General features: G+C 42.9%; 4 protein-coding genes across 7 annotated transcripts; 2 read left to right on the top strand and 2 right to left on the bottom strand.

The window, feature by feature from the left end:
• The first annotated feature begins 11783 nt into the window (after positions 1–11783).
• On the top strand, positions 11784–18769 carry CDKN3 (cyclin dependent kinase inhibitor 3). The gene is made up of 8 exons (XM_080345635.1): positions 11784–11803; positions 11930–12012; positions 12802–12857; positions 14431–14475; positions 15196–15418; positions 16317–16348; positions 17231–17334; positions 18602–18769. The coding sequence occupies exons 1-8, from the start codon at positions 11792–11794 to the stop codon at positions 18686–18688; spliced, it is 642 nt and encodes a 213-aa protein (XP_080201761.1). The 5' UTR covers positions 11784–11791; the 3' UTR covers positions 18689–18769.
• A 3589-nt stretch (positions 18770–22358) lies between these two features.
• On the bottom strand, positions 22359–29916 carry CNIH1 (cornichon family member 1). Its single transcript, XM_080345485.1, has 5 exons — positions 29782–29916; positions 27553–27621; positions 24393–24505; positions 23900–24043; positions 22359–23372 (listed from the first exon to the last, which is right to left on the bottom strand). The coding sequence occupies exons 1-5, from the start codon at positions 29860–29862 to the stop codon at positions 23345–23347; spliced, it is 435 nt and encodes a 144-aa protein (XP_080201611.1). The 5' UTR covers positions 29863–29916; the 3' UTR covers positions 22359–23344.
• A 7400-nt stretch (positions 29917–37316) lies between these two features.
• GMFB (glia maturation factor beta) lies at positions 37317–53890 on the bottom strand. 3 transcript variants are annotated; one of them, XR_013922239.1, is made up of 8 exons: positions 53830–53890; positions 51607–51703; positions 51010–51059; positions 49999–50048; positions 48871–48953; positions 46879–46952; positions 44135–44349; positions 37317–37433 (listed from the first exon to the last, which is right to left on the bottom strand). XR_013922239.1 is itself a non-coding variant. In XM_080346238.1 (8 exons), exons 1-7 carry the CDS (start codon positions 53830–53832, stop codon positions 44278–44280), a joined length of 429 nt encoding a protein of 142 aa, XP_080202364.1. In that variant the 5' UTR covers positions 53833–53890; the 3' UTR covers positions 37341–37433; positions 44260–44277. The 3 variants fall into 3 exon arrangements, 2 of the variants coding, with proteins under 2 accessions (XP_080202364.1, XP_080202363.1); XM_080346238.1 differs by having other exon boundaries at positions 37341–37433; positions 44260–44349; XM_080346237.1 differs by lacking the exon at positions 37317–37433 and having other exon boundaries at positions 42150–44349.
• Positions 53891–55329: 1439 nt separating this feature from the next.
• On the top strand, positions 55330–67989 carry CGRRF1 (cell growth regulator with ring finger domain 1). 2 transcript variants are annotated; one of them, XM_080346018.1, is made up of 6 exons: positions 55330–55518; positions 60819–60958; positions 62217–62394; positions 62588–62735; positions 66047–66154; positions 67222–67989. In XM_080346018.1, exons 1-6 carry the CDS (start codon positions 55415–55417, stop codon positions 67567–67569), a joined length of 1026 nt encoding a protein of 341 aa, XP_080202144.1. In that variant the 5' UTR covers positions 55330–55414; the 3' UTR covers positions 67570–67989. The 2 variants fall into 2 exon arrangements, with proteins under 2 accessions (XP_080202144.1, XP_080202143.1); XM_080346017.1 differs by having other exon boundaries at positions 67219–67989.
• The last annotated feature ends 2360 nt before the right edge of the window (positions 67990–70349 follow it).

The following is a 70349-nucleotide window of genomic DNA, read 5'->3' as shown; positions in this document are numbered from 1 at the left end:
GTCAGAAATGGTTTTTTTGAAGTCTGGCATAAGGATCACACTGATATTTTTGTTAAGAAAAATTTCATGTTCCACAGCAGGTCCTTGAAAACAGCAGTGCAACGCAAGTCTTTGGATTTTTATCATTTGCAACCCAATTTCAACTTTACCTTACATCACAATAAAACGGCTTCAAAGCTCATTTCAATCTCGTCCCAAGAGAGCATTTGTCCATATCATGAAAACCAGTATTTAATTTAATACGATTACATACACATGCCCATGCAGTCAGATGCCCGACTGGAACCGCAGACTTAAGACAGGTCAGGAAGAAGGTGCATGGTGGGGCTTGGCAGGGAACCTGCTTTAAGTGCTTTTGGCTCTAGTTGAGAACATCAGTTTCTCGTTGGTGAGTTCTGACAACAAACTGCTTTCCAAAGTAAAAAAAAAAACCAAAACCAGAAATAAAAGAAATCCCTTCACATATTCCACTTTGGGCAATCATGTATCGGTGTCATAACTTAAAATCAACAAACCACACAAAGAAGGTGAATCAAAGTTAAACACATATGTGGCGTTTACATTCTTTGCTTCTATTTCTTACACCTACTTTTGCAAACAGACATCTGATGCATTAGACTCAGCTGGCAGAAGCATTTTATTCAAGTTCTCCCAGTCAGTGCTCCTCCACAGGTATTAACTCTCCCTGGGGAATGCAGGCACAAAGGTAATAAACATATTCGTTTCATTACAACATCTTTAAAAATGTAAAAATTCTAAAAAACCAACTGTAAGCTGACCTCCAGCCAAAGTACACATTAATTATACAGCTTAAGTCAGGCGGATGCTCAAGGAAAAGAGATATAATGTTACACCCAGCTGGATACTTTGTAGTTAGCACAAATGTAATATAAAGCGTACCAGAGTTTGTCAAGTGTCTGCCTGGATTTTCAGTTTTCATTAGTACTATAATTAAAACCACATTTTCAGCTATATTACCTATAACAAGAAAGGAATGAGAAATGAGGTTGTCAAGGTCAGTCTCTTTCTGCTCTTTATACTGAGGATCTGCAGGCCACAAGTTGTTGAATTTGGTGTAAACCAGAGTAATAGGATGGAATGTCACGTTACAACCAAACCTTTGTGGTTGAAAAGACAAACTCATGAGGTCACTTCCTTCTAATCACCAATGGAGCATATTTATCAACAGCCGTATAAGTCAGGAAGACAGGCAGGCAGATGACAGACAGACTGACAGATATATGGAAATACAAACACCCCAAATGCAGATACGACAGAGCTGATGCGCAGACACATTCCTTTTCGGAAAGCTGTGCTTCACCTTACGCTGTCATAGTCCTTCCCATTGCTAAATGACACCACTGTAAATGCTCTTTATGCCCTTTCTACGGCTTCCCACAAAGGACACAGCAAAGATGAGGAAAATATGAACAACTGATAACTTGGACAAGAACAAGATAAGAAGAGTTAGACACAGATTGCCATTTTTTTTTTTCACTTTCAGAGAGTTCATGATTTTGTTTCAGACCTGTAAGACAAAGGGACAAGGTAGCAGATAGTAAACTTCCTAGCACGGTGACATACTGTTCCAATCATTAGTGGATGCCTTAATTAGAGACTGGTGGTGAAAAGCAGCATAGCTTTGTCGAACTCAGAGGTCAACACCTTACTAACGATCTGACCTATAAATTTTAGTATTAAAAAATGCATTTTTTTTTGTATTCAAGTGCAAATAAATACTTGAGGCATCCAAGGCACCAGTGAGCATGTAATCTGGAAAGCAAATATGGTTTTAGCTTTCAGGAGAACACAGACGAAAAGGAAAAAAAAAAAAAAAGGCAGCAAAGCAGCTGATAACTCATGTTAAATACAAATGACAGTTTGTTTGTGATACTAAAAAGGGATTTTAGCTTCATTTAAAAAAACTGCTATGAAGGAGATGAGTGAACTATTACAACACTGAAAGACTTAAAAACGATACCCCAAAAGATAACATTCTGACAATAAAGTGAAAGAGCTCACATAAAATACAAAAGGTGTGTTGTAAAGAAGGATCAGAAGGGCAGACTTTGAGCTTCATCTAGTCATAAATCAAAAGCTTGTTCTCCATCATTCTTGCCTATGAGGTCAGCTTTGATTCCCAAGCTACAATTCCCAAAGGATGGAGGTATTTCTATTGGCAAGTATGTGTCTGTCTTCCCCCGGGCGGGCTCTGCCAGCCCTGCTGTCACCATGGACTGTCATTATCTCAATCTCTTTACTGCCCAGGATTGTTCCAACCTGGAGCCACAGGGAACTATCACCGGGCTGTGAGAGGAAAACCCAGTTGGAAGGCGAAGGGTATTTGCAACAGATTAATTGACAAAGAAGTTTATCAAGACAGGCCATCTACAAGAGTCATCATTCTCCTTCACCGTGGCCAAATGCTTTAGCACACTAGTCTCCAGGAGACACGTTAGGAATACAAAAAGTTACACAAAATAAAAATAAATGTGTTTAAAAACCCCACTGCTTAAAAACTCTACCACAAAAAAAAGAAAGCAGAAGTACAACTTTCTACCCAGTCAAGTGCTTCATATATTTTGTGTCCAAGTAACTTAAGCATTAATCTTTTAGCTTTTCATCATGCAGACTGTTCCTACTCATAAAAACAGTTTGTGTGAAAAGAACTAGCCATGTGAATACTAGTGCCTCAATCTGCAGTCGGCCATCCCCGTGTTTACAGGTAACAGGCAAGCACCTTCCATACAGAAACATTTACAAAACACATTTAGAATTGCATTTCCCTGATTTTCATGCAGTGTACTAAATCAAATGATAATTATGAGTTTTATCTACTTTTCATTAACCACAATGTTCCAATATTTCTTATCCTAAGCCTTAAAAATAGAAGTTTATTTCAGAATACTTCTTGGGTATTATTACCCCATTACAGCGGACTTTCATAGTGTCCCTGCACAGTGAATTCTATTATTTGCCCCATTAGTATTACAGTGGTTTTACTTCAGCAATTCTCACTTAATATAGAGAAACGTTCCTGTGTGGTGTAAAACCTGATAGTTACTGCAAGTATCTCTAACAAAAGATAACATTTACAGAGAACAATACAGACATCTGATCCTATAGGTTTTGAGAGATAAAAACCTTCATTCTTTCGGAAACAATTTGTAAAGGAAAGGCATGAAGAGGTGAAAATTCTAAATTTTTAAGACAATATCGCCCTCTACTGCTTAGGACACATTAAAACCAGGGAGGCTCAACCTCACCTGCATTAAGTCTTCACACAACACAGACATGAATAAGCTCCTGACCCAGAGATGCTTCACAAACCTTGGTGGTTTCACAGCCTGGGAGTTGTTCCCTCCCACATAAGCTGAGCAAACTCAGCGAGGGCAGAGCAAGAACTCCACAGCAAGACATTGCTAAGTGCAGGAGAAAGATTATTTATGCATCCTCTCTCTGACATGAGCACACATCTCCCTTGAGCGCAGGGAAGCTGACATAGGTACCTTTGCATGCTGTGCAAGCCCTATGTGTAGGTCTTGTTTTTCCCTGACCAGGTAGTCTGTGTCTTCCAGACTTATATAAAAGAGGTACAGATTGCTCAATGGGATAATATGCTTAGGTACCATCATACATCCCAAAGCATCTTTACCTTAAGCGTTCTAAACTTCCCTACAAACAATAACCCCATAAGTCCAAAATCACATGGTGGAATAATAGTATACACTAAGTCAACAAGGGGACTAGGTCAAAATTGTTCTTGTAGCCAACAGAAGTGTACCAAAAGATTTTAATTTCTTTATTGTTTCCAAAAACTATCGTTACTTTGGTGCAAAAGTAACTGCAGTTTTGGACCATGAATTTTAAATCATTATAATTAGGTTCTAACACATTTATTAATCAAATTAGGAACCTCTACAATCAACAGTTTTTCCAATGAGAAATAAGTTCCTTTTTATTGTTGCAGTATAAAAATCTGTGCTTTGGGATTCAATGAACTCTTGGAAAGCATTTTCTGCATCCTCCTGGTTGTGGAAGAGTTTTCCCTGCAAAAAGCTGTCAAAATGCTTGAAGAAGTGGCAGTCGGCTGGCAAGAGGTTAGGTGAATACAGCAGATGAGGCTTCTGTCGACCAATGTTGGCTGCAGGCATTGCAGTTCTTGGTGTATGTCATCAATTTGCTGAGCATGCTTCTCAGATGCTATTGTTTCACTTGGATTCAGAAAGCTGTAGTGGATCAGACTGGCAGCAGAGCATCAAACCTTTTTTTGGTGCAAGTTTGGCTTTGGGAAGTGCTTTGGAGCTGCTTCTCAGTCCAGCCACTGAGCTGATCATTGCCAGTTGTCATGTACAATCCACTTTTCATCACATGTCACAATTCAATCAAGAAATGGTTTGTTGTTTTTGCATGGAATAAAATGACGCTTCAAAATGAGGATTTCTTTGATTTTCAGTTAGCTCATGAGGTACCCACTTTTTCAACTTTCCAATTTGCTTCAAATGCCAAACCACCATAGAATGGTCAACGCTGAGTTCTACAGCAACTTCTTGTGTAGTTGTAGGAGGATCAGCTTTGATGATTGCTCTCAATTGGTTGTCATCACCTTCCAATGGCCACGACTACACTCCTCATCTTCAAGGCTCTTGTCTCCTCTGCAAAACTTCTGTAACCACCACTGCACTGGACGTTCGTTATCAGTTCCTGAGCCAAACCCGTTGTTGACATTGCTAGTTGTCTCCACTGCTTTACAACCCATTTTGAACTCAAATAAGAAAACTGCTCAAATTTGCTTTTTGTCTAACATCATTTACATAGTCTAAAAATAAATATAAAATAAAGAACAAGTAATAAGCCAGGAGAAAAAAGGTGAGAAAAGCGCATTAAAATGATGCATAAGATAACCACATTTATTTAAGAATGTATTCCAATTTTAAATGTCAAATTTCAACAATGCGAAACCAGCAATTCCTTTTGCACCAACAAATGTTTGAGACCTGATTTCCCTCTATAAAAAGCAGTGTTTACTCTTTGTCATTATAGCTTAATTACTCAAGTGTTTATTACTTCTATTTTTATTATAGCTTTGACCAATGAAATATGGTAGTCAAGCCCACATAAGGTTCTTGGATCCTTGTTAGCACTATTCTAAAAACAGGCTTAGTGTCCGTCACCTGCCACCCAATGACCTTCATTCCATTTCAAGAAACAAAGTTGTTTGGTGAACTCGTTATCAGATGCCTTTGAAACTATTGAGTGAACACCTGCTTCTACCAATTTATTCATTTTCATTTTGTTGGTTATTTGTTTGGTTTTGATGCTTGTTTTCATTCTACTGACACTATAATTTGTCAGTGAGTCAGTTCCTCAGAGACATCTTTAATAAAGACAGACTCTAGTCATGGAAGATTCTCATGCTACTCTGCAAAGAACATTGATTTAAATAATTCATTTAGTCTTCAACTTCAACCTTAACTTCGTTAAGGATTCCTCTTACAACATTATCAATAGGCCATAAAAATTCTGCTTCCAATATGACTGGAAAAAGCACATTAGTAGTTTTGCATCTCCAGGGAGTTTGCTCCTCAAAATCTTTGTATCTGTGTAATTACCATCTTACATTTAACTTTGGATTTTTATTCCCATAATCTAAATATGACTGCATCGTTGATGGATGTCTATTAAATTCAAATAGCCTTATCTTCTCTACTGCTTAAGTAATACATCCTCTTTCTTTTGTTGTTTTAGTTCTTCAAATGTTTCCTTACTGTCACAGACTCCATGCAGCCTGCACCATAAGACCTGGAAGATGACACTTCCAGCTGAATTTTGCTGATTGATTCACAATAACTGTGTGCAGGATTTGGGTTTAAGAAAAAATAGTAACTGGAAGATCGCAAAGCTCGTCTCGCCAGAAGTTTGCTATTGAGGCGATATCAATGCTTCTGTGAAGCACCGGACACAGCTGAAGATGGAACTTCAGAGAGGTTGGACAAGCTGCTCGGGTGACATATTTTGCTTGCAGATATTATGATCTCTATGTTTTGAGCCAGGATGATTTTAAGTACAATCCTAAATTACTGCCCTGTGACAAATTATTCTCTCTGAAGTGAAATTAGTAGACATCCAGCATAATAAGTGAAAAACCCGCTGGCAGCTTGTAGGTAGTCCATTCACTCCTTTTCCTTCCAGTGCACAAGCTTCAGGCACGTATGGTGCTTTGATCTCTCTGACATCACCACCCAACCTCAGCTCCTGACCACTGCCATCCTTTTGTCTGTTCACAGGCTTCAACAATACTATAAAGATGGCTCAGTGAAATTCATTAGCTTGTCTTTTACAGGGGATTTAAGGAGATAATTTGAAAACACTATTGCTCCTAGTTTCCCAAATATAAAAGTAAGATTTAGGAGACAAAAAGAATCCTGCTTCTGATACTTCTTACTAGGCCAGCTGGGCAACCTAGATCCTTTTTGATCAAACTCCACTGATGTATATATACTTTTTTATATTTATATATGTAAATGAAAGAACTGTGATAAACAAAGGGCAGACAAGAAACACACATCATCTCATGCCAGCTGCATGCAACAGCATAATTCCCAACCATAAGTAGCACTGGACCTTCTTTATCACTATAAAAGGCTCAACGTTTCAATCCAGAATAAACACGGATTTGTTGAAAGCTGCAAGTCAAAATATCCTGATTACAGCGACACTTACATAATTAGTTTCAAGATAAGCAGGGCTGCACCCTGCCTAGAAATGTAGAAGTTCATTTCCATTAAAAATTGCCAGTAACAATTATAAAACTGCACAGACTACTATTTTATTCACCTGTATCCTCAGCAGTTACTCTCCAACACTGTTTTTCATCACCAGTTTTAGGGCCAAATCTCAGATCTGGTTTTAATTCAATTGACAAGTAGGATTTATAGAGCTAGAAAGAGCTTAAGCCTCTCTTTCTTTCAACTCTTCGCTCCATGGTACCATCCTGGCAAAACAATCCATAAATCCAGTCCTATGGCAGCAGAAGCAGCATATAACACAATATTCACAAGTAAGTCGCTCCACAAACCAACGGCTGTTCTCAGTACTCAGCGTGTCTTTGTTCAGAGCTACAGAAAAATGACAGTTTTGAAGCTTTATTGACGGAAAAGACAGGCAATCCATGAGCTTTACGCTTCTGGTCAGCTGCCTGCCACAAATGTATTTGGGTTGTGATGGGAAGCAAAGAAAAACCACATGCAAGGGAAGAAAAACAATAGTTCTCTCAAAAAATGTGGAGTAGGAGGGTAGTTGCTTGTTACTCTGAAATAACACAGCTTGCAAAGAATCTCCCTTCAACAAACACTTTGGCTTGGAGCAGATAATCACCATTCACAAATATTTCTGTCAGTGTTCTTTTGGCGCAGTTTTAGAATAAAACCCCAACAAAACATACTCAAGTGTAGCTGAAGAACTAACTAACAATGTGGAAAACTGATGGAATCTCCCAAAATTGTGCTTGCAATTCTAAAATTTTGTTATCTCAAGTTTTCTCCAAACATTACACATTTATCTCATGCAACAAGAATTGTTCCATTCACATCCTCATTGGGAGGTACAATGTAAAGTTTGTAATGTAGTGGCATTAAGTTTTCTACAAACCTACAGTTTAAAGTCAAGGGTGGAAAAAAACAGAAGATGCTTGAAAATGTTGAAACTCTGTTCCATCTATCTTTTTTACCCACCAAAAAACAATCTGAAAAATTGAAATTATGTCATGGGATCTTCTGGTGATATAACCAGTGGATTGCTCCCAAAGACATTACAGTACATCTCTTGTAACACTATGCATATTAATTACTTACTAAAATACAACATCCAGAAAATGACATCTGAAAAGAGAGGTGACTAATAAGTCTTTGGCATTACATATGTTTGTTTGGAATAATAAGTTACCAATGATTTTCAAATTATTTTAATAGTTTGGATGTTTCAGATTTCATTTTGGCTCCTTGCAGGAAAAGAACATAGCTTGTTGATTAAAAGTTTCTTTTTGAAAATACATCCTAAGACTATATACCATCAAGCTCATTCTCTCCTTCTTCCACATTGGTCCTTGGTGGGCCCTGTCCACTCCACTCCATACACACCAGTTCACTCCCAGACTTTTACCTGAAGTAAATCAATTATTTAGTTTTGTCTGGGAAACCTGAGTGTGGAAGAGCAGGTAGAAGATACTACATGTATGAACCACTCCCCCTGGCCCCAGGACAGCAAAACCAGGTCAGGCTTAACTCTGTCAGAATTTTAACACTTCACTGGTATGACAAGCAGTGCACTTGGGGTATGAAGATCTTCACTTTGTCTTTGGTTTTGTGCACACAGATTTGAGTCAAGTATAACCAGAGTAACATTTGAAAGCCAGCTGGCTTTCAGGAGCTTAACTGTTTGCTGAAAAAAAAAATGAGAAATAAAAATGACCTGAAACCTTTACAGGTTTGAATAGGATTGCTTTCACAGGACTCACCATTGGGTCCATGAGAAAATTCTCAGCTGACCCACCAGAACTGTCTTGCTTACACCACTTGCTTACATTCCAAATTTTGTATACAGATATTGCTGCCAGACCATAAACCTGTTCTACGCATGTGTATTTAAAGTCTGGGAGATAGAGCACCTTGGAAAACCTTGCTGTTTTACTCAACTCACTGTAAATTATTTCTAATATTTCTGGAAGGGTATTTAATACTGCATTAAAGGCATAAGTGTATGTCAAGCAACATAATTATCTCTCCACAAAAAAAAAGGCAACCAAAAAATATAAGTCCAAGCAGCTACCATGTAAACACAAACTTACCACTCAAATTATTACTGATTGTTGTCAACACTCACAGTAAGCAATTATTTTCTTATATGAAGTACAGATTCCCCATGTTCTAACTTTTGTCCATTGTCTCTTTCTGCTACACACCTCTAAGAAGAGCATGTCTCCATCTTTTTTAGATCCTCACATTAGGTATTTGTAGACAGCAGTTCCCTGCCCAACCATTTATCTGGTTATTTACCAAAACCCTGGTTAAATCATGCATTCTTCATCACCTCTCTCACCAATGAAATAAATCTTCCAAACTATGTATTTCAGCCCATGCCTGTGACTGTTTTTTCTTCACTTTGCACAGGCCTCCCATCTATAAACTAACAAAAACTTCCAGAAGATAAAGTCTTGATGTTTATGCGTTCCTTTCTATATGCCAAAAGAACACTTTCTGGCAGACCAAGACAAGCAAGATGATCTAGATGCTTTAGCACATTACAATTTGACATGATGGACAACAGCTTGATTTAAGAAATAAACAATCCTAACAGGTACCAAGCTAATTAAATATAATATTTGTTGTTTAATACTGCAAGATGCCTAAAGTAATAAGGAATCTCACAGGACCTTCCCAGGTTTGTTTTGTTGTTTGTTTTCCCAACCTTTTTCCTCCATTTACTTCAGATTTCACACTTACATATTATAATTATACATTTCTGCCACAACAGAAGCTTTAGCCTCACATTTGGCAGAGTCCTTGGTATTACCAGCTCTTATTACCATTTTAGATCCCATACTGAGTTCTACCACATGAAGGCACCCAAACTCCAGAGAATCCCCTTGATCTTCTCAAAGGACAACCAGGAGCATCATCTTCATTGCTATTTTTTTTACCTTTATCCATCTAATGTCACTGCTTCCATAATGATATAACCCACAGAGTTAAATTCTGCAATACCTTTCACATGAATAGGCCAAAATCAATCACAGGGGAAAAAATACAGTTAATTTCACATCTGTATCAAACAGTACAAGTGTTCCACATAATCTGCAGGGGCATAAGGGCTAAAAAGACATTGAACAGAAGTAAACAACATACCTGATCCTTCATGTAGCAGCTGCAGGAGTTAAAGTGATGTTTGCAGCTACAGTGGCTGGCTGTCCTCATGTTGCCTCAATTCTTCAGACATATTTCTTCCCATTTCTCATCTTAGTCACCACCATCTGCAGTGTTTTAATTCTCCATTATGTTCAGTAATGTAATTTTTGTACATCTGCTATCATATTCTGGGGTTTAATGAAGTGGTCTCCTCCTTGATCCCCTCATCTGCTTCTTCATTCCCTGAACTCACCCTAAATCCTGTGATACCAAGCAATTTGTTCCTACAATCCTTCTCAGGCAGATTTCAATAAAACCTCCAGCTGTGGAACTAATATGAATGTGGAACTAAAAACCTGTAATCTCCACACCTGGAGAACTTGCACTGACACCACCAGGAAGCCCTCCAAACACAAACCACTTAGGGAAATTAGTATACAACCATATTTTTGACTTTAAAAAACATCTTTGAGAGTCTCCATGACCACATTTTATCCTCTAGATCTATGTCAAAAATCACTGTTCGTCCCTGGCTCCTTCACAACACAGTTCTACACATGTCTAAGCACAGACTGTAGAAATGCCTTAATCCAGTTTTTTAAAACCCAAATTCCACACTAACAAATTATGCATTTCTCCCTATTAATTAATGACCAGAATTACTGGCATGATAAACCAAAAATGCTGCAAAAAGAGCTCTACTAAAATGTGCTAAGCACAGGCAGCAGCCTAGCTCTTAAAAATCAGGTAGCCAGAATCTTCTTTCCCCCTGGAGCTTTCATGCTAGTTAGGCTCAGAGAAAAACTCCATGTCATACACTTAAATGTGCACAAAATGTTAGAAAAGAGGAACATGTGAAGAGGAGGATGTGCACACACCAAATTGCTTTAAGTCTGAATTTTCCAGGGGATCCCACCAGAGGATGCATTGCAGCCGCCTTCGCTTTCCTTTGCGTGGAGCTGAGGCACCTGCCCAAGCAACCGTGCTAAGGGCACATCAGTGAGGTACGAACACTTTGAAGAGCTGCATGTCCTACTGCTGCCACGATATTTGACACTGAGTTTAACAGAGCAAACATTGCTCATTTGCTGCTTCTAATAAGTCAAATTTTCTCTTCACACAGAAGTGACCAACGAAAACCTCCACAAGGCAGCTGTGAGTCCTGCAGAAACCCCCCTGCAGCCACAGAGGCCACAAAAACCACATTAGTACCAAAAAGGGCCACAAACTGCACCTCAACCCGCTAAACTCAAGCACATCCCTGCTCCCACATGCACCATGAGGGAGGCCTGTGTGGCTGTAGATCCCTCATCCCACAGGCCCACTTTTCAAGAACGTCTCTTCCCTTCAACTTCTCCCTCCTACCCCACAGCAGATTTATGACCGACAGAGACAAATGGAAACCAAAGGCCAGCACCGCAGGAGCTGAGGAGCACTTCCCACTCACTAGGTGCTTTCCAGCACTGCATTGACCTCAGGAACAGCCTCCCAGACAAAAAGGGCTGGGGCAACCTGGATGCGAGTCACGGCCAGCTAAAAAAGCCCGTCCCCAGCCCTTTTCCAGTCAGAAAACAGCTTTAAAAAGGAATTAAGCGAAGGGGGAGCCGCGCGCGCGCTGCCACCCTCACCCTGCCGGCAACGGCCGCCCGGGGCTCGAGCCACCGCACCTTCCCGCCACACCGCCTCAGCCAATTAGGGCAAAGATCACCACCGCCCTCTTTGTTTTTATTCTTTTAAGCCCGCCTCTCTTTCACGGCCCACCAATCAGAGCGCTCCTCTCGCGAAGCGCGGCAGCTTCTCATTGGGCAAAGGGGGAGAAGGGCTCTGCCAATGCGGTAGTTCGGGTGAGCGGGGCCAGTTCGAACGGGCGGCGGCGGGGGAGCGGCGCCATGGTGCAGCCGGTGAGGGGCGGGGATGGCGACAGGGAGCGGGATCGTGACAGGGAGCGGGATCCCCGGGGTCATCGCAGCCGGGGGCAGGGCGGGCCCCGACCCCCAGGTAAGTTCCTCGCTCTTGTCCCGCCGCAGGCCTGCGCGACACCAGCGGGAGGCTTTGACTCTTCGGATGAAGAGGGCGCTGAGGGGGACCCGAGGCCGCTGCCCATCTCCTGGTGAGACGCGCCCGGGACCGGCGGGAATTGAACATTAAAGGGCGTTTGATACAAAACGGGAGTTTTTCCCTGGAGGAAACTGTGGTGACCGGCCAGAGCGGGGTCGGGGGCTGTGGCTGAACTGGTGTCCCCACACAGGGATTGATTCCCTGAGCCGCTTTTGGAAGCGTTTGCTGGTCACTGTCAGTCACGCTTGATAGATTTTTTTTTTTGACAAATCTCGTGGGGATTTGTCAGCACTTTTCTCCTCTTGGGCAGGGGTATGTGATGAAGTACGTGTCCACACGTGAGATTCCTTTGCCTGGTTTATTCTTAAAAGTGAATTATAGGTAGGTAACTCTTCCCCCACTAAAAGGGACCTGCAAGAAGGCTGGAGAGGGGCTTTTTTCAAGGGTCTGTAGTGACAGAACAAGAGGCAATGGCTTAAAACTGAAAGAGGGGAGGTTTAGATAAGATATAAAGAAGAAATTATTTCTCATGTGAGTGGTGAGAGCCTGGCCCAGGTTGGCCAGAGAGGTGGTGGATGAACCATCCCTGGAGACATCCCAGGCCAGGCTGGACGGGGCTCTGAGCAACCTGAGCTGGTGAAGATGTCCCTGTCATGGCAGGGGTGGCACTGGGGGAGCTGGGAAGGTCCCTTCAACCCAAACCGTCCTGTGATTCTCATAGTCCCACAGAAAAGCAATGTCTGGTAGTGAGTTATCTGTATTCAAATAACACAAATGTTCTGGGTTGGTTTTTGTTGTTTTTTGGGGGCTTTTTAAAATTATATTTTGTTTTTCCTGGTAGGTTGACTTTGTCTCCTGTCTACTCTTCTAAATTCCTGGGATTATGTTCCCTTCCAGGTAAGAAGTATTCACTGACATTTGCAGGCATGTTTGAAGCTGAAGAGAGGCAATATCTTGTACCCCAAAATTCTGTGTTCCATTTAGTTGTTGGAGTGACTTGATTTATAATCTACCACTGGAATAATTGTTTCAAAAATACCAAGACCAATTGAGAGAATATCTTAACACAAGATAATTTGGCAGAGTGGTAGGAGAACAGCGGCTGTCCTCCATTGTCAGTTAAAATATTGGGATTTTTAGCCTGGCTTGCTGTTTATAACAAGCAACAACATAAGTGAAACAAGACTGCTTTGACAAATAATTCCTTTATAAGATATATTTGGCTCAAATTACACTCACTCGGTCTGCTCACAGTTCTGCACTGCTCTCCCTTAGCATCTGGGTTGTACTACTATGACCAAGATATAAAAATAAACATACAGGCTTTCACTGTATTTTTATCTACCAAAACTGCAGCCATAGTGAATCTCCTGTGGTCACAGAAAAGACAGAACTGCTGGTGGTGACACTGTGGACTTTCTCTGTTTCATTCAAAGCAGTTACTTGACTTTCATCAGCCAACTGAGAAGTACAAGCTTGGGACTAGCACCACACTGAAGAACTAGAAAACAAGTGTTGAATAATATTTGAATTTAAGTTATCTTGAAGTGGATGATGGCCAGTGCTAGTGAAAATCCCACTACCACTTGAACACTGGTTCATATATATATGCCAAAAAATAGCTGCATTATGTTTTTAAGCTACCTGAGCTGTCTAATCTTCAGATGTATCCAGTCGTACTCATGCTGATACAGCTTTTGGTCTGCAGGATTCTGCTGACTCGTTTTCAAAAGGTGCTTCAAGATACGCACAATCCTGAGCATTGTCAGGGTAGACCTGAAGATTCTGTGCCTACGGGGCTGTAAGAGAAGGAGGGGAGACAGAGGGAAGGTGCAGCGCAAATATTCTGAGCAGTTACATCTCAAACCAAACAACAGCTGTGAATATTGCAGTGCAGTGTTCTGTAGGGGCTGCAAAAATGCCTTGGTAGTGTGATGTGAGGAAAAAACAGAAGTGGGGATACACTGAAGACTGGATAGTGAGGAGGATTTTTAACCTAATTTATGCTGAATATTATAGAACAGGGAACTTACTTTCCTACCAGTCAACCAGATAACTTTGAAGTGATCTCTATCCAGCCCTTTTATTTGTTGGGGTTTTTTGTTTTATGGGTTTTTTGTTTGTGGTGTTGTTTTTTGGTTTTGGGGGATTTTTTTCAAGCTGTACCCTGATTTATAATATCCAAAGCTCTTCATCTGGAAAAATGCATAGCAGCTTAAAAACTTGGGCAGGTTGTGGGGTTTTTTAATCCTATTACATTACAGTATTAAGCAGATAATGGAGTTTAAAGTGTCTTTTGCGCTAGTGATCTATTTGCAAAAATAAGAACTGTGTTTTACATGGGGTGTAGTTTTGGCTTTTGCTTTCATTTTGGTGGGGAGTTTGTCTGTGCTCTATTCTTCAACTGTAGCAGCCATTCCATAAATGTCACTTGCCTGTAGTGGTAATTGTCATTCATAATTTGTTTTAGGTTGCAGGTTTAAGGATATTAGAAGAAATCTTCAGAAAGATATAGGTGAGTCTTCTGGCCAGTATATAAAGGCCTCTCTCTTCCAGGCAGTCGATGCAGCAAATATCTTAGTGCTGTCACCATTATGAGCACTAGATACGACTTTCAAGTGTGCAGTGCCACTTTCTCTCTGGCTTCTCTACCAAATATTGGACAAGCAGTCAGATAATTTCCAGGCTGGAGATGTACAGGCTTATCTTTCGGAGTAACCACAAGCTCTGCTAAGTCACATGCAGGAGAATCCGTCTTTAAAGCAGCTAAGACCAAGATAAATTACAAACTTGTAATCTCCTTTTCCCAGAGGAAAGTGAGATTGGGATAGAAAAGGCGAAATAATGTAAAGATTTTGCCGAATATTCATCTGTAAACACTAGTAGAGGAGAGATTAATACCAACAGCAAAACCCCACTGTGTTTGGGCACAGTCGCAGCTGGAGATGGGACAGACTCATGCTTAAGCTGGCAGCAATTAGCTGAGTTTTGATGTGCTTTTAATGAGGCTCATCTTGAGATTCCCTCTGAACCCAGAAAAATGCTCTCAGGGGTCACCTGGAGGCAAATGTGGGTAAGACTCAGCAGAAGTAAATGCTGCTCAAAGAAATATTGCTAACTCCTATTGTCTTAACCTCAAAGATTAAACAAGAGAACCAGTACCAAGTAGTTTATCTGTTTATCATTAAGCTGGATAGGCTTTTGTTTATTTGCAAGTGTCTTAATTTGTTGGCAGAAGAACTAAAGAACTACGGGACCCAGGATGTATTTGTGCTTTGTACCAGAGGAGAGCTCTTAAAATACCGAGTACCAAACCTTATAGACGCCTACCAACAGCACGGGATCTGTGTGCACCACTATCCTATTCCTGATGGGGACACTCCTGACATTGCCAACTGCTGTAAAATTCTGGAAGAGCTCAAAAACTGCCTGGAAAGTAACCGGAAAACGATCATACAGTAGGTTCTGGTTGTCTCCCTTTCACCCCACATTCCTGTAAAAGATACCAGCTTCTCTCTAGGTGCATGACCAGCTGAAAATGAACCCTGTCAAGTGACAGTTGCATTTTTTAGAGTTAGTTCAAGCTGTGAAAAGCCGCCTGTTTCTCCTCGTGCAACTTTTGGAGCTAACTTGTCCTTTGTAAGATCCAAATCTCCCATTTCCCATTGTTCTCTCCAGCAAACGCTTCACATCATGTGTTGAACGGCACCAGACAACTCCTCACTGCCAGCCCCCTTGGATATTGGGTGTATGATATGAGTTGCAAGCTAAAGCAGCTGTTGTTAGAGGATAACACACCTCTGGGCTGTTTATCAAGGAGTCAGTGGGTTCCAGCAGTGCAAAATTCACTTGTAGTTTGCCTGAAATAGGTTTAAAATAATTTCTTTAGACAGTTGTAGTGGAGCTCGGAGTAGAGGGGGGAAAACTTTCCAAGTTCTGTGTTCCCTGAATGATCCTGTTGACAGCTCCCCACACAGACACCCGCTGAGTCCTTGGGCTCCCTACTGCCATCAGCAGCTCACAACTGTCATCAAAGCCTGAATCTGGAGTAGGATTTAAAGAAAACTGAAATTTCCCACTTTTGTGCCCTTTTCTGTCCTCCTGTGCCTTTGGGACTATTACCATGAATGAAGGGAAACTTTAAAATTGCAGTTTCTCTAGAAAGCTGCTGCTTAAGGAAGGTGTGACAAATAAATACGAGATAGCCTTGTAGGTATATTCCAACTCTCTTGTACCACTGCTCCTCTCGGTTAAATTAAGGCAAGAATTGTGTGGGTGTATTTACTTATCGAGGTGCTCTGGGTGTTGCAGCATAATACAGCTCAGTACAACCAAATGTTTTTATTCTCTTTTCAGCTGTTACGGCGGCCTTGGACGCTCATGTCTTAGTAAGCACTTACCTTCCCTTTCTCAATACCTGACTAACCCACCCTGCACACCTGTTTTTGGGAGACAGCATTGCCTAAAGGAGCCAAATTCTCCTTGAAGCTTAACTGGTTACAATGCAAAGTGCCACTGCGGGTAGCAGGTTAGGTATTATAGTATATGTGGGCCCGTTTCTTGAGAAAGGTGTTGTCAAATGGTAGGAATATGAGCTGCCTGTATAGAAACTGTTCGCAGTGAGTGACATAAGTATGTTATGGTATAGCTCTGAGTGTGTAGGTGAGAGGATGGAGGGTCAGGTGGGGTCAGTCTTTTAGTGGGGTGATAGAAAGTTCTCTCTTATTTTCTCGCAATTTTCACTGCAAATTTTAGTCTCCTCTGACCAATGGGATTGCACTTTCCCCTCTTCTCTCAATGACTCCTCAGGAAAAGGAGATAAACACTTCTTCTGCATCTTTCTTCAGCCCAATGTTCCCCCTAAAGCTTGCAGGGGCATCAGTTATTGTGTGTGTGCCAGAAGGTGATAATGCCAAAAAAGCAACTGCAGTCAGAAGACACAAAGGGCAACTAACTGGGTGTACTGGAACTCATTCATCAAAAGCCTAGAATTTGCCTCCCAAATGCTTCTGGAAACACAAGGGGGAAACTGGGAGGGTTTTCACCTGTTTCCAAAGCCTGTGGGCTCAGGCGGGAGCAGTGGGCACATGGGACCAGGACCAACAAATAGTATTCAGCAAAAGATGCAGCAGATCTCTGACCCCCATATGATGAGGTTGAGTTTTACTGGAGTGGTTTTCATGGAACAAATCTATTACCGCACAAAAGCGGTGCTGTGCGCGGGAGGAGGTGCTCAGTAGCACAGGGGTGTATTTACTTCTCTTTTACAGTAGCTGCGTGTCTCCTGCTTCGGCTTTCGGACACGCTGGCACCTCAGCAAGCCATAGACAGCCTGAGGAACCTGAGAGGATCTGGGGCGATACAGACCATCAAGGTAATGAGGCTAACAAAGGTAAAACACGTGTGGAAATAAGGGCAGAGAGCTCGGATGGTCAATTCCTTCCTTCCCAAAGGGATCCCGCTGTCTTTCTGAGAAGTTCCCTTGCTGCTCTCCTGCCTTTGAGCCAACCATCTTGTTCTGTCTCCTCTCAATTCAACAGCTGTTCTCCCCGCCTCTTCTTCACCATCATTAGTAACTAGTTGCTTTCTCATCTTTATCCCTGCTCATCACTGTTGTCCCTTTTTCTGTTGCTCACGTTCTCCTCACAACTTCTACTTGATTCTTCTGCCTTGATTTCGTTCTGTCTCACTAACCCGTGCAGCTGTGTTCACGTTCCGTAGCCATCACATCCATACACTGACAGCCTTCATTTAAGGAGCATCCCTGGCACTAGTGTTAAAACCTACATGGAGGGAGGCCTAAGTTGCTGAACATCATTTCTTTTTTCTTATTTTGGTGAGATTTTCAGCTACTCTGTACATATTTCTGTTGTCACGAGTCCTAAATGTTACATTCTTAAAACAGTTCTATGTACAGGAAAGAGGAGCTGACATTTAAAAAGTTAACAAGATAATAATTTCTGAGAGGGAAGTGCTGCCCAAAGACTGTTTCTCTGTTAGCTCTAAGCCTCTCTGGAAGGCAAATCTTGTTTAAACTACTTGTTGAGAATCAGTTTTCAACAAACCAAAGGGGCAGGTGGGGGGCAGCTTGCGTGTCTGGTTGAAGAAACAGGGAAGGATTGAACAAATGTTGTAACGAGAAGCCCTCAGAGGCGCTCAGGGTGGACAATCCGTCCTTTAGCCACTGCTGACCAACATTTTTATCTCATTTTGAACACTTGCATCTTACTACTCCACGTGATGTACAAGTTGACCTAAGAACTCTTAGTACACTCTTTAGTACAAACTGTTGTACATCATCACAATAACTCAAGACTCTATTCTGCACCATGGACTCCTTACGGAGAGAGTAATGGTGATCCAAATAAAGCAGCTTGGAATTCTGACATGAAACTTCCACCTATGATGGCCATGGTTTGCATTAGCTTGATCTCACGTGTGCCCTTTATGAGGAGCCACAAGATCCAAGCTTGGATCCATGGTGAGAAATTCCAGGGGGTTTGGAATAAGCACAAGAAGAGCAAATAAATGGACTAGAGGGTGCAGTTTTAATTCTGGGGTATCAAACAGCTTTTTAAGATGGGTAATGCCTTTTCCTGAAGTACAGAGCGCTCATTACAAATCCAATTGTGCTTTTTCAGCAATACAATTACCTCCATGACTTTCGAGAGAACCTGGCTGCACATCTGGCAACAAAGGACACGGTATTAAGATCAGTATCACGATAACTAATACTGGAGTGGTGCATCTTTGTGTCTACATGGCTGACGGACGCCTGGACAAAACATCTCCCAACCTTTGCAACTTCCCGTCGCTCCAGCCCATGCGACACAGCCACTCACTTTAACTTCTGTGTGTAAAATGTTGGGGGTGGGGATGGAAATCTTACAGGACACACTGCATCTTCCTTAATTTAATACTCACCACCTTAAAAATACATGGAAGTGTATTGGTGTTCGTTACTGCTCTGCCGGTGGCCCGCACGCCTAACGAGCTCACTTTCCACAGAGTAATTACTCTTACACAATGTTAACTTCACATTTAACACCACAGATGCGCGTGTGCTGCCGTTTAGCTGATGTTTTAACGTTGACGTCCTATGCGCTGTTTCTGTGAACAAAGCGGAGGGAGGCTGGGCTGCCAAAACAGCGACCAAATTTCATTTTGCTTCATCTGTGTTCTATGTAGCATGAGAATTGGGAGGAGCGCTTGGACGTGAAGGCAAAATAGGGGAGGAAAGCAGAGAAGAGGTGAAAGAGAACTCCTTATCCACCGCCTTCCTAAGAACCACGCAGGGAAAATGTAGCGAGGTAAAAATTACATCGAAAAAACCTCGGCTCTAGTTTTAAACTGAAAATCAAGCATAGAAATTTTCACACTGGAGCGCTTGTGCCTTATGAACTAGTAAGAGCTTTCTGAAATGTCACGGTTCTGCGTAGCATGTTCAGTGATATTTAGGAATGAGATCCTCTTGTTCCAACAGAAGGAGGTTTTATAGTGTGCTAAAGCAAGCAGGCAGGTTTTATATGGCTGTGGCAGGACGAGACACTCTGTGGTAGCTGCGTGGGTGAGTCTGGCACAGCCCGTCTGCAGGATCACACCAAAGCAAGTAAATAAACAACCCGCTGTGGGCTGGAGAGAATCTCACAGCAACATCTCTCTAACAGTTCACATCCCTCCTGGTTAACTCCATCCACTCACAAACACCAAAGATGATCAGACTCCTGAAGAAAACATTTAAACTAGTTCTGTCCTATTTGGAGGAAGCAATGATCATCCACTCCAGTGCCCAGGGGTCCTGGGACCCCCTGTGAGGTCATTTTGGCTTTGGGGCGATACCCTGTGTCACCCACACTCTGCCTTTTGTTGCGAGACAAACCAGCAGAGTCAGAGGAACTGTTGCCTGTGGGCTGATGTTGCTGTGAGCTGTACTGGTGTCCCGTCCTGCCTCGTCACCATCTGTTTCCCTGTCGTTCATGCTGTCACTCCTCCCAGGTGACACTTTTTTTCCCTAGTGCTGCAAGAAACCACCTGGTTACATGTCCAGCACTGAGATGGGGCCGTGTCCTGTCACTTTGAAGGCAGACAATAGGGATGCTTCCACTTTCCACAGCACAGAGTCACTTACAGAGAACACTTTGCTCAAAACTCGTATTGTTGTGTCAGTATTCTCCAGCACAAACAAATCAGAACATCAAAAGCACTGTCTGTCTGTCCCATCTTCAGTGCTGAGTCCTTGCAACTGAAGGTATTCAGGTATTAAATATATGTCAGATGGCTGGAAACTTTCTGACAGGGAGAGAGAAACGTTCTTTATTTTTTCCATAATCTTTTGCCTCTTAGAACTCCCAAAATCAATTAATACCACAGCCACATTTTGAATGTGAAACGACTGGTACTCAGCAAGGCATCACGGGTGCTGCTCCACGTACTCACAAAGACAAAACGGGGTGCGAGGCGCACGTCGCGGGGTGCAGGGGACAAAGTTCCCCCCGCAGCTGGGTGGTTGCTGGCAGACATTAACCTTGTTTTAAATAAAGATGCTGACCGCGGTTCCTAAGCAGCTTTCTCTGAGGGACTCTGCTGGGCAGTCCTCACACTTCACACACTCCCTTCTTACAGGAATTCTTAACTTGCCCTTCTGACCTTTCTCTGTGATGCTTTGACAGTTTAAAGACCTTTGAAATAAGATTAAATCCTTCAGTTCTCATGTATTTAACCAGGACAGAACGCAAACAAGCATTTTGTTCTGGGGTTAGCGGTGAATTCAGCTCACCAGAACTGCACCACAACTACAGGGCTGCTTTCACCTCTCAGTTCCCCTGCTCAGGAACACTCAGATGCATTTTATGTCGATGTGTAAAGCTGGACCTTCACAAGACAGTGCAAATGTTGCAAACGTTTCGCTAAATATGCCTGGCTAAAGCTGCTCCACAGCTGGAGGGGGTTTTCAGTTGAACTCAGGAAATCCTGCATTTATTCTGGTGTGTAACTTGGTTTAAATCAGCCCAAGTACCAAAGGAGTGAGAGGTTTCGAAGGCCATGGCGCCATGCGCCAATAAGGCTCATTTCTGGAACAGATTAATAAATATACAACCATACAAAAGGGTTAATTAAATTTTGCTTACACAGGGTGAAGTCATCATCTCACTGCAGTGTCTGAAGGCCCCAAGCAGCAGGAAAATAAACATAAGCCAACAAGAACAATATTCCCAAGTTTCCAAAAATGATGATTGTGCAAGGAAGAAAATCCTCCTGTCAAACTAACAGCGGATGGAGCGGGATCGCAGAACGGGAGTAACGGAGCTGTGGATGTGAGGAGGTTGAAACCCGTGACCTCGCACAGAAAACAAGGGCTGGGAGGTAACACCTGCAACTGCTGCAAAAGATCTGGGACAAAAAAGCCAAAAACAAGAACACTTGAGCCAAAAGGGCATGAGAAATTAAATGTCAATCAACGCAAAAAAAGAAACGTGTGAGAAAAACTACTTTATGTCCATACTAATAAGCTGGCAGGTATTTGTTATTACTCACGTAAGCAGAATTTGAAGTTATCAGAGCCTGGATTCTCACATCCCCAGTATATTATAAAAGGAGGAGAGGAATTCAGAAAAAGAGGAGGAAACTGCTGCTCTAAAGCACAAGGGCACCCAAATCTCATCTGATGACAACAGTTCTGGTCTCCTCCTGCTTAGAAAAGGGAAATTTGCAGAGGAGAAAGCGTAACGACAAAGCTACAGATGTTCCACTCAAAAAGAGATTAAACAGACTTGGACAGATGACATGATGGTCTATTCAAATCACCCCTGGCATAAATAAGGTGGAAATTTTCAATGTCTTAAAAAAATAAGAGGTTAGAAGCAGCAGATGAAGTCAGCAGAACTTCTCAACAAGTTTTCTTACACATTGCAGAGGTCACTGTCCCAGCATATCAGCCACCCTGGGTTATAAAAGTGCTCAAAAAGCAGCTGAATTAATGGAAGAAAAATCTATTCAAGGGCTGTTGACGCCAAAGCTCCCGCTCAGGACACCTTAACATATGGATTTCCAAACATTGTCCCGCTATTCCAGCAGAGATGTTGGATACCTGCTCAGTGTCATCGCTCCTCAGTTGTTGCCTCTGCCCACCCCAGTATCACAGTATTTGGGTTTCTGGTCGAACCAGCGCAGCCATTCACATCATTTTAACACCCAAGAGACCCAAAGTGAACAAAAAAACCCAGTTTATACAAGAATATTTTACTAGAACTGGGAAACTATTATTCTCCAGCAGCGCTAAACAAAAAAAATCCTAATTATTACTCCTAAATTAAGCAGCTGTTGCAGTCACAATTTATAAAGCAATATTATCGTCCCCCCGCCCCATTTATCTGCAGACCCATAAAAAAAGCCCCAAGCCCAGGAAATCAGAGCTTCTCTTTTCCAGACATTATTTGATTCAGTGCTCTGTTTTTAAAGGGTAACACAATTATCCATCATAAACAGCTGAATACAGGAGGTATCTGTTCAGCTTACAAACCAAACAAGGAACCGGGTAAAAAGTGTTTCTGAATTTGAGATTTTCTTTTTTTATTATTATTATTTTTTATTGCACTAAGGAACAGCGAGCGGGGCAGTTTCACAAGCTCACTTTCTGCTTTGAAAAGCTCTGTAGTTATTACTCTTCAACTCAGGAGTATTTTCATCACTGGACTTCGTCATTGTTGTAGGTTTGTCCATTTGTTAACGAGACAGCACAGACATTAAAAACAAAAATCATTTCAATTCATTCCCTCGTGGACAATTCAACTTGTATCGCAATGACACACGCTTGAGCTTAAAGCAAGGTTAACGTTTGGAGAAAATACAGACGTACAGGAAAGATTAACCATAGAAAAAACAAACTCCTATTTTTGCAATTGTGTCCGTGAATTCAGCTGTTTAAGACCAACGTCGCTTCCAGGTCAAACCCCCAGCACCTCTGGTCCTCCCCATGCGCTCGGCAGCTGATTTAGAGCGGGACACGCGAGTCCAAACGAGCCGCTACAAAGCCCGACCTAAAGAAACTCCCTAGTGTACTAAGGCTGGTAGTAACAAATACCTACTTGAAGATTACGGCTGTTCCTTATGGAGTGCAAAGTCAAAACTTCTCGAAACCCAGTAATCTTTATATTAATTGACATGTACTTCTTTAATTTCAGTGTCCCAGTAAAATATAAGAAAAGAGTCTTTCCACAAGTATAAAATGTGGAAATATTTTAAAAATAGGGGAGTCGTCGTTTTCTAACGCAAACGTGATCATCAGATTCCAGATTTAATCTTGGTAAGAGGTTCTCGTTGTAAAGAATCCATGGTTTGTGGCTTTTGCATGCACTTAACTGGAACAAAGCTTGTCAAACGTCTTCTTAAGAGCTCACCAGAACATAAATCATGCTGGAAAACCAAAGAAAAATCTTAAGATGCACCATTTATACATTTAATGATACAGTCGTTGAGTTTTAAGGAACAAATCTGTGTGAGGTAGATAGGTAGTGACTGAAATTTTACACACAAAACGCATCAGAAGGGCTTTTTGATACAAAACATGATGCAAATTGATGCACCGACCCCTTGGCACTAGACCAAGGCAGACTCTTCTACCTTTGACAAAAATCACATTTCCTTACTCTAAAAACATCATTGTTGCAGCTTCTTAATGAAAATACTGGGCAGGGGGTTGTTATATTACACTTAAAAGAAGAAAAGCTTGGAGCTTTCAAGTCAAACAGATTCAAAATAGTAATTCCGACCAAATTAAGAGTTGCGTTTTAAAACAGAATAAAATGGTGATTGTGGATTTTCTTTCCGAAAAGTTTGCGCTATATTTATTCTTATCTATGAAATTTCTCTTGTACACTGAGCCCAACTGAAAAAAGACAAAGGTGAAGATGAGATGGGAGACAGAGGAAACAAAAACTTACCCGTATAGGTAGTAAAAAAAGGATAGAAGGTAGAATGCTAATTTGCACCATCCTTCTTTCTGGCAATAGGCTAAAATATCTGCATTCATGATGGTTGTGGGATCGTACAGCCCAGGGCCGCTCATCACGGGTCTGCTCATGTACCTGCAAGCGACGCAGGGTTAGTTTTGTGGGAACAGCGCCGGGAAACATGGGGTCCTGCCCCCCATATAACACCAGAACCGAGACACGGAACCACCCCCTTCCAGAAAATTCCACCAGCTCCGCGTAGGAGACGGCGAATTGCGGGAGCAACGGGAAGCACAGCACAAATAGAACAGAAACAACAGAGAAAGCAAAGCGATGGGGCTCGTTTTATAGCCACAACATCAACTTTCTTAATGTCCTATCAAAAAGCATCTTTATTTGCCAAAGACGCCGAACACTTAAGAGGAAGCACTGCAACGGGAGAATGAGTAACAACATAACGAGACGCCGGGCTCGTCAATATTACCTCCAAATATGATAAGCCAACAAAGGCATATTGAGCCCCAGCGTAAGCCACTCTGCTGCACAGAGAAACATGACACAGAAGAAGGCGTGGATGAGGTACTCGGGAAGGACAAGCTGGAAAAGAAAAAGAGGAGTTAGACATCTCGATTACCCAAAGCAAAACGTGTGGTTTAATCTATTTTGGAGTTAAGCTATCATTTAAAAATTATTATTATTATTATTAAAACACAACACTACCAAGACTACAGAGAGTGAAAACAGCAGCCAGCGGTGCGTGCCTTGCTGTTTTCACGTGGTATTTATGAACCAAGAAGAAAAATGTCAACAATTAAATGCTCCGATCGATAGTTTTTCATTGCTTCTATTAAATTAAGTGCACTGTTAACAGATTCCACGCTTTAGGTATGACCTTTGGAACAGATCAGCGAGATATTTCTGCTCATGCGACAGAGAAATATCAGTAGGAAACATGCTTCAGGTAATGGTTTATTGGCAAAAAGATGGTTTGCGTTTTCCTGGTTTATAGCTTTGTTTTGGCGTTCACAAATCCGTCATTTTTCCAATTCAAAGGATTTGCCAGCTCCTTTCTCAAGCAGTTTGGGGGGTTCCAGCCACCCTCATTTTCCGTCCCCCCCCCAGCATGCGTTACAGCCTCATGCTGCCCAGCACAGACCCGCCAAGCTCATTATCCATTTACTCCAAACCCACAGAAAGCGTGAAATGCCAGGTAATATTAGTGTTATTAATAGGAGACATATGGAGAGAGACACAGATTAAAGGCATGCAGAGAGCCAGCAAAAATCTCACACCTGCCACAAGAGGAAAATTGTCTGAAATAAGTCACCCCCCAGTGAAATCGTTCACTCCTTTATCACTTAATTCAGGAAGAATGAAAATCCATAAGCTTTTTGCTTCTCAACTCAGGACCACTAAAACATCTCCCCTTGAAAACAGCTCTATTTCTACCTAAAGATTTAAACTGCGTGCACACACATACACACACCGCCCCGCTTTTGCGTGTGATTAACATTGCATAGGACGACTACACTGAAATCTCAGTGTTTTCTCATTTCTTTCATTCTCTCCAAGCAGATGCTTCTTTTAAATCCCAAAATATTCCTAGAAAAGTACAAACTACCAACAAACATTCTCACCACCTACTTCGCTCCGACATTCTGTTTCTCTAAATGAAGAACATCAAAGCAAACTTGCATCGACATCAACAAAAATAACCTGTCATACGTGAAATGTTTCTAGTAAATCTTTTTCTCCGCATTCTTCTTTATATACTTACCATTTACAAATTGGCAATTATTTATAGGAGAACAACAACAGCCCTATCCAAAACACCAAGCATTTGGCTGCCTGCTGAGACACATTCACCAGGTCTGAAAATCTGGAGTTTATTGAACTATACATCTCAAAACATGTTTTCCTTTGTCCTGTTTATCGCACCCTAATCCCGCACCACAATATCTGTCTCTTTCAAATCCATCACATCTTATCCCGCCTTGTATCTCCCAGAGAAAAATTAATTATAGCATATTCTACTGTGATATTTATCAGAGAAGCGAGGAGGAGAGAAATGGCGTTGCCAAGAAGAGATGATACAACTATAATAGGAGCAGGGAAGACATCAAGAGGGTACTAAGCAGTTACTATTTTGGGCTAATCTGCCTACTCAGGTGTCTCAATTCCTACCAGGATTTTTGATTCTCTGTATAGGAAAAAACACATAAGAGTGTTTGTCCAGAGTAATTTACCAGATCCCCTCAAGAGTGTGGATCTTAACGTCACCTTTAGTGGCTACTCTACTTTCACAACAGCAAATATTAAGTGATTGAATATCTTCAATTCATATCAATAAACACCGCATGCACGTGGGTTAACAGAAGGTTAATATTTGCGTTAAACATGCGCATTGTAATACTTCCCAGGTTGTGATAAGATCATAATGCATAAATGTAATGAGGATTTGCCCTCCCCGTACTGCAGCAGAAATGACCCGAGAACAGACCAAGCAAGGGAAACTGTTAGATGCAAAGCCCTGAGATGCAGCCTCTGCCTCTCCCCACCCCTTCTCTTGCTGTAAAACTCGCTGTCAAGCTACGTGCTGTTTGTCTAACATACATTTCCCTCCCCAGCTGCTGTCAATTCACTTTTCATTTGCAACATTTACTTAATTCTTCAAAAAGTTACAGTCCAGGCCGCGCTGTTGTGCTGCCCCTGCGTTCTACGCCAGCCTGGGCACACCGAGCCAAAGTAAAACCCATGAGAACAGCACAAAAAACCTGCTGGATCGAACTATGTGCTTTTTAACAAGCATCCCTTTGATTATCGGTGTTACAGGTGTAAGCAAATAGTTTTTCTCAAATTATTCTCATAAACCAAGGAGTTCAGAGCTGCATCCATGAGCGGCCACTGAGAAACACCCCTGATCCTGAGACACGAAGCAAAGAAGTGAAGGTAACACCTGTCACATTATACCCATCTAAATCCTCAAATGAGATCACAATTTACTCAGTCAATGCTTAAAAATCAACCAGTCTCCTATAATCTCAGACTTCAATAAACCTTGCTTGAAAAGTTCTATTTATTTCCCTCCGAACTCAGTCCGGCTAATGAAAAGGACATGTAACAGGCATGTAACAGTTTTCCCCGCTTCGCTGGGTGCGCAAGCAAAATCGTTTTGTGCGAAATATGGAAAAATCCATGAAGTTGTTGTTATATCAACCCCAACAAACAGATAACGAGCAGATGAACAGGCACACTAAACAAAAGAGCTTCAAAGTATTACAAATGTTCCTAACAAAATGAAAGGGAAGTGGCATTAAAAACATGAAACTGAGAAGCAGTACACACCTTCAATGCAATTTTGACTCTTTTAATCTTTTTGACCTTTTCAACTGTCTTTGTGCCGAAAATGTAGAAAGCAGATTGAAAGAATGTTAGTACGACAGCTGACGAGATCACCAGCAGATTAATAACAGTCAGAATATTCAATTTGAAAGCAAAGAATCAGACATTTTCCCTAGAACTTGTGCGAAACAACTAGGTTTTGTCCACCCAGATGCAATTCTACTGCCTGTTTTATCAAGACGACAGCAAAACCAACCACTTTACATATATTTCTTTTAAAAAGTGTTCAGCATGCGACTTACAGGATTGAGTGTATTACATTGGTCTATGGGATTCTTGTAATCTGTCTTCAGTTCATCAAATGCTATGATCTAGGAAAAAAATAAAGGAAAGAGTTGTGATTCTTCAATCCAGGAGCAACAATGTATTTTATGTGTGAAAAATAACATTTCAGTACAGAGCCATAAGCCCAACTGCTGCCACCACATTCAGGAACATCATTTCTCTAAGGTCATAAACCCACAGGTGAGACCCTTCTCAAACAGGTTATAAAACAAGAAAGAGAAGATATTTCAGGCATTCACATCTCTGCACACATTCTCTCTTTATTTCCCCACCAACAACTGGTTTCCCAGATCAGGTTCAACAGTTTTAACCCCACTCGCCAAACCCCGTGAGTGACTCTTGGAACCTGGCACAGGGATCACTAACGAAATTAAAAAGCAACAGCAAACTTAAAAGCAGCCAAATGTTTGGTCTCATGACCGTCAAAGTGAATGCTGACCCCACATGTATGTCCGAGATGTGCATCTATTTAAAAACCTACATATACTCCACCTTTTCGTGCCATAAAAATCAAAGACACAGCGTGAAATACAACAAAAGCCACGTCTACAGAACAAGTGTCACACCAAATATGAAAAATCTTAGAATCATAGAATCATTTCAGTGGGAAGAGACACTCGGGATCCTCGAGTCCAACCATAATGTAACTCTAGCACTAAGCCATGTCCCCGAGAACCTCGTCTAAACGCCTTTTGAACCCCTCCAGGGCTGGTGACTCCAGCACTGCCCTGGGCAGCCTGTTCCAATGCCCCACAGCCCTTTCCAGGAATAAATTATTCCCAATATCCAATCTAAACCTCCCCTCGTGCAACTTGAGGCCATTTCCTCCCATCCTATCACTTGCTGCTTGTCTTAAGACCAACTTATTGTCACTATAAGATTCATTTATATTCAGTATAAACCCACATATGTTTACAGGACAGGGCTTATATTGCAACAGAAGTGTTTTTGCTAGGGATAACTACAAAGCTTGAAATAGTGCCAAGAACATCCTCCTCCTCACGTCCTTTCCTCCAGCAGCTTCTCACAGCGGAGCCACAGGAGGTTCTGGCTCTCCCTGTGTCGGCTTCAAGATAGAAAACCCTCAAAAAGCAATAATAAAGAAAATATCAAAAATTAAGTCTTAATATAAAGCACATAAAGAGTGCAACACATAAGTGATTATTTCTATTAAATAAGGAGCCAAACTGACTTCAGAATAAAGCATTTCCAACAACTCTTTTAAAAAAGGAACTGATTAAAAATACTGTTTAATGAAATAGATAAATCTTGTATCGGCACTTGAAAATCCATTCTACCCACAGACAAGCACTGCCATATTTCCACATCTTCAACATAACAGCGAAGCCGGGGACCAGCTGTGGTACCTCAGCTCCCCCCCAACCCCGTGAGTGCCGGAGGGTGACCCCGCGCTTCAGTAGCCTGAGCTGTTTGAGAGGTCACAGAATCGCAGGATGGTTTGGGTTGGAAAGGACCTTAAAGCTCATCCAGTGCCACCCCTGCCATGAGCAGGGACATCCTCACCAGCTCAGGTTGCTCAGAGCCCCGTCCAGCCTGGTGTATAGAACCACAGAATCATTCTGGTAGGAAAAGACCCTCAAGATCATCGAGTCCAACCATTAACCCACCCCGGCACTGCCCCATGTCCTGAGAACCCCACCTGTCCAACCCTCCAGGGATGGTGACTCCAGCACTGCCCTGGGCAGCCTGTTCCAATGCCCCACAGCCCTTTGGGGAAGAAATTGTTCCAAGATCCAACCTCAACCTGAGCCCTGAGGTGTCTCCAGGGACGGGGCACCCACAGCTTCCCTGGGCAGCCTGTTCCGGGGCCTCCCCACCCTCATGGGGAACTATTTCTTCTTTATTTCTAATCTAATCATCTCCTTTTCCAGCTCAAAGCCGTTACACCGTGTTCAATCACTACAGGCCTTTGTAAAAGTCCCTCTCCAGGCGGTGAGATCTGCAGGGACCCCCAGCCTGCACAGACAGAACCCCTCGGGGTCTCTCACGGAGGGCCAGACGGACCCTGCCCGGCCTGCGCGGGAGAGCGGGCTGAGGGAGCCGCTGCCCCCGGGCACGGGCCGCACCGATGGGACGGGCCCCACCCGCGGGCGCTCCCTCAGCGCGGGCCGCGGGACACCCGCGAAGGGCCGCCCGCTCCGCTCCCCCCCCGCTCCCGCACTCACATGCCAGATGGCGAAGAAGATGAGGGCGGCCGTGAGCAGCAGCGCCAACATGTAGCAGAAGGCGGCGAACGTGAAGGCCATGGCGGCGGGGCGGGCGAGCCGCGGCGGGGCCGAGCGGCGCGGGGGCTGCCGGGAGCGATCATTCACCGCCGGGCCGCGCCGGGGCGTCTCCGCGCATGCGCCGCCCCGCCCGCAGCGCCCCCTGCCGGGCCCCGCCGGCACCGCCGCCACGGCGCGGGCGCCATTTCGCTGAGAAGGGGTCGGTCGGTCCCGCGTCGGTATTTGCGAGTCACAGGGTGGCTGGGTTTATACTGAATATAAATGAATCTTATAGTGACAATAAGTCGGTCTTAAGACAAGCAGCAAGTGATAGGATGGGAGGAAATGGCCTCAAGTTGCACGAGGGGAGGTTTAGATTGGATATTGGGAATAATTTATTCCTGGAAAGGGCTGTGGGGCATTGGAACAGGCTGCCCAGGGCAGTGCTGGAGTCACCGTCCCTGGAGGGGTTCAAAAGGCGTTTAGACGGGGTTCTCGGGGACATGGCTTAGTGCCAGAGTTACATTGTGGTTGGACTCGAGGAGCCCGAGTGTCTCTTCCCACCGAAATGATTCTATGATTCTAAGATTTGTAATGTCTGGTGTGACACTTGTTCTGTAGACGTGGCTTTTGTTGTATTTCACGCTGTGTCTTTGATTTTTATGGCACGAAAAGGTGGAGTATATGTAGGTTTTTTAATAGATGCGCATCTCGGACATATATTGCATTCAAGAACATCATTTCTCTAAGGTCATAAACCCACAGGTGAGACCCTTCTCAAACAGGTTATAAAACAAGAAAGAGAAGATATTTCAGGCATTCACATCGCTGCACACATTCTCTCTTTATTTCCCCACCAACAATTGGTTTCCCAGATCAGGTTCAACAGTTTTAACCCCGCTCGCCAAACCCCGTGAGTGACTCTTGGAACCTGGCACAGGGATCACTAACAAAATAGAAAAGATCATCCAGTCCGACCCCCCTGCTCACGCAGGGTCACAGAGCAGATCACACAGGTGGGTCCAGGGGGTTTGAATGTCTCAGAGAAGGAGACTCCACACCCGCTCTGGGCAGCCTGGGCCAGGCTCTGGCACCTCCCAGCAAACAAGTTTCTGCTCATGTTCACATGGACCCTCCTGTGTTTCAGTCTGTGCACGTTGCCCCTCACCCTGGCGCTGGGCACCACTGAACAGAGTCTGGTCCATCCTCTGACACCCACCCTGAGATATTGATCAGCATTGATCAGATCCCTCTCAGCTTCTCTTCTCCAGCTCAACAGCCCCAGTTCTCTCAGTGTCTCCTCATCACAAAGATGCTCCAGACCCCTCAGCATCTTTGTGTCCCTCCCATGGACTCTCCCCAGTAATTCCTTGTCCTTCTTAAACTGGGGAGCCCAGAACTGGACACACAACTCCTCACCAGCGCAGAACAGATGATAAGCAGATAAGGTGGTTTTCAGGTCGAGATGCATGAGATTGGTGCAATCCCAATAAATATAGTGGCATTTTGGAGGGAAAGACCAGGTAAATCTGAGCGATGTCTGGAGAGCAGGGAGATGGCAAATGGCTGTCAGGAAGAATTACTGCGGAAGGGTGTGTGGTGGGTGCCCCGGGAGGTTACAGGTTTATACAGTCCCAGATCGATCCAGTTTGGGCCTTGCTCAAAAAGTACTGCAAGAAAAATCATTTGAAGAGAACATCACGTATTTTCCTTCTGCAGGGTCATATAAAAGTCATTTCAGTTTTAAGCAACAATACCTTGCAATAAAGGAAAGGCTGGGTCGTGTTTGCGCAGTCATCTCCACACAAGCAGCCTAGTGATTTCCAGTTTCCAAAAAACTAACAGCTGCCAAATAGTAAATAATGTTTTCCAGTGATATCTGCTGGAAAGCTTCTCATGCAATTAATTGTCAAAATGGGAGATGAGCACTTTTATTTCCTTCCCCAAAATAAGAGGGAAAACTGGAGCAAATGAGTCACCTTTAGGAAGTCAGTTGTTGCAAACATAGTTGATCTTTCAGTATAAAATCGCTCATCTCGTCCCCAAACTACGCCCATAAAACCACTGTGGTGTCATTATGACCAATGAAACTTAAGTGTGAAACTTGGAAAACGGATTTAAAAATTAACCTTAGTGAATAGTAATTAAAAGGTAAAGAAAACAAAAGCACGAGAGAGCACGGGGTGGGTGCCCCAGCCCGGACAGCTGCCCGGGGAGCCCTCCCACCCCCTCCCGAAGGGACCAGCCGGGCTGACCGTGAGCAGTAAGGACATCAGAAAAGGTTGAGCCTAATGTGGTTGCCACCCATCCGGGGGTGACAGGATGGATTAGGAATAACACCTGGAATCCTGGGGTCAGTTTTGGGCCCCTCACACCAAGAAAGGCCTTGAGGTGCTGGAGCGAGTTGAGAGAAAGGAACGGAGCTGGTGAGGGGCTGGAGCACAAGTGTGATGGAGCGGCTGAGGGACCTGGGGGGTTCAGCTGGAGAACAGGAGCTGAGGGGAGACCTTCTGATCTCTGAACTGCCTGAAAGGAGCTTGGAGCCAGGGGGGATCAGGCTCTGCTCCCCAGGAACAAGCGCCAGGAGCAGAGGAAATGGCCTCAAGTTGTACCAGGGGAGGTTGAGGTTGGATCTGGGGAACGATTTCTTCCCCAAAGGGCTGTGGGGCATTGGAACAGGCTGCCCAGGGCAGTGCTGGAGTCACCATCCCTGGAGGGGTTCAAAAACACATAGATGAGCTTCTCAGGGACATGGTTTAGTGCTACTATTAACAGTTGGACTTGGTGATCTCAAGGGTCTTTTCCAACCAAAATGATTCTATGATACTTCACTTGGCCTTATTTATAAACACACTGTTTATTTCTTACTTTGAGCAGCCTCAGGCCACATCCACACAGATACACTTATTCTCAAGGCTATTTGACTGGACTTTGCTGGAAGACCTGACGTTCAGCATTTAAACTCCTCATTTCTGGCTTTTCCAAAGCCATCCAGAAGGGTCATTTGCATCAGAAAAGCTGTGGGAGGTAAAGACACAGAGAATATGTGCAGACATGCTGTTACACCTTTGGACTGGGCAACGCTGGTTTTGCACTGTGATGCGGAAAACACTTTGATCCATTCAGGGTAGATATTTACTCTAAAAGGGACCCAGATTTAGTGACCGTCGCTGGCTGTTTGAATACACAGGTCATCGCAGCAGTAAATTCCTTCAGAGCACTCCAGCTGTTACAGATGCTGATGGGTTTGGATTGGGATGTATGATCTGCATTAGCCGAAACACAGGGAAAGAAAAGGGAACCAAATCATCTGCTCTACACCACAATAAACAAGGCTGTTGCTAATCACATTCTGTGTTCTTGTATGACACAATGTTGTACAATCGGGATGTGTAGTAGCAGAAATAAAAAGGTGTGTCAGCCATGTACTTGGCATTTGCAACTAATACTGGTTGTGCCTCAAGGTATGTGAAGTTTTACTACCTCTGATGCTTTACACACCTTTCAGCCGCAATTATCCTGTCAGGAGAAATGGAAGGCAGCTATAATCTTGTGCAACAAAGATTTGTTCATTGAGGGATTTCTTGTATCATAGATTATCTATTTAAGACAACACAAAGGGAAATGAAAAGCAAATTCTGTAGAAAAGGGTCTAGTTGATTCTCATTTCGTCCATTTATATGGGATCTCTAATCAAACAACTGAGTATCTTCTCAAAATGTTCTCTGATTAAACTTTGCAAGCAGTGTAAGTAGGACACAGTGGAGATCTGGAGGCAGCCGACAGCTTTTCATGCGCTTTCCTTTTCATGTGGACTCATTGAGTTTAATCCTGATTGGAATCCCAAGGGAAAACGCCAGTGTCTTTTCACCTCATCTTAAATCCCTCTCAGATATTTGTCCCTCACAGAATCTCAGAATGTCGGGGGTTGGAAGGGACCTGGAAAGCTCATCCAGTGCAATCCCCCCATGGAGCAGGAACACCCAGATGAGGTTACACAGGAAGGTGTCCAGGCGGGTTGGAATGTCTGCACAGAAGGAGACTCCACAACCCCCTGGGCAGCCTGGGCCAGGCTCTGCCACCCTCACCAGGAAGAAGTTTCTTCTCAAATTTAAGTGGAACCTTTTGTGTTCCAGTTTGTACCCATTACCCCTTGTCCTATCATTGGTTGTCACCGAGAAGAGCCTGGCTCCATCCTCCTGACACTCCCCCTTTATATATCTGTAAACATTAATGAGGTCCTTATTGAAAAACAGTCATCTAATCAGACAAAATTCAGTGTGTTACAGTCTGTTCATGTGGAAGATTTAGCTGAAGAAAGGCGGCTGCGGCAGGTCGCAACAGCAGTGCTTTTGCAGGGCTGTGAGGGACGATTACACAGCAACTTCTCTGTATTATCATGGTAGAAACGCATGGGGTAACTACATTCCTCAACATTAAAAATAATATCCCTGGGGAAAAAAAAAATAGTTATTTCAGTTATAGATATCAGGGACAACTGTTGAACTCAGTAATTAAGATCCTGCTGATGCAAATAAAGCCGTCACTTACTGGGTTTTCAGGAGAGGAAAATCTGAGTGTTTCTCCATAGTTCAGAAGAAGCTCTCGGAGTGCCTGTGACGCAGTGTAGCAGAGCTCACCCTTCTGCACGCCTCTGAAATACCCGTCAGGAGCAGCACAAGTACAGAGTCTCTGCACCCACCTCCTCGATGTGCTAACAGACACTAGGATGGTTCACTGCTCGGCCTTTCATCAGCAGAATGAAAAGATCCAAGGGCTTGTGAATGCACCAGCTTCCTTCCGAACCGGCAAATGTCCTTTCCTGTTGCGCTAATTAACTCATCTTTAGAATCCCTGTTTAGACTTTACCGTTATGTATGTGACCACGTAAACAAATTCACTTTATAAATCCCTTTGCACATGAAAGACATTCTCAAGACAGACAAGAATCATATTCAAAACTCAATTTCAAAAGGCAGACGCCACCAGGCATCTCCCCACATCTCATTATGGAATCCATGCATGGCCTCAATCCCTCCAACATTTACTGTCAGATGGCAACAGGTTTTTTTTAATAGGCTAAACACTGAATACTCAACCTGTCCTTCTAATGACAGGGTTTGTTTTTCTCTTGCTGGGTAGAGCTCCATACAATTCTGAGCCCATGGCAAAGAGATCAGGCAAAGGGAGCAATAATTGTTTTTTCAAGAACTATTTTAAAACACATTTCAGGATTCAGCTGCCCATTAATGAACTAAGAGGGAAATTTCCCCAAACTTTCTGTGTTAGCCCAACTGCAGTAACTCTGATACTGAAAAACGTCATCCTTGGTCCTTACTCTTCATCAAATAACTTTAAATTCTGATCCAATTATACACTGATGCAGCAACATCAACCTGAATAAAGAGAAGTTGAAACCATAGTGGTGGCATTTGGAGATGGCGTTACATCTGGTCCCAAGTGACAACACCTAAAAAAGCCTCCCTTGTTAATTATTTCACTGCTAATTGTTTTAGCAGAAGCACGGTCACCGCTGGATATGGTGGTAAAATTGCATCAAGGTAAAGTCAGGGCAGATACTCGCTGGGACAAATGAGGCGTTCAGTCCTCTGCCAGATGTGACATCATTATTGTTCCTGCCCAAAAGGAAGGAAGATACATGTGGTTTTTGCTTTGTATCCAAAAAATCAGCTGGTTAGGGCTGTATCTTGTCAATTGCCAAAAGACACAGCCCAGTTCTCACAACCTCAAGCTTCCCTCAAGTGGCTCTTGCAGTCCCAGACCTGCAGCACACTTGAAAATGTAGGAGGGAGAAAAAAGAGTTGGGAGACTTTGGTCTCTCTGTTCTCCCACAGAAATCTTGTGTGGCCTCAAATACGGCACCTTTGGGTCGTATTCATGCACTTAAATCATACTAAGCAGGATTTCAAAAGCCTTCATCTACATCTAAATACCTTTACAAATCTTGCTTTTGATCTCTCCAGCTATATCCGTATTATCAAAGCAGCTCAAGGCTCTACCAGTGATGGATATTCAGCCCCCAGCTGTTCTTAAGATTTAAGAGCTTCCCTTTGGTTGGGCAGAGACCCTCAAGATCATCAAGTCCAACTGTTAACTCACCCCTGGCACTACTCCATGTCCCTCAGAACCTCATTTATGTATCTGTTCAACCCCTCCAGGGATCGTGACTCCAGCACTGCCCTGGGCAGCCTGTTCCAATGCCCCACAGCCCTTTCCAGGAAGAAATTGTTCCCAAGATTCAACCTCCCCTGGCACAACTTGAGGTTGTTTCCTCTCATCCTATTGCTTGTTACTTGGGAGAAGAGCCTGACCCCCCCTCCTCGCTACAACCTTAAGGTCTTTCTTGTCACGAGGGGCCCAAAATGGACTCCAGGATTCGAAGTTCCACGCACCAGTTCCCCCATCAGTAACCTCAGGCACAAGGAGCAGGGTGGGTGGGTGGGTTGCTCACCCTCCAAATCAGCCTCTCCAGGCCGCATGGATGAGGTCACAGAGCCAGCAGCTCCAAGATCTTAGGGCTAAACCGCAGCAAGAAGCACATGGACAGCAGCATTGGCACATGGACTAAAGAGACAGAAGCTCTCTGTAAAATGAGAACAGCTCTGCTTCATCTCAAACGGGGAAATCGCGCTTACGTTAGAACGTGGTTATAGACCTTGGAGTGGGCCATTCAAGGAAAACAGGGCTGTTGAGTGGATGTATCTATTTTTCCATTCTGGCAGTAATACAGCTACACAATTTGTTTTGCAGTTCTGAACCAAACGGTTGCACATTCACAGCTGGAGGTAAGGTAGAAATATTGTCTCTCGCTGATCCCTTGATCCAGTCGTCCTGGCTGAATTAATCATGTTCACAAATCAATCCAGGATTTGTCGCTGTGGGAGCAGATGGCCAGGCAGGCCGCGTTTGTGAGCAGGGCGGGCACATTCTTCTCCCAATTATCCAGCAGCATTTTCCAACAGCGGATATTTAAAATTAGATATTCTTTTGAAGAAATGCTAAATCTCTCTTGTTCCCTATTCAGCTCAATAAGGGCACTGACCCCTAACTTTCTGCTCTACTTCTGCCCTCTAAGGCCTCAGTGAGAGTGTAGGATGGCTGGTGCCCCTTTCCCTTTCAACTGAACAATTTCTGCCCCATTTTCCTCTGCGCTCTTCCCATTTTCTGCAGAAAAGAGGTGACAACAACAGATGCTGTTTGGCAGGGGGATTTCAAGGGTGCGTTACATTAATTGTTGAGCCGAGCACTGTGGAAAAGGGAAAAGAAGCTGCATTCATACTACTAGCTGCCTGCCACAGCACGTAACAGCAGGAACGGTTAACAGTGCCCCTTTCAAAAAGCCTTGATGGGACTTCCCCGTTGCAGAAGTAAATTTGCCATGAAAGACAGTCATGCTGTTTCCCCAGCGTTCGCATCTGTTCTGCATTCAGAGTCGTTCTGGCTGATAATTGCTCTCTGCTCCCCTCCATCTCCTGCTGAGGAACGGCTGGAGCTGTCAGGGGAGTTTCAGCCGAGCTCCATCACCTTCCGGATGAGACGTCTCACTCACCACCCAGGGTGAACATGGTTAACCCAGAGTACATTTCCAGTCCCTGTAAAAATCCAAGCACAACAAAAAAACAGTCCGGAGGAGACAACCCCCCTGTGGCATGACAAAGCGGACCATGCTGATTAACTACGTGTATGCAAATGTATTAAAATCATCTCTTTCACTTTATGGGCACATTAAGAAAAGACACAGAGGAAGGCTGCACAAGATACCACGTATACACACCGGAGTAGAAAGCCTGTTCTCCCCACGAGAGCTCAGCGTCTTAGTGTCACCAAAAGGAACAGCAGATAGAGAAGAACAAACGAGAACTGGGAGAGGAACAGTGGCCAAGTTTACACAGATGGGAAGACCATTTTTCATGCAGTAGTGTCCTAACCACAACCAGGGAATATTCGCTGTTTAGTATTTCACCATTTTCCTTCACTGTTTTTCACAGAATGAGAATTGAGCGTTAATAGGAAAAAAACTGAGATATGTAATTGCTCAGCCTTATGCTGAGCCTTTCAGTATAGAGTCCTGGCAGATACCAATATGTATTAATTGGAGAAATTAAAAGCTAATGCCAGGGCTTCTTGTGCTTCAGAATTGTTGTGTTCATTGAAACATGGCTGGCAATGGAGCTCCAAACACCTAGAATACAGTACAAATCAATCCAGCCCACTGCCTTACAAAACAGCCCTGAAAGAAGCTGCCAATACCCCGATTGACTGTTACTATATTTTTGAGAACTACAACTCCTTTTCCTCGCTAAGCTACAGAAACCCATACACCTGCATATCTGGCGGTTCGCAACTGCTCTTTAGGAACGTCAGGGCTTCCTCTTGGATCCATGAAAAATTCCCTCTTCTCCAGCAGTTACAATTTAAGCCGTGTGCCCAGACCAGCCTGGACGCCAGCTCAGCACACAGGACTGATTCCCTGGGCTCAATACCCTTCTGGAGAAGAAGAGGTATTGTAACATTTACTCCACAAACTTGGTACCATCTCCACAGCTCTTCCTTCACTTGGTAGAGGTAGTTGTCATACATGTAGAAGGACCTAAGGACTCCAAACCCTTCTCTGCAGGCTTTCCCACATGAAGCTGAGCTCACTTTTTTTTTTCTAACCAGCCACATGTTAGAAGATTGACAAATCCTGTTCTATTTTCACAGAATCGACTGGGTTGGAAAAGACCTCAGAGATCATCAAGTCCAACCCTTGGTCCAACTCTAGTCCGTTTACTAGATCATGGCACTAAGTGCCATGTCCAATCTCAGTTTAAAAACCTCCAGGGACAGCGAGTCCAGCACCTCCCTGGGCAGCCATTCCAATGCCTGACCACTCTCTCTGCAAAGAATTGCTTTCTAATATCCAGCCTAAACTTCCCCTGGCAGAGTTGAAGCCCATGCCCCCTTGTCCTATTGCTGACTGCCTGGGAGAAGAGACCAATCCCCACCTGGCTAGAACTGCCCTTCAGGTAGTTCTAGAGAGTGCTGAGCTCACCTCTAAGCCTCCTCTTCTCCAGACTAAACAAGCCCAGCTCCCTCAGCCTCTCCCCACAGGTCTTATGTTCAAGTCCCTTCACCAGTCGTGTTGCTCTTCTCTGGACCCGCTCCAGCACTTGAATCTCTTTCCTGAGCTGAGGGGCCCAGAACTGAACACAATACTCCAGGTGTGGCCGCCCCAATGCAGAGTACAGGGGAAGGATCACTTTTCTACTCATACAGGCAGCAATTGCCGCAGCTCCTCTTCCAGCTCCCCCAGAACCAACTAGATTATTTCTCTGCATCATCCCCAAAGACCCTGCCAAGTCCAGGGCTCCCCGTAGCAAACTCCTCCTGGTTACACAGCTGGAAAGCAGCAGCTATGTGTGCTACACAGGCTACACCGCAGATCTGAACTGCTTTTCCATTTTGTTTCCTATTTTCTTCCCTAGCTTTGACTTTAACAAGCACTCAACTGCCCTTTTCAAATAACTATTACAAATCAATGACCTTTCCTGAAGGAAAGCAGCTGCCCTTCACTTCATATTCCTATATCTCCTTGCAATTTTCTTTTGTCAGCTTTTGTTTTTACCATCGCAATGATCTCGCAGGACCAGTAAACCATCACCTCATATTCTAGTTAAGTACACTGAGTGAACAGGACTCCACAGGTGGCCTCCTCCTCTGATGGGAGAGCTATTTATTCCTTTTCTTTTTCCCCTCCTTCCCTTTAATCAGCTGTTCTTGAGAACCATTCTGCTCCCACAGCAGCTCAGCTGATTTTTATTTCATAGCTTTTGGCAACACATTTGGTTGCAATACATTGAGGTGACCAAGATGCCATTCCAGAGCTGAAACAGCTGCGCATTTTCTCCTTCACAGATCAATCTCGCCTGAGACAGAAGGGGTTGACCTCTATCATGTTTAATCAGCATTGGCAAAAACAATGTACATCAGCTACCGAAGCTAAATTCCTTGTATTATCTTTAGTAGTTTATTCAACAATATGAAAAAAAATTATCTCCAAGGACAGGAAAGGAAGAAACAGTCGCCATGCATCAATTAAACCTGGGGGTCTTGTGGGCAGGAAAGAGATGAGCCAACAACTGTGAGAAGGAAAAGGTGCAACTAAGTTCCTTTGACTCCTTCAAGCCCTGGGGTCTCCTACACAACTACTCGAACAGCATTCAGTTGGCACCTACACATTACATTGCATTTCACAGCTCCAGGTTACGCCGGGAGCCTTGACCTGGTGGGAGAGGTGAAACGTGGAAGTCTAAGTGGTGCTTCAGAATGAAGTCGAGCCCACACGCTGTCTTAGAGCTGACAAGAATACACACCGAGTTTTGGGACACCAAGGTGCAAAGCAGCTGGAGGGGACAGCAGTTGTCCCACTGCACTCCATCAGCGCCTCTCCTTTGCTGTCACCCTTCACAACAGATGGAAAGAGGGATTATTTTAGGTAGAAGAGCAAGTGAAGGAGCACATTCATGACTGAAGACCATGCTACAAGTCCAAAGCAAACTCCAAGAAGCTGAGAAAAGAAGGTCATACGTAGAATTAAAAGCTTTATCCCTGTCAGACACTCACAATAGATGTGATACTGTGCAATTAAAACAGGGCAACAGAACCTCTTAATTAAACATTTTATTTAAACCAATACAAGCACCATGCTTAGCAAAAAAGATTTGGTTTAAAGTAAACATGCAGTGTGAACTAGCAGAGACTAAACAGCGGATGGAAGTTGTACTGGTTACTGATATTTTCATGGAATTGCCAAATTCTCAACTCTGGCCGTGAACCTCTCGCAGCACTGGTGCCAACCCTGCCATGTCACAGGACACAAGTTACGCAGAGTCCGGATCACGTAACAAAAGCAAGAGTTTCACTGTGCCCCTCCTCATGTCCCATCATACCCCCCGTTCACAGTTACTAGATATATCTATTAAAAAAGAAAAGATAGTTGCATGACATTTCCTTTTTCGAGCACACTGAAGCGAGGAACTGAACTCCCTTGCTTTTGCATGTGTGATTCAGACTCCTGTTACCAGTTCAACATTGATTTCTGGACTAGCTATTTTACAGTTAAAGATACAAAAATGGAACCCTGGTACAAATGCAGAAGACGCTCCTTTGGAGAAGTGAAAAGGTGTTGACACCTCCATTATTGCCTTGTTTGATAGATCAAAACAGCATTCATGATCCTAGAAACACACTTAAACCATCAAATACTTTTTGTTAAAAAAATTCAAACAATACAAATCCATTTTATAGGCTGACATGCAAACTCATGCTTTAATTCAGCTTACCATCAATTAATAGGATTACAAAAGCTGTATCCCTGCCATCTAGTCAATATTTAAAGCAAACCAGATTAATTGTGGCAGAAGTCTCCCTTTATGAGAGACCCTCTAACTTTAACTCCAGGCCAAGGATTCTATGGCCAACCCAACTCCTGAAAAATAGGAGCTCACAATGGAAAATGCTGACTCTCAGACCTTTAGCTACAAAGGCTCCTATAAGTGCCATTAATTTATGTTGTCCTTTAGTTTGAACCCTCTTTAGAGATCTGAAAATTCAAGACAAATGTACGATTACAGATTGGCAACTCACTAGTAAAGCACAGTCAGAACATACTGGCCTTCTGAACATGGACACATCTGCCTCCTGCTTCTCTTCAGTACAGAAAAGAGAGTTCTAAAGGTGGGAAGAGTACATTATGAAAACAAGTATGATCTGTGCAGGATTTTGACATAATTAATGCCTTTATTTAATCAAGTATTAGCACTACCTGTATCTCAAGAGCCTAGGACAGTAAGCAGCAGCCAGTTGTGTCGAAACACCGCATTAAAAACAAGAAAACCACAACGGAGCCTAGAACAGCAAACATCCTCTGCATGCTTGTTCTCCAGGTACCAGCAGCTGCTTCCTCAGCTTCACAGCTCTGAGAGGGGACGGACGTACAGCTGCCAAGAAGAGCTGTTTGAAGAACAGTACTGGTGGGCTGAGTAGCATCGACATCACCTTTCACAAGAAAAAGGCTTTAATGCTCTCATGGGGATTTGTTGGCTCTATGCAATTGTGGGGCAGCACTCAAGGCAGAAAGTCCTTAAGTGGAGGCAACAATAATGCCTGAAGAGACAAGAAAAGAACTTGGACTGAAGATACAGCCAATGTTTTCTTGGCAGAAGGTGGAGTGATCCAGAGATGAAGAATCAAATTCAACCATTTGACTGCAGCAGCTCCTCCCTTCTCCTCCCGAGAGAGAAGGAGAGAGGCCCCTTTTACAGTTATTTTTGTCAAGACCTGTGCGAGCAGCAGTTGGATGCTGGCAGCCTCCCAGTGTACAAAGTACAGTAACAAAGATGATTAATCCAGTTTTCCCCACTGCCAATCAAGCTGAACGGTACAAGTGGCAGTTTCCCTGTCCCCCACGCTGTACTGACATGCCTGTGAGCACAATGCCAACAAAACGAGATCCTTGCTGTTTCAAGACTGATGCTTAGAATGACATTATTCTTTAAGCCAAAGTCTTATTCATACAATGTTTGTCACAAAAGATATTGTTTTTATTGATCTGTAGTACAGAACGATCAAGCAACAGTTTCATAATCCACATTTTTTTTTTGTCCAGGGAAGTGAAATTGTTTTTCCAGTTCACTACGTTAACACAGAAATGTAATTTTAATTACAAGCATTTTTTTCCCTGCACTGAAAGACCAACTTAATTGGATCATTCTAACACATACTTTGAAAAGCTCCTCTGAAGTCAGATTAGTATACAAATAAATGAGCAGTAACATCAAACTAAGAAGAGATTTACCAACACTGAGGACCTTTGCAAATGAATTCCCTGTGATTTTAGAGGAATTAGTGTTTTAACACTAACACAACAGATGTTTACAAACAAAAAATAAACCTCCTTTCAGCAAAGGTTTCACAGCATGAAATACTGGCCTCCAAATTTAACACTGCATTCCTTCCCAGCAAACAGATTTGTTAGCGCAGCTGTATTTTAAGGTACGTTATCAACAGGAAGCTGCTCTCACGCAGATACTGATTCAGAAGCACAACAAACACTCATGAGCAAGATAGTGAGATACTGTCACATGAGCAACTCCTTTTGCCACCGCATGGGCCAAACGCGTCCCATGTCAGACAACTACTCTAGCGAATATAAAACAGACCTGTAAAAAGACTGGTCATATATAAAAGTTAAATACTATTTTCACATTAGAATATTTGTTGTTTCAAAGAGATGAACCGTAAGTAAATGAAAATCAAATTACCACTTATGCAAAAGCTTTATCTGGAATGTAGTTTTGACCAACAAGCAGTTAAGAAAGAGACTGTAATTACTCAAAAGCTATGTGTGGCCAGCTTTTATAACAAAAGAGATAGAAATCATTCATAATCATGAAAAGCTTTAATCTCCTGACTCCTACAAATGGAGCAGATGACTGGAATTTCAAAGAAAAGGAGGTTAGCTTTCTTTTATAACAGATGTCAACTGCAAGACCAGGCACTCGGAAAAAAATGTTACTTGGATTCTTTAACAAAGTTTTTACCAAATTTGTAATAAGTGGCAGTGTAAAATTCTCAAGTCATTTTAAAGCTAACAAATTAAAGGCACACAGTATTTTAACAGGTGTTCATATAACAGGAAATGAGCAAAGAGGTAAAGTTCTTAACAGTGTAGTAAGTTATATATGCAAAACATCTGGTACCAGAGTAGCCAGAGTTGTAGTTCAGCCCTTAGTTATCATCTAGTTCCTGTAAGACTATATCAGCATGAGAACTGGACAGTCAAAGCTGTGCCCTGAAATTTTGTAAGATTGACTCAGTCAACTGAGGAATTACTGGAATGACAAAAAATAATTCCAAGAATTTGAGAAAGTTCACGTGGACTCGATGGCAAGGCAAACGGATGGATTTGCAGTACAAGGATTTTGTCTTTTGGATATTAAATGCTTCCAGAGAGTAGTTTTCAAAACTGAGAAGACGTTAAGTCAAAAAGTCGGAAAATTACGTGACAGTACACAATTTCTGCATATAAATGGCTAGTATATGTCATAAGGATGCATTTGTAGCTCAGAAGAAGTTAGCGTCAGCTTCCAAATTATGTTCGTAGATAGTTATAAATCCAGAACTGAACTATTTTAGTTATAGAAATATTAGTCACAGGAGTGCAAAAGGAGTCCCTGCAGAGGAGTATTCCCTTTTAACAGGTACAGATAAGGAAACACCTGCAAAGACTTGTTACTTCAAGGAGACAGACCTGCTATTCTTTGCACAAACTTTGCACAAGAGAGATACTGCAGGAGACAGATGTAAATACAGTGCATTTTTTAGATGTAAGTATTCATGTCTGGTTCCAGTATTATCAGGATGGTACATAAATACTTATGTTCGGAGGTTTTCTTAATGGAAGAAGCCCAGTTTCTCACGCAGCCATTCTTCAGTTAGGTCTTCTGTATTTCTTATTTCAAATACCTAAACAAAATTGCATTGTGTAAATTCTTCAGGTGATAGTACTTGAAAGGGATAAGCATACAACGCAGTCAACACCTTGCCACACAGGTTGGTTGAGGTGTAATAAACCAGGAACCAACCCGCGGTTTTCATGTGCTTTCTTGAAAGGTTCAGTTAATGTTCTAAAGTAACATCAGCGGAAAATACACAAGACTAAGTGGCAAGGAATATCACTAACTTGAGCAATTCCATAATTCCTATTTCTAGACTTCATTCTTCTTTAAAACTAGGTAAGAACAGCACATGTACTACATTTTGAAGTTATTCTGAAATGGCACCATCTCATATGCATTATCTCAGCAAGAAGATAGTCTGTTTGAAGAATACAAATTAATTTAACCTCTGGGCTGAATTAAGCTCAAAGTTCAGATTTGCCCAGCCCAAGACACAGTTATTCCTCCTCTGAAATGAAACAAATCTACATTATCCAGTAGCACACTGTTTTCCCTCTAAGAAAACCAAGATACCTCAGAATAAAAAACCCAACCAAACAAAAACCACCAACCCAAAGCTTTGTAGAAGTCTTATACCATGAAACAGAGAATAAACCAGAGACACCAATATACTCTTTACTTTCCATATTGGCAAGCAATGCTTTGGGTTTGTTTGGAGTTTGTTTGGTTGTTCGTGCAGTTTTTGTTGTTAATGTGCTTGAAAAAAGGCTCAGTTAATCCTGTATCACTAACTGGAGTCTTCAAGATGCCCACAAATAGATCATCTTTTCAGAAGAGTCACATAAGTAAATTTTACAGATCCACAGGCTTTCAAACACGCTGCCTTCTAGGCAATAAAAACAAGAAAAATATTGTCACTGGAAAGTGGTGTTACTATTCTGACAACACTGAAAATAAAGCTCTGCCAGCACTAAATCAGTTATCTGCCCTTCTAAGGGTATGGAGCAGAGAGCTGCAAAAGGCATGCAGGCCAAAACAATGGATGGGATTTTTTAAGACTCACAAAGTCTTCCAGTGAACCTGCTGTTTGGAAAGAACTTCCTATTTAATCCTGTCCTCATCCACTTCACCATTTTAATCTTCTTCAGAAAACAATTCAAGTTTTGTATCTTTTCTTCCTCATTCCCCATCTCTGCTGGAATGGGCTCTGAACACTGTTTCTTGTATTCAGGCAGTGATTCACTACTATCAACTAATACTGATTTTTTTAAGTAAAAGATGAGGGATAAAAACCACAAAACTTGGTATTAAAAGAACAGCTTAACAGAAGCTAATACGCAAGCCACTGAAAAAATAAGAGGGCTCAGCTGAGTCACATGCAGAAATCGCTGCAGGAGGAAGTCACAGCATGAGCTAAAATGAAACATGGCTCAATGAGTGGGGACAATGAAACACATTTGAAGAACAAGTAAGCAACCTGGAGACAGATTGTCTTCTCCAGCTTCAGAAGGAAGATAATAGACCCCTGATCCAGCTGAATTTCTCCCTCTTGACAGGTGAGAGTAACTCCAATAGAGCTAGTGCCCAGGCTTACACCTTCTTCTCATCAACTCTTCTTTCTCACCTACTGAAAACTTTCTTCCTCCTGAACAAACTCTTCCTTTCTATCAAAGATGCTAAAGTTCTCAGGCCTCTGCGGTGCAGTTTCAACAAAGTTAAAAAAAGATTTCTTGGGGCTGTACTGATTGCTTCCCTCCCGTTTAGCCCTGTCAACAAAACCTCTAACTTAAAACAGAGAGGTCCTTTCTCACAGGGTATAGCTAGAAGAGGGAGAAGTTCACAGTTTTCTTATTGGCATGAATTACATTTTTACTGGGATGTTAAAAGTACTCAGTCAGGATAAGGAAGATCAAAAGGGAACAGTGCTATTGAAGAATGCTGAAGTCACTTCATATTGTATAAAAAACCTGAAGTGGCCACTCACTGTATTTGGCTTTACTGGTTGAAACTAAAACTTTAAGAAATCTAGGTGCCAATTAAGCAGAGTTTTCAAAATGACAATTAGCTGTGGCTTTTTTTGGTTTGGTTATTGTTTTTGTTTGGTTTTTTTTTTGTTTGTTTGGTTTGTTTTCTTTATATATATACACCTAAGCTCAGTGAATGCAGTGATTTATTCTGGTCTCAGTACTGGAGGAGGCAAACACAGGAAGATTTAGAATTGTTCAGCACTTGGCACATGGGTTATTTATTCTGAAGGCTATGTTCTGCAAGCATCCAACCCATAAGCCATCCAGCAAAACTAGTCCACACCACACAACTTCAGACTATTCTTCCCATTAATAAATTCATTTGCCAAAGTAAAGACATCTGCCCTACTGATGGATATTTTAGTTTTAGAAAACACTTTTCTTCCTGTACCCTAAAACTCCACAAATCCTTACATGTCACTCTCTTCAGTCTTCCTAAAACAAAATCTGTCCACTGTAATTACAAAGTTTCATAATGCTCTTCTTGCAATAGGTTCAAACAGGACACAAAACAGCTTCTGCAACCTGCATTTAAGGGGGAGACAGTTATTTCAGCTGTTCAATTATACCTTAGTGAGTTCAGCTGTCTGTACAAGCTTATTCTTGCTTCCAGCATACATCATCTGTTGTTCAGGCTTACATCCTGTAGTTGTGTGAAAAAAAATATATACATAAAGAGGTTGTCTAGTTATTTAAACTGCAACACTTAAAAAAATAACATCTTGTTTTTTTGAATAATCCAAACTGAAAGCTAAAGTCTCCATCCAGAGAAGTGACCTGTTTCTCTACATACATTGTCATCCTTGCTCTTACTTTCATAGCTGGTACTTGAAAAGCATTTCCAGAAGTAATAGTTGTGCAAGTTGAATTCGTGGTCTCAACATGCACCTGTATTTCCACTTAGAGGTTCCACCAAACACTCCAGTGGTCAAACTTGAATCACAACAGCCAACCAAGCAGCACCTCCCACCACCACAGCACTGTGCTGATTACACTACATTCAATTCTTTACCCTCTTCCCGTTTCTGGAAGATTCTCATGTTTTTGATACTTAAACTTACACAGATCTTTATCGTTTATGCCTTCGAGCTGGAGTTAAACTGAGAACAAACCAAGTCAGTTTGAATTTGTTGTTCTTTCTCCTAATGTCTCCCCAAATTCCCAAACTTAACTGGTAGCTCAAAATGACTCCCCTCTCACCCCCACCGCAGAGCCACTGCAGTCACGGCTATAGGTAACTGCTGTTTAAAGTCCCAGCTAATGGTTCATTTCTGACTCCAGTATCAGTCTAACCATTATCTTATGTTTGTAGAGATTTTTGAAACACAAAACCTCAAGGAAAAAAAAGGCTTTTCTTTAGTATTTGCTTGTTCATAAGTTTCTACATATGAGTGTATAATACTTCTAAATCTTGCCATCAATAGAGAGTGCTATGTAAGCTCTCTTTTCCTATGAAGTACTACTAGTCTGCCTGCTTTGCTACTTCAAGGTCTCCCAGAAAGTTTCTTGCTGTTCTAACTTACAAAATATCTGTCCTTCTGAAGACAAGTAGCACCCAGAACATTCAAAGATGCTCAGGTAACTGCAGAAGAATATGCTTACTAGTTGCTAAACTCTTTACCTACCTAGTTATTCTAGTTCTGAGTAATGAAGGGTAAAACAATGCAATCAGTTTATCTTCTTGTAAGGGATAACAAGGATAATCCAGTAATACCAGCAAGCTTCCCTATTACAATTCAGAACACAGATGGAAGCCACAGGAGCAACTCAGCTCTGTAAGAGCAAACCAAGTCACAGGTTATTTGGCTTCTATTAAAATTACAGAGTTTTCTGCACAGTTAGGTTTATGTTTAGGGCTAATGTGATGCAAGCAGAGGAACCTACTGCTCTGTATAAATTTGGGACAATCTAAGACTACACTCCTTTTCTCCTTGACTACAGCCTGTCCACCCAGCACTTTTACCTGCCCAGCTGTGGGTTCCAGAGCCCTCTTTTCCTCCTTTTTCACCCGTAGTTGTTGCAATCCTTTAGACCTTCACATCACAGCACTGTTTGGGAGCACCCTCTGTTGCTGCCCATTACATACAGGCCCCCCCGGAAAACCTTCCTCTCAAATCCCATCCTAACCCTTCTACAGAGACCTGTTTCTTTCACAGGTAGATATGGGTTCCAGGTACTTCTGAGGAATTTTTTCCCAGCCAGTCGCTAACATCCCAACAGCAAGATGGACAGAGATGAACAGAAACCCTCAGGAACAGAGGTGGTACCTTCCAGCCCTCTTCTCACCCATTTCCTGAGCCTTGTCTGGTGATATTTTGAGGATTCCCCAAGATTTGACAAGAGGGTGACAGGATGGAGTTAATATACTAGATATTCCCCTCTGCCAAAGAAAGTCTCCAGATGCCATAGCCTTATAGGGCCTCGCTTCCAGCACTGGCATCAGCAAATCCAGCCTTAAGTATCTGAACCATTATTTGAGCATTAAGCATTCATTTTGTCTTCCATAGCAAAGAATATCCCCATATGTACAGCACACAGTAGCTACCACAGTGTTCACTCACCAACTGGACTGGAGAAGATAAAGCACAAGGGGTAAGAAATTCTTCCATCATCATGTTGATACTTGTAACTATACACAATAAATGTTTTTTCTGAGGTTAAAGAAACTAAGAAATCAACAATTTTATTAGGATATAATCCTCAGTTATCAGAGCTTGATGAAGGCACAAATAAGTCTTGAATTCTAGGAGATGCTTTAAATTTGGTAAGGACTCTCACTGTTCTCCTGTTTTCACTTCCATATTTGACTTTCAGAACTGACACTGCCTTTACCAACCTCTACCAGAGCTGGGTGACAGGGCTGTCTTATTGTTTCACATCAGAGAGTTAAAAATCACCCTTTCATCACAAATATTCCTTTCCCAGCTTTGTAAAAAGACTTCCCACACCCACCAATGTGCTTAATGGAAGCCAAATTCTTTCTTTGCAGACTAAGCACTTCATTGTTTCAGGTGTTTTGCTGAATTTTAACTCAAGTTTTCACTAGCACTCCTGCTTAGTAGCCTCCTACTGCACCATGCTCATGAAAGGAAAGATTCAGAACAGCACGTGGAATAGTGCCAGCCGGCTTTTGAGGATAATGGAGGCAGATATTTTCTTCACTAATAACTTAAGTACCCCTCTTATTCCATCTAGTTAAAGAATAATTTACTTGCCTCTTTTTTCCTTTTAAATACAGGGATTCTTCCCCAGATCACATGCCTATAGCACACCCAGAATCTGTAACTGCAGCAAAACAGCAAAGGCCACATGCTGACAAAGTACCAAAATGGATCCTAAGTTACACAGGCACTTTTCTAAATTTAGAAGTAGCCACATACAAAACTGGTACATTTTACTCACTTCTTTACATTAACAGTAGCATGGTTTCATTTTACTTCCCCAAACTTTATCTAGTCTAGAAGAAAATAAAATCTTCGGAAAAGCTTAAGTGTTGTCATTGTTTCAACAAGTGGGACAACTGTTTGGTGTATCCCAAGAGCTGACACCCAGGTTATCTCACAAATAAAGTATCAGTAAAGTCACACTACATGCAAATATTGGCCTAAAAAGGTGAAGTCCAACTCTGAACATTTTGAACAGCTTCCAGGAGTGAGTAAGACCAAATGCCAGCAGCATTAGAAGGATATCGAGGTTGTCTCTCAGGCAGCTCATCTTTTAGCTCATCGGGAGAAATACCCTGGTAACATTAAACACAAGCAATATTTGAACAAATGACCTTGCAGTTGAAGGTATACTATGAAGGCTAAAGCAGAATAATAGAACAGTGAAATAGCTGTACATCAGATGTACATCTACAGTTGAACTGATCATGATCTCTCAATCAAATTACTAGATCAGTTTAGGAAAGCAGTTTGTGTGCTAATAGATTCCTATGACTAAACATAGAATTAGTGTTAGCATGAATAATCATCTCTATTTTAGGCATAATGAGTTTAGACAACATTTTTGGCTCTAGTTGGATATGCTGGCAGCTACTATGCTTTTCTAACTCCAGTGCTAAACAGAAGTAAGCAAGCACACACCAAAAAGTATCTGTTAAAATCAGCTACATAAATGGTGTTTTTGAAAAACTCAGTCCTTCCTTCTTGAGCAAGCAAAAAAGAGTCCCCATTCTATCTAAATCTTACATTAACTTCTACATTCTAGGAATAAGAGCTACAGTTAATGCTCAAATCCCTGGGAAGGATTTAATTTTGCCCTATGTACCATTAAGAAACTCTACATGCTGGGCTGACCTTATTATGCCACCTATCAAATTTAGAGTCTGCAGAGGATTAGCAATCCCAGCTTCTAATTGATGGCAGATCAGCTCAGAGTCAAATATGCAGATCTATGGGGAAACACAGCAGAAATCTCTTCAAAAAGCAAGAAGGTGCCAGAGATGCTTTTTACCTAGTTGTATCATAACAGCTTTAAAATAACTTTTTTGTGCAATTAATTAGTCAACTCAATTGCTTCTGCATAGTTCCACTATTAATAGTGCTGTGCTTTACATGCAGAGTGACCATGCATTTAAATAAGCTCATGACCCAAATTAGATTAAGAGTTTGATAACAATTTGAAACTAAGGCAGTACCTTAGAGACAACAATACATTGCAGGCTGAAGATACTCTTATTTACAATTCATTTAACAAACCTCATGCTCCTCATCCAGCACCACCAACTGCTTATCCTTGTCGATTTTCACTATAAATCAAAAGAAAATGCAGATCAATGTTTTTCCAATCGATCTATACAATGTATGCACAAAGCTTTTTAGCATTCTCCCTATAAGTGCATTCCTCGTGCTTCCATTCTGCTTCTTCAGTCTGTCGCCTGACTTCCCAAAATCACTGATGGCAAGAGAAGTGCACAGACTCAGCACTGTTCATCGCAATACACTCCTCTCAAATTTCACACAGAAACGTCAAATCCCCCTACTTAGAGGCTACAAAATTTACAAACTCAAATGACTGTGACTTGACATTTTTTTACCATCATTTTACAACCAGTGGTAGACTCTGAGCTACAATTAAGTATAAATACTAAGAGCAGATGCAGTCTTGTATCATAAGAACAGTGTTGCTTTACTGTTCAAATTACAGGCAGAATTGGAAGTATCGAAGTTCATACAAGAAACAGCCTCTTGGCTCACATTTACCTGGTACAGCAGCAACATTACATGAGAAGGAAAAGAGAAGATCAAGTTTTCTGCAAGACTTTGCAATTTTTGTCAGACATGTTTTTAACTTACTTATAATGGCAGCATTGTTGGTTTCTTTACGAAACCGGAATTTTCTCAGTTTCTCCACCAGGTCTTCAGCAACATCACAAACCACCAGAGATTCACTCTAAAAAAAAAGAAATGACAGAGGGGAGGGAAAGGTAAATCCTTCTAGTAAACCAGAAAAAAATGCCCATGTCATGAATATGTGTGCATAAATCCTGCTTTAGTGGTTTATTGGAACTACATGCAGCTTGTTCTGTTTCAGAACATCAAACCAGAAAAAACACAGATGAAAGCAGTTTTTAAAAACACTCTAAGAGAACACTTACCTGTTTTAACATCCCTCCTCAAAGCCACACAGTTAACTAGAAGTATTTATTAGCTATTCCTGAAGTGGGATTATTCTCACAGGTCTCAGAAGTAAACAGTTTTTACAGTTCACTTGCAAAGACAAGTCCTGAAATAAGGAAGTCCCTTAATGTGGCAGTAAACTGGCTAAAGTAATCTAAGTATATAAAATAACAGGAGGTACTATTAGCATTTCAGAAGCAGACAGTAATCAAGGGTCACCCCTTATTTTTACCTGCAAAAATACTAACTGAACTTTCAAGATTTCCAGATACGAAAAGCATTTATTACATTTTAATCAAAAAGCATTCATACTTCCCCCCATGTGCTTATAGGTTACTAACTCCAAGTTTTCAGAATAAGTGTCCAGATAAGATATTAGTCATCATACTGAAGATAGGGAAGGAAATGATCATTTCACAAGCAAGTTATCTTCCACGAAACATGCAATTTTTAAACTGTACCAAGCCAACCACTATCACTTCCTGAGCAACATTTTATACACACAACCTCTATGGCCACAGTTAAGAGATGCATGCCAGCTAGAAAAGTTGTATTTAACATCTCCAGCTTATTCATATTGTATTTGTAAATTCCTAAGGTATCAAGGCTTTTGTGCCAAAACAAGTGTTTCACGACTTCCTTAGAAAAACTGCTCAAATTAAAAAAAAAAAAAAAAATGCAAGATTACCTATCACAAGCTCTACTAAAGAGCTGTATCATTCAGATAAATCACTGTGTACAAATCAGAAGAAAGTTACTTTTTAAACTTTGAGTTCTGTCTCCTCGCATTCAAAACTGGCTTGTGAGAATTTCCTCAGAAAGCAGAGAAGCATCTCTCCTTCCCCACTTCCAAATTCACCTTGCAAATATCCTATATTTGTTTTTACTCCTGAAGAGACTTTCACCTTAACCAAATTCTGGCACAAAGTCTTGCCGTTCTGCTTCCTCTCAACAGCTGAAGAGGAAACCGGGCTCTGCTGTGACAGGACAGGTCAAGCACTGTGTGTGCAGATCCATTAATTTGCTTGTTTACCCTAAACTTTAAAGATTTTTGATCCACAGAAATCATAAATATCCACTTTTGCTATTTCAGGAGATCTCAACAGACAAACAAGAAAACAAACCAACCGGAAAGCCACACCAGAATTCAAAGCTGAAGTTATATTCTGTATTAAATGCCCTTTTCTGAAGCATTTCTCCCAGTCCTCTGGGCTCAGCAGTTTCCTAACACCATCCCGCAGGCATTGCTGTGTAAGCATGGCTCTTGCTTATACCTTTACAGCCACGCAGACATAAATCCCTAAGAAAAGTTGAAGGCCGCGCCTGCAAGACACACTGTGACAGCGGATTCGGATCATCTACCGGGGCTAAGTTGGCTCACCAGTGCCTGATTTAATAGAAACTGAAGCAAATCAAGAGACAGAAGGGCTGCACAGACAGCAGGCACACCCGCCAAGCAGCGCAGCAGGGGGTTTGCTGTGGGTGACCCTCAGCCACCACTCACACCACTATTACATTGCAAGATTTTCAGAAGCCCTGTAGCCGGCAGGGCCGGTCACCGCTGTCTCCGCAAACAGCTGCTGCTTCGCTCTCCCCCCGCAACAAAACAACCCAGAAGGTCCTTTTCCTTGCGGAGCAGCGGGTGAGCACAGCCCGACCCGGAGACGCCGCTCACGGCGGCCCCTTCCCAGGCAGCACCCCCAGAGCAGCGGCTCGCCCTGAGGAGAACCGGTGCTCGCCGCTCCCTAAAGCACCTGCTCTCCCCTCACAACTTCTTCCCCTGCGGACACCGGCCTCACGCCGCCCCTCCCGCCTCAGCAGGGGACCCCCCGAGCCCGCGGAGCCGGTTGCGCTCCCCCCGGTTCCCAATTCCCCTCAGGCAGCACCGGCTCCTCTCACCATCTTGCGCGCGCGCAACCGCCCAACCGCCGCCGCTCGCGCGCCACCAACGGAAACCGCCGCCGCCTCCTCGCTCTGCTGCGCACCCCACTGCGCCTGCGCAACGGAGACCCCGCCTCCCCCTCCCCTCTGGCCAATCAGCACCGCTGTCCCAGCCGGGCGGGGCAGCGTCAGCCGCCTACGGGTAGCGGGAAGGTTCAAGGGCTGGCGGGGAGCGGCTCATTGCCGGGGGCTGTTCAGGTGCCGCGGCGCCGCCGGGGTGGGGAGAGAAGGGGCGCCTCGCACCCCTCCGCCCCCTGCTGTGCGCCGCCCCGTTACCATGGCGCCGCGGCCCCGCCCCCGCGGAGTCATGGCAACGGGGCGGGGCCATGCGCAGGGGGCGGGGCCGTGCGCAAAGGGCGGGCGGGGGTTTCCTCACGCAGGGTCCGTCAGAAGTGGGGGCTGTTCCTGGGGGCGCGGGGAGACGGGCTCCGAACTGAGGGATTCTATGTGTTAGCGGTTAATGTCACTTGAGGGTGACAATATTTAAAGCCCGATTCGCAGAGGATCATCATGATGCGGATGCCGGGCAGGGATATCAGCCCGTGGCGGGGTGACCACGGTTAAGGCCGTTAAGGCCTATTAGTAATGTCACATCCTTTGCTAAAACACCAGAGAGCGCACACAGAAAAATGACTGTTAAAAAAGCTTCAGCTGGAATTTCCGTCTCAATAAAGATGAGAAAATTCGAGCACAAGACAGAAATCGGTAAGCTCTGCTGCTCGTGGTACTTATTGTTTATACAAGTTGAGCATAATTCTGGAAGCACAGCAGGATCTGGAGCTCACAAATACAAGCAGCGAGTGTGAGGCAGCCCATAATAGGCTGTTGGTGGAGGTCTGCCCCGGTGCTAAGGTAATATCTGGCCTTTTTTGTGCTGCTGGAGATTTAAGCTGCTGTAATGACAAAGAAAATGCCTGCTCGGCCATCCCATAACAGTGAGAATTGGAAAAAATAATCTCTTTGCTTGCTCAGAGAGAATGAAACTACTTCACATCTCAGACATGACTTCTTGCAGATTGTAATAACGACTTAAATGCCAGTTCTATAACATAAAATTGCAGATTTTCGGCGAGAGCTTCAGTAAACACCACAGAAGCACAGGATTGCTGAGCAGCTGTTGAAGTGTCACTTAATCTCCATGAGCTCTTAAATGCACCTATTTCAGTATTCCATAGGTAGTTTGTTTATTCATTTTGTTAGGCAAAACCTATTTGTGTTTAGGAGCAGAGATCACGGGAGGAGGTTTGCAGCGCCCCTTACTTACTCCAGCTCAGTTTTCCAAGCGCCACGGAGATGTTTGAAGGCGGGTTTCTTTTTATTATTTAAATGCTTTGTGCAAACCCAGGCAGGTGGGGAAGCCTCGCTCAGCCACTCGGGCCCTGGCCCCGCCCCTTGCCCCGCCCACCTCCGGGCAAGCTGAGGGCAGTGGCTTCGCTCGGCTACCGCGCATGCGCGGGGCTCCGGGCCGAGGCGGCCGGCACGGTCTGGCCTGGCGGTTCCTCCGCTGTGGGGCGGTGAGGGCTGGCCCCGGCCGGTCGGCCCCATGGCTGAAGTGTTCCTCGTCATGCTCTACGAGGACTTGCCGCTCTTCTGCATCACTGTGGTGTTCATCTGCTTTCTCGTTACCAGCGGCCTGGTGCTGGGCTGGTGAGTGCGGCGGGGGCAGCGTCTGGGAACCGCTCCGGCCCTGTGAGGCTGATGTTACTCGTGGAGGCTGTTTTGGAGTGATGGGCTCCGGTTGTGGAGGTCTGGCGGTGTACTGAGGGGGCACAGTGTGGGAGGAGGGTAATGTGAGCTGGCACCCCTTGAGATACGAGCTCTGGGGGTGTGGGGTGGGCCGGGGGTGGGACAGTGCTGGGGATGGGGATGTGGGGCTTGCAGTGGTTGGAGAATTGAGGTTGTGTTGAAGAAAGGAAGGTGAGGACGGCCAGCATTGACCATAGGGGCTGCTCTTGTAGGAGAAGGGGAGGATGGTAAGGCAGTATCTGGAGTTGTGTGTCCAGTTCTGGGCTCCCCAGTTTAAGAAGGACAAGGAATTACTGGGCAGAGTCCAGTGGAGGGACACAAAGATGCTGAGGGGTCTGGAGCATCTTTGTGATGAGGAGACACTGAGAGAGCTGGGGCTATTCAGCTGGAGAGGAGAAGCTAAGAGGGGATCTCAGCAATGTTTATAAATATCTCAAGGGTAGGTGTCAGAGGATGGACCGATGTGTCAGTGGTGCCCGACGCCAGGGTGAGGGGCGACGGCACAGACTGAAACACAGGAGGGTCCATCTGAACATGAGGAGAAACTTTGTTGCTGGGAGGTGCCAGAGCCTGGCCCAGGCTGCCCAGAGCGGGTGTGGAGTCTCCTTCTCTGAGACATTCAAACCCGCCTGGACCCACCTGTGTGATCTGCTCTGTGACCCTGCGTGAGCAGGGGGGTTGGACTGGGGGATCTCCAGAGGTCCCTTCAACCCCAACCACCCTGTGATTCTGTGATGAAAGCTGTGGAAAAAACAGAGTGGCTGGGAGAAGACCTGACTCTGAGTGAGGGGTTGGGGATCAGCGCGGGCTGCTCCAAAGGAAAAGTTTGGCACTGTTGGAGATGGATCTCTCAGATCCATCTGAGGTAGTTCAAATGAGCAGATATGGAGTAAAGTGCCTGGTGTTAGGCCAAGTAGCAGCTAAATCTGCCAAGCTTTAGGGCAGGATTCTTACTGAGGCCTGAGACTACCCAGGACCGCTGATAGGGCACCAGGCTGTTCCACTGCTGAACTTCAGAGAAGGGGGAATTTGAGGTGAACTGAACAGGGCGCTGGGACTGGAATGGGGGGAACCATTGAAAAGCTGACTTGCTAAAGTGTCTAGAGAGGTGATGAGTGGCAGACCCTCTCCTACTGGTGTTTGAGAGGATTCAGCAAAGATATTACTGTTGGCTTTTTCAGAAACAGATCCCTGAATGTCGGTTCATCGCACAGTTCTGTTTGTTTTCCTGTTAACTCAGGAGTGTCCGTAAATGTAAATACTGATACTTGCCAAGTGGAGAGCATTGATTAGCAATCAAAATATTTTATGTAGGAATTGTGGATGCACCACACTTCTGGAGAGAATAAAACGGAGTTATTGTATTTCTTCCCATTGGCTTAACATTAATATCTGTAGTGCTGCGCTTCAGTGTGTTCCTTCTTTTGTCTCTGTTTGAATTACAGATGTTTTAGCTGTAGCTGTTTGTTCTCTTGGCAGCTTATAAATACTCTGCCTGACTTTTCCTTTAGTGCGAAGTCTTTCCCTTGTTTACATCACTTTGTTAGCTGCCACTGGCTCAAACACATGCCATCTATTGCTTTTGGTGTGAATGAACGTATCTTTTGATCTTCCAGATATGCTTTGTGGAAAGCTTCTATTTCTTGTTTTGCATTGCCTCCCCTAGTGCTGGGTAGGTGGTAGTGAAGGCAAGACTGTTTTTTGTTTATCTGACTGCTGGATGAAGCTCCACCTCATGATTTACTTGGAGAGAAAGGTGGTAGAAATCCTTTTCATCATTCTCTCTGTCCCAGTGAACACTGGTGGTATTATATTGTCATCCGCTTCTCTCCAGTTGTCCTTTTTTGCTTTATCAGTTCTTTAAAGATACTATCTTTACAAAAAGTATACTGAATCATGATTCAAATAGATCTTCTGCATGTATATCCCAAACCAGGGATCCTTTATCAGTTTAATCTTGATTTACCTACTTATAATCAACACTTTGCAATCCTCTGCTGCAAAATGTCTGAAATAGCTGTGCCAGAAGATCCTTACATCTGCACACATGTCCATTGATGCTTTTTGGGCTACACGGTGTGCAGAGGACCATCCAGATGGATTTTTATTTCAGGAACAGAGATTCTAAGTGTATCTGCACTAGATATTATTGCAGTTTATGTACATAGATACAAACTGTCTTCACACCAGTTTGTTAAGGAACTGTTAGTCAAGTCAATGCAGTAGCCAGGGGCTCAGCACATGCAAGTAGGTGGCAGCTGCTCAGAGATATTTGCTGTAGCCGTGTGACCAAGAGCCTCCAAGCAATTTCAGCGTGGCTGCAGCTGCAGTTACAGTCTAAGTGCTGTTGAACTTGCTCGTGAAAACAACTTGATCCTTTATTTGCTACACAGAGTACTATAAATGCATATGGTGTCGTGGAAGTACATAATACTTGATATATTACTGTAATGACATTTTGTTTCCTCCATCATTTTTGGCGTCAATTGTCAGCTTGTTTTATGGATGTGTTCGTGGTGGTGTCAGTCAGCCTGAAAAACACCAACTGCTTAGGAATCTTAATGTTTGCGTTTGCAAAATCATGCACTGATTTGACGAGCGTCTATTTTTAAGGCCAGACCTGGATCCCTTTGGCTCCGCTCAGAGTTGCAGTAGGTTCCTGCACAGGCAGCTTTGTAGAGCCAGCCCGTTAGATGCTCTGGGGTTGAAGGGGAATTTAGATTAGCTCAGTATGGTCCTATGCATCGTCTTTTCAGCTTAACACTCATATTAGAAGGAGCTGCAGGCTCGGTACCGGTTTGAGGTCCAGATGGCTCTTTGAAGAAATTTAACTCATGAACAAAACCAGTGGAAACTGCTGCCTTTTCTAAACTAGTGTTTCGAATAAATTAATTTTCCCCTATACCAGCTAACGATCTGATAGAATGTTAGATGGCAAAATATATCTCTATTTCTATTGATCATTCATATAATGAATACTACATTAAAATTTACAGAGGTGCCATACCTTACTGTTGAACAGAAAGGCCTTTCTGCCTTCAGCTGCTGCTAAAGCTGTATTGGAGGCCTTTTTCTGTGGCTGCTTTTCATGGTGATTATCCTGTTGCTTTCGACCAGTGAACGCAATTTCCAAAGAACAGGATTTTTACTTCAGAATCAGCCAGATGGTATAAAACAGGAGGCATCTTTCTGTGTGTTTGGAGAGATTAGCTTCACTCAGTTTTGGATACCAAGTAAGTGAAAGAGCTGCTGCACCTGGTTTCTTTGTAAGATGTTTAACTGGTACAGTTCATTCCAGCCTCAGTGAAGTCAGCACGACTGGTTTTACTTCCATCAGAGAGAGATTCGACCCTCCATGTGTGCAAAATAAGTATGGCTGAGCACCCTATATTATATCATTGAAGAAATGCAAATGTTTCCATCAAAATCTAGCAAAGATGGAGTAATGACTATAGAGTATTTTCCACCGGTTCAGTCTCTTTCCTCTTTGGTGTATCTGTGACACTCAGGCAAGGCAAGATGTTAAACAGTGAAGGCAAATATTTGTTAGACTCCCAGGAACAGGTTGTTCCTATTGAGAATGGTTTTGAGAGTTTTTTTTGCTGAGATAGTTTCCTCAAATTGAAAATCACTTTTGACTGATGTTTTTTCCCCGTTAGTCTCACAAAGGGCTCCCCTGCACCGTCAATCAATAGGAGGGAGCCCAATGTCAGTAAAAGCTCCGCTTTTCTTCTTCGTTTGACACGCAGGAGTTAGAAAAGATTTTAAAACCAGGGAAAAGTAGCAGTTAAGCCACACAATTGCCTGTTTGGCTCAGAGCTGTATTGTACACGAAATTACTCTAGCAATTTTCAAACTGATTACATTGAAGTTGGTCATGCCCTTTTCAGCTCGGGTTATTGATGTGAGCCCTATCTTACCGTAACCGCCGCTATTTCAGTGTAGTAAATGGAAAAAATTGATGCAGGGAAGAGCCGACGCTTTGTGCCATTCCAAGTTCTCCAGCACCCAATATGCTGATGGCTGCATAAACCCAAGTTCAAAGCCATTAAACAGGCCATTGCTTCAACAGTACAGGTGGCAGCGACAAAAGCACAAATTCAGGAAAGTACAGCCTGAGCTAATTAATAACTGTTTTCTAAAATGCATTAACGAAAGGCTCCCACAGCCTCTGCCTGTTGCTTTACTAATGAGATGGGGTGGATTAATACAGTTAAGAAAATCTCTTCAGTCTTCAAAGTAGTCTTCTGATTGCATATCTGGGGCAGTTTCTCTAATCAGCTTTTGGTTATTGAAAGTTATTGCTATCACCTTAAAAAGTGAATTATTTCTAGGCAAGTGTAAAAGGAAGAAGATTCTGATCTTCTGTAGTGGTTCTTTTAAAAGCCCCAGGCAACATGAAAATCTTGGGGCTTTTAATTGATGTCAGAAATCATCCTGAAATATTCTTTCTCACGTTCTTGGATTTTAATTTTGATCGATAGGGTGTTTAAACTTTTAAACCTATGATTTGTTACACTTCTAGAGTCAGAATCTCACTTGAGCTAGATTGCTAATTTCATCTTTGCAAGGCTCTTAGAGGCTCAGCCTTGATTAGAGTCTTATTTTGCACTTGGTTTCTAGCTAAAAGGAGAAGCTTTATGGCCCCTGATTTAATATCAGCATATTATTGTAACTGAGGTTCATGTGGAAAATAGGGACCTTGGTCTCCCATAAAAACATCTTGCTGGCTGTAGTTACAGCTGGGAATATCTTAGGGCTGAATGATTTATGCATAGGGTCTTCCTTTTGAGCACCCAACCCATTAAGGCTGTTCCATCTTTGCAAGCAGCAAAGTTGTTTTGTTTGGTGGGTTTGCTTGGTTTTTTGGGTTGGTTTTGTTTTGTTGGTCCTGTGACTGGATGTGCAGAATGTCAATTAGGAGAAATCTCTGGTGAACCATTTACCACTAGAGGGCATTGACCATTTAATTCTCTTTCTGGAAGTGAGTTTCTTCTGTGTCCCTGTGAAGACTCCTACGTTCTGCCATGGAAAGCTGAAGTCAGATTGGCGGGCTGTACTACGTATGCATCCTAGCAGTATTCTGCAATGCCAAGCTGTTTGTTGTGCTGCTTGCTATTCTCTTTAGAGCAGAACAAACAATTCAAATGTGTCAACACTAACTCTTAACCCCCTTGTTCTTCTTGTTTTATGTCTCATAGCTTCGGCTTGGTCGTTCCTGTTATTCTGAGAAACTCAGAAGAAACAGAATCCAGCACGAGAGTATTGAAGAAGCGGATGAGACAAGTGAAGAATCCTTTTGGGTTAGAAATCACTCATCCTGCCACAGCTTCAGTAACAAGTCAGTGGATTTCAGATGTGCTTGATTTTTGTCAGTTTGGTTTCCTGAACGTAGCACTTTGCTGTTTTCTTGCTCTCACCCTATTATCAAAATTCCTCAGCAACATGCTTCCGCCCATCACTACAACAGAAATAATAATTTTTACACAGCTCATAAATGTGGTGCTTTTAAAAGTGAAATATTTGGATATTTAAGTGCAGATTAACTCTTATTAAAGAAGCACCTCCTGCTATAACAGATTTTTAAGTAACAAAAACATTTGCAGATTACCAGCTGCTGTGGGCGTTTGAATTGTAGAATTCTATGGAATTCATTATAGAATATAGGCCACTCACGTAAATCTGAGTCCAGATCTCCAGCAGTGTTTGGAAGTGCACTACTTAAAAACAAAAATCCATATCTTTCTATTTGAGCTTCACTGCAAAACTGCATTTAAATATCTGTTCACATCAGAGTTCAAGTAGTTCATAATAGCCTTGAAATCACCCACGTAGGAAGTGAAATCCATGCCCTTCTGCATCATTGGGGAGTAGTAAGCAAAGCTGAGCATCTTCCACGCACGCAGATGTGGAGCCTTCCTGTGGATGAAAAAAAGGGCTGCAGCAGTTTTATTCTCACCAGGAGAGAAAAACAAACCAAACACATAACAACTTAGTGTTGAGGTGACTTGGATTTTTTTTCCGAAGGTTTGAGCACTTGAATTTATGGGGACTTTTCAAGAGTTCTGCTCCTGTTTGTGCAGTAAGTGTTTAAAAGTTAATGGCTTGAGTACTTTTAACAAAAGTATTTACTTGGGTATCTTTACAAAAGCAGTAGAGCACATAAATGCTCTGTGTCTTCCCTCTGCGTGACCAAGAGTGCCTTATTCTTTGAGACCAGAGTGGGTGTTGCAGGCCAGTGATACATTGGATACCATTATCTAAAGAGGGAATGGACTTTGGGCAAGGGGTTGTGCTCTTGAGTCTGCCACCAAGTGTGTAAAATGTTACCAGAAGTTAAAATTTACCTTTCATATGATGCACATGCTACTCTTGTTAGCTTAATTAGCTATTTTACCTCCTTGCACCTACTTCCTAATGTCCATGGACTTTCATAAGCACTAAACCTAGTCTAAACTCTTAGAGAATTAGATTATAATGACAAAAACCTGCGACACTGAAATTGTTTTCTGCGTGTTGCCCTTTAAGTACCTAAACTTAGCAGTTCCAGAGTTCATTACTCCAGCGAGTTAATGAAATCCTTATCTTCTTTCTACAAGAGGGTGTAACACTGACACCTGATTGTCTGGAAGACTGTATTCTTACATGCTACTGGGGCTGCAGTGTTCAAAAACTCCACGAAGCGTTGCAGAAACATGTCTACTGCTTCAGAATAAAGACTCCTCAGGCATTAGAGGATGCTCTGTACAGCGAATACCTCTATCGACAGCAGTACTTGTATCCTTTTTTTCAATTGTTGTGACAAAAGATGCTAATTTGTTGGCACGGGGAATGTTGAGACTTGTGAACACTCGGCAGTTCTTGGCACAATGTATTTATGAACAAATATGATGAAAAACATTCTTTACACGAACGTCACATTTGTCTACAGTTGCAGCGACACTGATTGTTTTCCTTGACACATATAAAGCATTAAAAAAAATGAAAAGGAAGAAAAATATTGTCAGTTACCAGAAGATGCTCAAGTTGTCGATTTTGGACCAGTGCCTAGATCTCGCTATCCCTTGGTAGCACTGTTGACGTTAGCTGATGAAGAAGACAGAGAAATATATGATATTGTAAGTAATATAAGAATATATTTTAGGGCCACTGTATTTAAGATCCAAATGTTTCAGGAGACAGGCTTGAAATAAACAGCTTCCTTTCCCTGTCCCCCAAATTGGTCCCTAAATTTATCACTGATGACTCCAGGAGAGCAAGAATAATTGTTATATAAAAACTATGTATGCCATTCAAAAGATGCTGACGGTTTTCCCAGAGCTTGTATCTGCAGACATCTTTGTGGTAAGCCCTGTGGCCAGACAAACTCGGGTTTTCACAGGTTAGTAAGCTATTACTCTGATTTTTCTAGTCACATAAACCTGTGGTGGAGCTCTTGGGCTGATAGAATCTTTTGGATTGCTATTGGCAAAGCAGGAGGATTTTTTTTGTTAGTGTCTGGCACAGATATTTGAGCTGATTACTGACTCGACTGTTAGCAACATAGAAATTACCTTCCTGTGCCAGCCTGAGGCTGTGTAATGCGGTACATTATGTCTCACAGTAGCCAGCTCCAGGCCATTCACAAGAAGGTGTGAAGGTCCTGCAGGAGACTGAGATGAGATGTTAAGCTCCACAAGGTGGTCTCCTCCTCATCTCTTACACATAAAACAGCTTCAGCCTTCTCACATGCAGTTCAATATCCCTGATATACTCTGACTCATTCTTTTTGGAACGATTTGGGACGCACTTTTATCTCCCATCTTTTCATTTCATTGATAATCTGTTAGCACTAACTGCCTGAACGATAATACAAATGAGCTCAGAAGCAAATTGCCTAAATCCACTGAACGCTTTTCCGTATGTTCATTTGGGAATTGTGCCTAAGAAATCTGTTCCCTTCCCAAGTGACGCTTGTCCTCAGCTTCTTGTCATTTCACCTTAGGACTGTGTTTCTCCCTCCTGTCCCCACTCGAGATTTCCACCCCCCAGCTATTTCCCAGATTAGTACATGTAGGTATGTTTAGAGCTCAGATTAGTTTAATATAAAGAGCCTATAAATGTCAAATTTGAATGTGCTTGACATTAACGTGGATGTGAATTCGTAACACCTCTCCTTTGTTATTAAACTTAGAAGAAGTATAGTGGGGGAGGTATTTTTCCCCTGGTTTGGGAGAAAAGCAATGCAACTAGAATCTGTTAGTAATCTGGCCAAAAGAGTAAATCCGCGTGAACTCCTTGCCAGACAAATGTCAGAATTGCATCTGTTATTGTTGAAACAAACTTGTAAAATATAAATATAGTATGGAAAGGGATCTTTGCCACCCCGGCCACTATGATATTACTGCAAGGGACAGTATGGATTCTTAGAGCAGTGCATTGAGCTCCGTCTTGAGTTATTTTGTGTGTCTGTGTGTGTGCATCTATCACTACAGAAGGTGTTCCAGTATCTCTTTTTGAGGGGGTCTGTTTTCATCCTAAGTATATTTGCAGCCGGATGATACCTGTTTGGTTTTGTGTCATAATTTAGCTCCAGAAAACTAGCATAAGAGTTACAGAAATGATTTGAAGACTGGCAGGGATAAAGTGGAAGAAGACTCCAATCTTAGGCATGTGTATAAAAGAGAAGATCGAGAGTAACTTGATTATGATGTCCAAGTATTTACAATAAGAGGAAATATCTGGTGCTCAAGGAGAAGGGATTCTATACTCAAACAGCATCACATTTCTATTATATCTTAGCAGAATATATTTTTGCATATATTTCCGTACTACAGGGCAGTGTCATGGAGGAGGCAATAGCTTGAAGATTGAGATGCTTGTGTTGGGAACTGGTCCCACTCCCAGTTAAAAAGCTGCCTGCATGTCTGAACAAACTGAATTGAGAACATGCCATTGTCATTGAGAAAGCACTTACGGTGGGATGACACAATACAAGTACACTGAGAACTGTTAACTTTTAAGCTTTTATTATCAAAACACAAAATCTGTCATTTTAATAGAGATTTAATGGCTTTCAGCTTCCAAACCAAAGCTAATAATAGTGTGAGGTTTGTGTGGTTTCTATTTTGGTTTGGTTGGTCTTTTTACGCATTGCAATATAGAGAAAAAAGACCTTAATGCCAAAGAACAGTAAATTCAGTTAGTATAAATACAAATGTATAGGTGCATATGTATTTAAACTCTGCATGTAATTAGCTAGATTGTGGATTTTGAAGTGCAGGTCTGATTTGCCTTTTAATTTTTTTTTTTTTTTTAAACAAACCAGCTCTCTTCTATATTTCATTTCTCTTTTGTCAGCTTCTGGGAAGTACAATGATATTGAATTTCACTTAGTTTTTTCCCTGCTTTTTAGAGGCTATTCTATCATTTGGGCAGGGTGAGGGCTATCAGGCACAGCGTGCAAGCTTAGAGTGCTTTTATTTTCAGAAAAGCGACTCTACAGTCAGCCCACAGGGTCCTTCCATAATCCTTTCCAGTGCAATCTGTCTTTTGCCTACTCGGTTTACAAGCTGATCAGTGACACTTCTCCATGATTTTTGGAGTCTACAACCTGCTGTCTGCGTGTTTGAGAGGGAAGTGGGAGAAAGCAGAGAAGACTTTGCCTTTTATGTGTTCCCCTGTAATTCTGCACTCAGATTTCAGCTTGAGCGTCATTCCATGTGTCGAGGGCAGCTCGGGCTCTGGCTGCAGGTGTTGTATGGGATTTTAGTGCACAGAACTCCACTGAAACGGAGCAGAACCAGAGCAGGTCTCCATCTCCCTAGCCAGAAAACCCAACTCTCCTTAAATAGGGAGCATGATGACCATAACGTGGAATATTCTCATTGATCAGCCTGGTGTCGGTCGAGGTCCGTCCCCTTCATGGCCTCGCACCTGCAGATAGCACACAAAGACCTTGGCTCCCAGACAGCAGCCAAGATAACAGCGACTGTTCCATTCTCTTTGTTCCAACTCAAAACCACTGGGAAGTTACTTGAAGAAAAACATTAATTCTGTCCCCCAGGGTGTTATCTTCTTGTTCTCAAGCTAAATCCAAACAACAACTGTGCTAGCTGCGAAAAATAAAGGCTTCTAACTGCATGTGAAAATGATGAACTTGCTTTCAGTTCAACCAGCACAGGCGCCTTTTTGGGTTGGGGTGAGAGCAGAGTGGAGAGCCAGGGCAGAAACCTGCAGCACCACCAAGTGTTGTCTTGTGCCATGTCCTGTTTTTACCTGTCCTAGCGTATATTTTTGATCTGTGCTTGAAGTCAACGTTGTCGACGTCTTGATTGTCTAAAGAAATAAGAAGGTCAGAGGTTGTAACAAAGCACACAATTCCAAGCAAACTGTTATAGAGGAATGATAAAACGAAAAGTTACTAAACATAGGTTGTTTTGTTTTATAGATTTCAATGGTGGCTGTAATTCACATTCCTGATGAGAGCTACAGATTTTCCTGCAGAATATTATATCAGTATCTACTTCTAGCTCAAGGTCAATACCACGATCTGAAGGTAAGCCACATACTGAGTCTTGTTTCATTTGGGCAACAGTGTTAAGTTTATGTAGGCTTTCAGGAGCCTGAATTAGTTTAAGACTTTTATTGTCATGCAAAGAACTGGATAATAGCAAAAATTATTTTATTAGTTCAGTAGTTCCAGCCAAAGTTACTGTACAGAAATAATTTATATGAAAATCCTGAAGATTTCCTGGAGAAATTACTTGATTCTAGTGTAGAGACCTAGGTCCTGACCATTTATTAAAGTAGTAAGACATTAACTAGCTGTCGAATGCTTCTTTTCTACAGAACCGTTGTTACCTCCTTGCTAGTCCCTCGAACCAGCGCTTTATCCTGTACTGCCCTTCAATAAGCTAGAAGTTGGGCCAAATTAATTCAATTGACTCTATTAGCATTCATTCAGAAATAGATTTATCCAAATAAATGTTTGTCCTGGCCATTTTTTGCTGACATAGTTGATGCAGGTAAACTTCCCTGCTGATCCCCTTAAGCTTTCTTTTCATATATGGTCACCATTGTGAAAACACTGCTTAAACTGAACAGAACTAACTGTGCAGCTGCTCTTTATGGCTGTCTTGGGCTGCATGGTAGTTTACTGGGGTTTTTTTTAAGAGATCACACCCATAAAATAAGGCAAAAAGACGAAGGGGATTGTAAGATGAGCAAGAGCAGAATGGTGTGAGTGAAGTAGATTTGGGGGCTTGGTGGGGCACATTTTTGGTAGGAATGGGTGGAACCAACCGTCCAGGCAGAGAATGATACACCAGGAACAGAAATCTGAGCTGTTCAAAGCCTGGGCAGTTCTGTTCGCGTGTGTATGTTGTTTTGATGACTTACCCTCGATATTTTCCCGGTGTTCTATGTAATTTTATGCTTCTAAAATGCATTTAACCCAAGGGTAGGCAACTGTGGGGTCTCTTGCAAAGAGTCAGGCTGGCACGATTTGACCCAGTGCAAACCAGTGAACCTGACCCAGCGGAACTCACGTTGCATACATGTGTTCAGGTACCGGGTTAGAGCTTCTTGACTTCTAAATGTTTGCGTATATGTGTATTTTAGCAGCTCTTCATGTCTGCAAATAATACTGCACCTTCTTCAAGCGGTACACCCCCTGGCGAGAGAAGCACTGACAGAAGCTTGCTAGAAAAGGCCGGACTGGCTGAAGATGAACCAGAATTGCATGAAGAAACCAGTAAAGACTGTGTTGTTTGCCAGAACGGTGCAGTGAACTGGGTGCTCCTGCCCTGCAGACACACGTGCTTGTGTGACGGCTGTGTTAAGTATTTTCAGCAGTGCCCAATGTGTAGGCAGTTTGTTCAAGAATCTTTTCCGCTTTGCAGTAAAAAGGAGCAAGATGAAGATGAATCAACCCATATCTTGCAAGATGTTCCTCCTGGAAGAGTTTTTTAATGAGGGAGGAAAAGCAGGACTGGGTTGTATGCGCCAAGATTAAATGTAGAAAACAAGCATTAACTTGTATGGGTTTGCTTTTTATTGTTAGGTAATTTTCAGCTTCCTTATTTGTCTTCGCTCCATATGCTCGCAGGAACACTAAATTTATCCCTGCAATGTGGACACGAGAAGTGCGTAGGATATCTTTGAAGGATGTGATTTTTATTTATAACTTCTTAGTTTTTCACAGAGTACTATTGGAGGCTATTTTGATTACTAAATTTAGTATATCTGCTAAAAAAGAATAAAACTTGCAAGTGACTTTGCACACAGCTCATTCTATATTTATTGTATTTAAAGTACTAGAGCAATATATAACTTGGTGTAATTTAGCAACGTGGCACTTTACAGAATGTATCACATGAAGCAAAGTAAATATTCTTCATTGTTAAACCTGTGTATATTTCTTGTGTAGATGAAGGCTGGACTGTGACAGGAGCTGCGAGTTGAAGGCATTTGGGACAGTTTCTGGCTCGTTTGAGAGATTTGTGTGTGTGTGAGGGGCCTCAGCCAGAGCCCGTTGAATGAGTGCAAAGATTTTTGTTGATTATTGTTGGCTTGAACTAAACGTTGCTGACACTTTCAAGCCTGAGCCTCTGCTGCGGCATCTCGACACACAGACTTTCAGGCTTGTTAGCGATGGCTGTAAGAACTTGTTATCCAAGCAAATGTTCATTAATTACTCCATAGAGCAGATACTTGGGCAGTTTTGTGGTGCTATTCTTCAATGAATAGCCTGCTTTGGGGAATTTCCAACTCTTTTTACTTGCATGGTCAGCTTGGATGCAAAGTTGACCGTCTACCTTTTATCAGTAGTCCCAGGGAGTTTACTTACTCAAAGAGAGAAGCTAACGAATAGCATACAATAATTAGTTTTCCCTTGCAATGGTCATATTGTCAAAAGCATGAAAAATGGCTGTTGAAAAGAGAAAATGTTGTTTTGCTTCTTAAGAGAGAGCCTAATTCTCCTAAAGATAACGGGCTGGTTTTCACATCTGCTTGTGTAAGACAAAAATACAAATGCTCGTTAGGACGTGTAGAAAATGGGGAGTAGCTGCTTTCTGTCCTCCCTCTTGTTCCCTTGCAGCTTTGTCCCACATCCAATTCCAGGACAGCTGCTTGGTCTTGGGGACAGAAAACCACGCTCTGAGCTGTTCAGCTGTGTTCTCCTGCTGCTTTGCAAGGTACACATGAGGTGCTGCACACCTCCAAAACAGGGAAGGATGCTTCCCCTACTCAAAGGTATTCCGTCTTTCCATCGTTCGTTTTTGTTTTCTCATGTCTCTGCTTCCAAACTCTTGGCAATGAGGAAAGGATTTAGGTGATGCTGGTGGAAAGAGTTGTAAAGACAGCTGGAGGTTGGGAATTGATGCACGTAGCCCCAGATTTCCAGCCAGCGATCAGTAACAGTTTGTAAGACAATTTATCTGGTGTACGTCAAGTGACCTTCCTTGCCAGGCACGACTCGGGAATAAACTGCTGGCCAAATCAGCCTCTTGTTTGCACTGTATATCAAACGGGAATTAAATACCCGGTGGCTGTGGGGACTGAGCTGTGCTTGTGGAGAACTATAGGAGACGTGGTTCTGTGTGGAAATGCTGCAATCCAGGGGGTAAGAACAGCAAGAGGAGAGCAGAGAAGGATGTAATAGCGGGAGGAATGAGTGTTGGTGGCAGCAAGGCTGTACCTCAGCTAAAAACAATGCAGATGTGGCACAACGGCGTGATCCAACTCGAGCAGACCCAGAGCTGTCTGTACTAAGAGAGGGTAGAAAGGCTGTAAATATCAGTGTCTTCCTCACTCAGGATGAATCACTGAAGCAGGATGAGAACTTGTCCTCTGTGTCACTACAGACAGTCCTCGCCGCTCCACTTAGACGTGTGGCTTGGCGCTTGTGAGAATGTGAATGTGCAAGAATGAGCGTGAAATAGTGGGTGAAATCAGTCTTAAAATTAAAAATGACCTTCCCTTTCTAGGTGGTTTCACGCTGGGTTTTGCAAGCTGGGTTACAGCATACCTGGTGGAGGTAGTTGCTGAGTTCAGCCTCCCTGTCCCCATCTCTAGCCTTGTTCTGCCGTTACAGGGGAGCAGCTAAAGTGATGGTGGTGGAGCTAATTACTCTTCAGACATCTCTTCATGTGTCGCCGTTGTGAAAGGGAGAGCTGCTGTGAGTTGTTCTAGGCCTCTGTGGGCCCTCAGAGAAAAAATAATACAAAGACTAAAGAATCTGAGCCACGGCAATAGCCGTTTCCATACGAACAGTTTATATATGTGGGATAGCGGCTGCCCAGCTCGTTATTCCAGAGAAGCAGGTTAATGCTACACTGGTTCCAACCTGGAGCTGGGCACCGCTTGAAATTTAGTCAGGACTTGGTTTGTCCACGTAGATGATCAAAGAGGTGGTGTTTACTGCTTGACCACAGTAGTCTCCGACATTAAATCAATTAATTAAAATTTCCCAACAAGACAGTGTGATCCAAGCTTGTGGGCTTGTTTAGTCTCCAGGTGAAATGGTGTTCAAGTAAACCCCACAGAGAATTGCCTGGTCTGTCTCATCCTTCAACCAATCGATGCCAGTATTAAATAATAATGGCAAACAGGATGTAGTTGTGCTGAACTGCCACGCCATGTATTTACCATTAAGTCTGTCCCAGCTTTTCATTTGTTTCATGTTCTTTTAATAGCATTTTCCAGAGATGCTGAGTCGCTTTATCAGACCTAACAAAGCTTCCTTGCTG

The sequence above is a fragment of the Nesoenas mayeri genome, assembly GCF_963082525.1.
Source record: "Nesoenas mayeri genome assembly, chromosome: 5".
Lineage (NCBI taxonomy): Eukaryota > Metazoa > Chordata > Aves > Columbiformes > Columbidae > Nesoenas > Nesoenas mayeri.
This window is presented reverse-complemented; position numbering and strand designations above follow the sequence as displayed.

What these genes read in the sequence shown, in the direction of transcription:
- CDKN3 (XM_080345635.1), top strand. An exon ending in GGGATTATGTTCCCTTCCAG is followed by an intron (nt 12,858 to 14,430) that starts GTAAGAAGTATT and finishes AATTTGTTTTAG; the next exon opens with GTTGCAGGTTTAAGGATATT. An exon ending in AAATCTTCAGAAAGATATAG is followed by an intron (nt 14,476 to 15,195) that starts GTGAGTCTTCTG and finishes ATTTGTTGGCAG; the next exon opens with AAGAACTAAAGAACTACGGG.
- CNIH1 (XM_080345485.1), bottom strand. Translation starts at nt 29,862, where the DNA reads ATGGCCTTCACGTTCGCCGCCTTCTGCTACATGTTGGCGCTGCTGCTC. An exon ending in AATGTAATACACTCAATCCT is followed by an intron (nt 24,506 to 27,552) that starts GTAAGTCGCATG and finishes TTTCTTTTCCAG; the next exon opens with CTTGTCCTTCCCGAGTACCT. An exon ending in TTGGCTTATCATATTTGGAG is followed by an intron (nt 24,044 to 24,392) that starts GTAATATTGACG and finishes CGTCGCTTGCAG; the next exon opens with GTACATGAGCAGACCCGTGA.
- GMFB (XM_080346238.1), bottom strand. An exon ending in TGCTGGATGAGGAGCATGAG is followed by an intron (nt 50,049 to 51,009) that starts GTTTGTTAAATG and finishes TAATGTTACCAG; the next exon opens with GGTATTTCTCCCGATGAGCT. An exon ending in CTGCCTGAGAGACAACCTCG is followed by an intron (nt 48,954 to 49,998) that starts ATATCCTTCTAA and finishes CTCAGAAAAAAC; the next exon opens with ATTTATTGTGTATAGTTACA.
- CGRRF1 (XM_080346017.1), top strand. Translation starts at nt 55,415, where the DNA reads ATGGCTGAAGTGTTCCTCGTCATGCTCTACGAGGACTTGCCGCTCTTC. An exon ending in AGCGGCCTGGTGCTGGGCTG is followed by an intron (nt 55,519 to 60,818) that starts GTGAGTGCGGCG and finishes TATGTCTCATAG; the next exon opens with CTTCGGCTTGGTCGTTCCTG. An exon ending in GTCAATACCACGATCTGAAG is followed by an intron (nt 66,155 to 67,218) that starts GTAAGCCACATA and finishes TGTGTATTTTAG; the next exon opens with CAGCTCTTCATGTCTGCAAA.